Source organism: Cyprinodon tularosa, unplaced genomic scaffold (assembly GCF_016077235.1).
Source record: "Cyprinodon tularosa strain WSP-4 unplaced genomic scaffold, ASM1607723v1 ctg370, whole genome shotgun sequence".
Classification (NCBI taxonomy): domain Eukaryota; kingdom Metazoa; phylum Chordata; class Actinopteri; order Cyprinodontiformes; family Cyprinodontidae; genus Cyprinodon; species Cyprinodon tularosa.
This window is the reverse complement of record NW_024039086.1, coordinates 625,176-697,264: the sequence shown is the minus strand read 5'-3', so window position 1 is coordinate 697,264 and position 72,089 is coordinate 625,176. Positions and strand designations below refer to the sequence as shown.

General features: G+C 40.1%; 1 protein-coding gene and 9 non-coding genes across 10 annotated transcripts in view; 1 reads left to right on the top strand and 9 right to left on the bottom strand.

Annotated features, from left to right (window-relative positions):
• Nucleotides 1–25,876: 25,876 nt before the first annotated feature.
• On the bottom strand, nucleotides 25,877–25,948 carry trnap-ugg. The gene has a single exon. It is a non-coding gene; the product is annotated as a tRNA-Pro (tRNA).
• An 810-nt stretch (nucleotides 25,949–26,758) lies between these two features.
• trnap-ugg lies at nucleotides 26,759–26,830 on the bottom strand. Its single transcript has one exon. It is a non-coding gene; the product is annotated as a tRNA-Pro (tRNA).
• An 807-nt stretch (nucleotides 26,831–27,637) lies between these two features.
• Nucleotides 27,638–27,709, bottom strand: trnap-ugg. The gene has a single exon. It is a non-coding gene; the product is annotated as a tRNA-Pro (tRNA).
• A 2,424-nt stretch (nucleotides 27,710–30,133) lies between these two features.
• On the bottom strand, nucleotides 30,134–30,205 carry trnap-ugg. Its single transcript has one exon. It is a non-coding gene; the product is annotated as a tRNA-Pro (tRNA).
• A 2,414-nt stretch (nucleotides 30,206–32,619) lies between these two features.
• On the bottom strand, nucleotides 32,620–32,691 carry trnap-ugg. The gene has a single exon. It is a non-coding gene; the product is annotated as a tRNA-Pro (tRNA).
• An 811-nt stretch (nucleotides 32,692–33,502) lies between these two features.
• Nucleotides 33,503–33,574, bottom strand: trnap-ugg. The gene has a single exon. It is a non-coding gene; the product is annotated as a tRNA-Pro (tRNA).
• An 810-nt stretch (nucleotides 33,575–34,384) lies between these two features.
• Nucleotides 34,385–34,456, bottom strand: trnap-ugg. Its single transcript has one exon. It is a non-coding gene; the product is annotated as a tRNA-Pro (tRNA).
• Nucleotides 34,457–35,265: 809 nt separating this feature from the next.
• Nucleotides 35,266–35,337, bottom strand: trnap-agg. Its single transcript has one exon. It is a non-coding gene; the product is annotated as a tRNA-Pro (tRNA).
• Nucleotides 35,338–39,776: 4,439 nt separating this feature from the next.
• On the bottom strand, nucleotides 39,777–39,848 carry trnap-cgg. The gene has a single exon. It is a non-coding gene; the product is annotated as a tRNA-Pro (tRNA).
• Nucleotides 39,849–62,613: 22,765 nt separating this feature from the next.
• Nucleotides 62,614–72,089, top strand: part of lama4 (laminin, alpha 4) — a 60,627-nt gene continuing 51,151 nt past the window's right edge. The window contains exon 1 of the mRNA XM_038296503.1: nucleotides 62,614–63,074. Coding sequence (XP_038152431.1) covers nucleotides 62,967–63,074 — 108 coding nt within the window. The 5' untranslated portion in view covers nucleotides 62,614–62,966. The remainder of the gene's footprint in view (nucleotides 63,075–72,089) is intronic.

The following is a 72,089-nucleotide window of genomic DNA, read 5'->3' as shown; positions in this document are numbered from 1 at the left end:
ATAAGAGTCATCTTTATAATGTAACTGGCAAAGATTTGGGAATAGGATGAGAATGGTGTCCTTGATCTAAGAATATAGTGTAATATTTTTATAAGGCTGGAGCCATGGATGTCTCCGCATCTACTAACGTGTATGATGTAATGATGCAATGATGTAATGATGCAATGATGTGATGATGCCACATCCTGGAGTTCTATAAAATGCTTCTTTAACTGTTGAGGCCGCTTCATGTGATTGGTAAGCAGATACCTCCTGTAACCCAAGGCAAATTCTGGGTTCTGAGTAATATTACAGTTTCTATCAAAATCTGTTTAAAATCATGTCCCCTTGACATTTAATACACATACATTATTGAGTGTTAAAGAGTTTGTCCCCTGATCTCTTCTTCAGGAAAAGAACCGGAGAGAGAAAGCTTTAAGGTCTAATCAAAATGCTTTCCATAAACAATCATTAACCATCACTATGAGCTGTACAGTTTCCTTTGTTTTACAAGACGTATAGGCACAGCCTACCTCCCAGAGTGTGCTACTTCTACTAATCTACACACCTCCATAAGTTTTGGGTTTTATAGCAGAGTTTCTTCAGCCTTAAATTTGTGAAACTGGTTTTATTGTAGTTTTTTTATGGAAAGACTGTAGTTCCAATTTGATAAGCATTATCCATGTGGGTGTCTATCGCATATAGATGGATTAAATTAAAAACTCTCCTTCCCTCCTTAACTGTCTGCTGTTTAAATACAGCAGAACAAATGCCCTGGGTTATCAGTCCGCAGAGATGATAGCATGGGAGTAAGTGCAGCTGATGGTAATACATGGTCAGAGAAAGGAAAAGCGCTGAATGCAAGCTTAAAAAGGGAATTAGCTGAGCAGTGTCTGAGGTGAGGTGAAAGGCCAGCAGAGCAGAAAGAACCTGAAATGAAGAATCAGAATCTTAGTAAACTAATGTGTGTCATCTAATAAATGTTCTCTGTCATTGATTGTCTCATCTGAGGAGGGATTTTTGTTCATTATTGTTAAATAAAAAAAATAAAATACTATCCAGAAAACAAACTTTGGAAAACCATTTAAACAGGAAAATCCATTTTTCTTGATTAAAAAAAAAATTTTATTGAATGTCTTTGTGCAAAGTATAAACGAAGGAAATAACTTTATTGTCATGATGGGTTCACTAAAAGCGACCCAAGAATGCAGAACACCACTGACGGACACAGGGATGAAAGTTTAACAAGTTTATTGATGCACAAGCACACAGAATATACTGGTTCTGGTTCGGGGCCTGGATACTGGTTCACCGGAGTCTGCGTGAGAGACAGTTCAGTTAGCGTTGCCAACAGAGGTTCGATTTCCTGAAGTTTACTGATTGTACCTTGAGGGTTCTTGAGGTTAGCTTTGGGAGGGTCTCTGTTGGATCTGGAGAAGAGTTCATCAGCAGAGTCTGTTTGCTGCTTCAGCGTCTCACGTCTAATATGAACAGACCTTGGTTTAGGGTTTCCCAGCTCTAGTCCAGAGCTGCTTGGAAGTTCTCTGTGATTCTTCAGGTTTGGCTCTGAGGGTCGGCTCGGCAGGTTAGCTCTTCCTGAGCTTTCACAGAGGAGGCACAGGTTTCCTGGAAGACAGAGACAAGAGTTAGAATCCAAGCTGGATTCAAAAGTCATAGAGTAACACTGAGGATCTAGGCTTAAGCGCTGACCAACTGGAACAACACTGCGGCGTTGAGGCAAGGTCTGAAGACAACTTAAGTAGTGGATCTTCTGATGATCTTGATGAGCTGCAGCTGTGCAGGAGGCTCCCTCAGAGGATCCACGGCGGACTCTGCTGGAGAAAGGTGGAATTTCTCCAGCTCCCAACAGTACCCCCCCCTCAACGACCGCCCCTTGGCGGTCCGGAAGAGGTTGATGGGCAGGAACGCTCGTACTCCTCGATAAGGGCAGGATCAAGGATGTACGAGCCCGGAACCCACTGGCGATCCTCCGGTCCGTAGCCCTCCCAGTCGACGAGGTACTGCCATCCGCGACCTCGTCGACGGGAGTCCACAATGCGACGGGCAGTGAAGGCCGGATGACCATCGACCTCCAGGGCGGGTGGTGGGGAGTCGGACGGTGGGCACAGAGGGCTCGAAGAGACAGGCTTGACTTGGGACACGTGGAAGGTAGGGTGGATTCGGAGGGACTGAGGTAGTTGGAGACGGACGGCTGAGGGGTTGATGACTCGAGTGATCTTGTAGGGCCCGATGAACCTAGGAGAGAGACATCCCCTTGAGGGGAATGTCTCGAGTGGACAGCCATACCTCCTGGCCCTCAGTGTACTCGGGGGCGGGGCGTCTCCTGGCGTCGGCGAAGCGTTTACTGGACTCTGTTGACCGGTTGAGGGTGGCGATGATTTCTCTCCAGATTCTTTTGCAGCGGCGGATGTGTTGGTTAACGGACTGGACCAAAATCTCTCTCTCGTCTGCGGGGAAAAGAGGTGGTTGATAGCCGAGACTAACCTGGAACGGGGATTGTCCGGTGGATGCAGATCTGAGGGAGTTGTGTGCGTATTCTATCCAAGGGAGAAATTGGCTCCAGTCCATGGGGTTGTTTGAAGTGAGGCAGCGAAGGGTTGATTCCAACTGCTGATTCATTCTCTCAGTCTGACCATTAGATTGGGGGTGGTAACCAGAGGTGAGAGAGGGTTTGCAGCCGAGGGCAGAACAGAAAGCCTTCCAGACCTGGGAAATCAACTGAGGGCCTCTGTCCGAGAGGATCTCTTGGGGGATGCCGTGTAGCCGGAAAACATGCTTGATGAGAAGCTGGGCTGTCTGGAAGGCCGTGGGAAGTTTTCTAAGGGGAATAAGATGGCAGGACTTCGAGAAACGGTCAACAATGGTGAATATGGTGGACATACCTCGAGAGACAGGGAGACCGGTGACAAAGTCAATGGCTATATGGGACCAAGGACGCGAGGGAACAGGAAGCGGCTGGAGCAGGCCAGAAGGAGGTTGGTGTGAGGCTTTGTTACAGGCACATGTGGGGCAAGCCAACACATACTCCTTGACGTCCCTATGGAGAGTGGGCCACCAGAAGCGTCTTGAAATGAGGGCTACAGTTCTGCTGACTCCTGGATGAGCAGAGAATTTGGTGGCGTGCATCCAATGGATGAGGCGGGACCTGACGGAAGAAGGAACATAGGTTCGGTTAGTGGGACCGTTACCTGGATCGGGTTCAGTGGCCAGGGCTGAGTTGATGAGGTCAGTTATTTCCCAGTTGACCACCCCCACTGTGCAGGAAGCCGGAAGAACAGGTTCAGGTGTCTCGGGATGATTGACGGAGTAGAGACGAGAGAGAGAATCAGGTTTGACGTTTTTGGATCCGGGTCTGTAGGAGATGATGAGATTGAATCGAGAGAAGAAAATTGACCACCTGGATTGGCGAGGATTAGCCTGTTTGGTTGACTGGATGTAAGCCAGGTTCTTGTGGTCAGTCCATACAAGAACCGGATGCTCAGCTCCTTCCAGCCAATGTCTCCATTCTTCCAACGCCAATTTAATGGCCAGGAGCTCTCGGTCACCCACATCGTAATTTTGCTCTGCAGAAGAAAGTCTACGGGAGAAGAAAGCACAAGGGTGTATCTTTTGATCTGAATCTAGTCTCTGGGATAAGACTGCTCCAACACCAGAATCTGAAGCATCCACCTCCAGAATAAACTGCTTCGCTGGGTCAGGTTGCATAAGCACAGGTGCTCTGGAAAACAAGGACTTTAATTTATCAAATGCTGCTTGAGCCTCAGGAGTCCACTGAAAATTGCGTTTGACAGAGGTCAGAGAAGTTAATGGAAGGGCGGTCTGGCTGTAGTTTCTGATAAACCGACGATAGAAGTTAGCAAAACCTAAAAACCTTTGCAGCTGTTTGCGGTCTCTCTGGAACTGGCCAGTCTAATACTGCCTTGATCTTGTCCTCAGATGGTTTTACCTGGCCGCCCTCGAGCACAAACCCCAAAAAGGTGACTGAAGGTTGATGAAATTCACACTTCTCGGCTTTCACGAACAGCTTGTTCTCCAGCAGTCTCTGCAAAACAAGGGGGACATGTTTCTTGGGTTCATCGAGGTTCTTGGAGTAAATGAGAATGTCGTCAATATACACGAAAACAAATACATTGAGGAAGTCTCTGAGAACATCATTTACGAGGGCCTGGAAGCAGGCTGGAGCGTTTGTTAGACCAAAGGGCATTACTAGGTATTCGAATTGGCCCAAGGGTGTTTTGAAGGCTGTTTTCCATTCGTCGCCTTCACGGATCCTAAGGAGATGATAAGTGTTTCTTAAATCCAGTTTAGAAAACACCGTAGCTCCCTGTACAGGTTCAAACGCAGAGGCAAGGAGAGGAAGTGGGTATTTGTTCTTAACTGTAATCTGATTCAAACCTCGATAATCAATACAAGGTCTCAGGGAGCCATCCTTCTTCCCCACGAAGAAGAACCCGGCGCCCAATGGAGAGGAAGATGGACGGATTATTCCAGCAGCTAATGATTCGTTGATGTATTTTTCCATGGTTTCTCTTTCGGGCTTGGAAATATTATACAATCTGCTGCTGGGTAGAGGAGCAACAGGTAAAAGTTCAATGGCACAATCGTATGGTCTGTGTGGAGGTAGGGACGTAGCACTGACCTTACTGAAGACAGGGGCTAGGTCATGGTACTCAGAAGGAACTGAAGAAAGGTCAGGAAAGTCCATCTCCCCCCCACCTCTAGGAGACCCCACCAAGGGGGCAGCAGAACGAAGGCATGTCTCATGGCATGAGATGGACCATGATTCCAGGTGACGTTCAGTCCAGTTAATGTGAGGATTATGCTTCTCCAACCATTCGAAACCGAGCACCAGCGGGGAACATGCAGAGGGAAAAACAAAAAATGTTATAGTCTCTCGGTGGTTACCTGACAGAAGTAGCTCGAGGGGCTGAGTTTGATGTGTAACTTGATGGAGTCTTTTTCCGTCAATAGCGGATACACTGAGAGGCTGAGTCAGAGGAATGGTTTCAATTTGGAGTTGCTGGACGAGGTTAGAATCGATTAGGTTACGTTCACAACCTGAGTCGATGAATGCAGAAAAAGAGAGGTTTTGATTAGCACAGAACAACGTGGCAGGAATTAATAGTCGAGAAGATTTCTTAGTGTTTATCTGGCCCGCCAGACTCCTCAGATCTTCTGGCGGGCCCAGGCTTTTGATTTAGCCGGGCAGGAAGCGATGAAGTGTCCACTCTCGCCACAGTAAATACATAGTTTGCTTAGAAAACGCCTTTGCCTCTCCTCTGGAGTGAGCCTAGTGTGTCCCACCTGCATGGGTTCGACATCCCTTTCGCTCAAATGAGAGGCCTGAATAGGCAACGGTAGAGACTGGGACTTAGGTCTCTGAATGGGCAGCTGCTCTGTTGAGGAAGAAAAAACAGTCACGTTATGTGAGGCAGAAGAAAGTGTACCCTGCTTCTTTGAACTGTTTCTGGCACGAATTCTATTATCCAATCTAATGGAGAGGCGAATTAGATCTTCGAGGGTAGCTGGTTCGTCGAGGGTTGCGAGCTCATCCTTAATGTGCTCATTTAATGCCATGAAAAAGGCTCCCTTTAGAGCGCTTTGGTTCCATCCGGAAGCTGCCGCTTTAACCCGGAAGTTGATGGAAAATTCAGCCACCGAAGAGTTTCCCTGTTTTAGGTTGAAAAGAGCTCTGGAGTCAATAGTTTGGTCAGTTTCCTGGTTGAATACCTGGGTAAATTCTGAGATGAAATCAGAGTAATAGCAGTGCAAGCTATCGTCAGCGGCGAATCTTGCCTGAGCCCATTCCAAGGCTCTTCCTGTTAACTGTGAGAGAATAAAAGTTATTTTCTTGTAATCCGTGGAAAAGCTGCCAGGGGAGTTCTGAAAAATCAAACGACATTGAAATAAAAATCCTTTGCAATCTTTCATGTTACCAGAAAATCTTTCTGGGAGACTAGGACGGAACTCTGATGACGTCACTGCTGGTGACCTCGGAGGAGGAACTGGACCCGGAAATGGTTGTTGTGCAGCATTAGCGCTGTTCAGATAATTAGCACAGCTCTGTAGCATGTGGTTATGAGTATCAACCAGGCGGTATAACTCACGGAGCGTTTGGGTTTGTCCTTGAATTTGGGCATCCTGCTCCTCCAGTCGATGGGTGAGGTGATCTAATGGGCCTTGAGTTTGGCCGCAGTGTTCTGTCATGATGGGTTCACTAAAAGCGACCCAAGAATGCAGAACACCACTGACGGACACAGGGATGAAAGTTTAACAAGTTTATTGATGCACAAGCACACAGAATATACTGGTTCTGGTTCGGGGCCTGGATACTGGTTCACCGGAGTCTGCGTGAGAGACAGTTCAGTTAGCGTTGCCAACAGAGGTTCGATTTCCTGAAGTTTACTGATTGTACCTTGAGGGTTCTTGAGGTTAGCTTTGGGAGGGTTCCCAGCTCTAGTCCAGAGCTGCTTGGAAGTTCTCTGTGATTCTTCAGGTTTGGCTCTGAGGGTCGGCTCGGCAGGTTAGCTCTTCCTGAGCTTTCACAGAGGAGGCACAGGTTTCCTGGAAGACAGAGATAAGAGTTAGAATCCAAGCTGGATTCAAAAGTCATAGAGTAACACTGAGGATCTAGGCTTAAGTGCTGACCAACTGGAACAACACTGCGGCGTTGAGGCAAGGTCTGAAGACAGCTTAAGTAGTGGATCCTCTGATGATCTTGATGAGCTGCAGCTGTGCAGGAGGCTCCCTCAGAGGATCCACGGCGGACTCTGCTGGAGAAAGGTGGAATTTCTCCAGCTCCCAACATTTATTTTAATGAGAGTTGACTTCTACAATATAATTTTTATATTAATTACAAATTTTCAAGAAATGAAATTTTCCCTTATGTTTTTCCTTTATTATTTTTTATTTTAAATATGAAATGTACAAATATATGCAAATAAAACAAATTGTATATATTTTACATGGACTAGTAGAGAATTTTATTAGCTTTCAAATGCTATTATTGCCAACTTTGTAAGTCAATTTTTTAGTAGTTAAAGAAAAAATCTATACCCCACCCCTTAAAAAATATAACGGTTTTTCATTATCTAGGTCAGAGCTCTCAGATTAGCGGACCAGGGGCCGAATCCGGACCTACCTGCTGGCTAATCTAGACCCAACCTGATTTAAAACATTTATAAATTACCACATGTTGTCCGACGGCAGTGTCTAACTTCACTTGCGCCACTTCTCCTGTTAATATGGTAAAGCCCTCCGGTTTGCACTGGACCAGGCTGCATGTAATACAAATTATCCAATGAGCTGCTGTCAGTCTGGGTTGCTGCTGCTGCTACTTTTAGACACAGCAGGCAAACCTGTGGCAACCCGGTCGATGGGAGGGAGGGTGAGGGGGGTTAGGGGGGAGAAAGTGAAGTGGTGTGCTGAAAGATGACCCTGCACATTTAGAGGATGTTTGGCTCAACCTGCTGCTGTGAAGCAGGATTCTCCACCATGAACAGAATCAGAAATAAATATGGATCCAGGCTCAAAATGAGCTCCTTGATATGTGCTTTAGAATGGCTTAGTCTCCATTCAAACCCAGGTTTAAAGCCTTGCAGGGCAGCATAAAGCCCACTGCCAACATTAAGACAGAAAAAAGAAAGAAAAATAACAAAAGTTCATTTCAGGTGTTTTATAAAATATGTGAATCAGAAATTTGTCTTTATACCAAACTGAACGATTGTTGTTTTCTACAAAAAAAAAAAACACTTTAGATTTTAAAATGGAAAAATTGTCAATTTTTTAAAATATTTTTTATTTAAAAATTCAATGTATAACATGGATGCATGAAAACCCGCTTTTTATTTCAGTGTTAAATTCTGTTTAAAGTAACAGTTTATAATTAAAAATGTCTCCGGACCTTTGCTGGTTGATGATTTTCTTTATTCGGACCCCACTGATTTTTAATTATTTACTCTGATCTAAACGGTTATAACCTTTGGGGCAGGAATAAGTATTGTCTGAGAACGAAATGATTGTGATTTTTGAGTTTGTCGGGTTCCAAAAAATGGGAAACCGTCCAGTCTATGAAAATCCGAAATTGTTATTTTTTTAAAGAGGTCTAATACCCGAGTATTCTTATAAATATTACCTTGAAGTATACTTTATGTTGATAAGGATACTCTTTTAGTTTGATTTAATTCTAAGCCATGTTATCTTTTCTATTAACCCTTGCAACAAGTCTGGATTTACTGAGGTGATCAGATTATTAGAAAAGTCCAAACAAAATGAGACAAAAGCAGGAATGACCATTTCTAATTCCTGCTCTGATCTCAGCTTCAGAATATTATCCTGCCAACAGCTTCTCACCTGACTGAATATGCTGACTACCTATATAATAAAACAGAAAACTGCTTGAACAAAGGTACTGAATGCAGCGTGGCGTGTTCCTTTATCTCACTGCTCAGTGTTACAAGTAGTTGTAGCTTCTTCTTTCCCTGGTGAAACAGAAATTGTTAGCCATGTCTTATCTATTCCAAACATGGTCCAAACTTTACTGTACTATCAGCAGAGGTCAGACAGGCTCCAGCAGAGGTCTGCCGCTCACTCAGAGGTTATCCACTCCAAGCTGCTGGCCTCCCATTCATTGTCAGAGTGACCTTCAGAGTCAGGAAGCAGATGGGCAGGTCTGAGTTATCACCACAGGCTGCGTTTGGTGGAGATTGGCCACGTTCCTGTGTAGCTGGATGTTATGAGTGGGGGGGGCAGACTTTGACTTCTTCAGGGCCCAACTAGAGCAGCTGGGCTGCTGCACAGGGTTCCTATTATTCATGAGGGGTGCTGGCATTGGCAGCTCTGGACTCCGCTGTGCTGAGAGCGCCGCACCAACTGCCACTTATTGTACAATGAAGTCTGTGGGATTCTTTATGTGGGGGGGGGGGTTCCTGTCCAGCCCCCTGAATGACAGCTGCACGACTGAATGTAAGCACGGTGTAACTCAGCATGGTTTTCCACAGCATTATGCCTTCCTTCTTCACTTCCAACTGGGTGTTAACTTCTGCCGGCTTCTGTCTATTTTGCTTTTATCTTGGTGGACTTCTAGCACCATTTGTCAGATTCCAGAACTGGGAAGAACTGGGAAAGTTGAACCAGCTCCTTTAGCTCCAGTCTGCTGCTACCGGACAGCTGAACTGTTGAAAATACTCTAAATAATGACACACTCTGCATCACACTGATAACACCAAACCAAAAATATTGCATATTTGCACCATATATATTAATGCTCTGAACTTTCATATCAATGCCCATAAAACAATACTAATTAATTTTAGACTGAACTATTCAAATACTTGTATTATATTAAACTGCACTTCCAATATTCACCACTGATCAGCGCCATTTAACCATTTAACTTTTTCTTCTGATCACGGAGCAGCCGGCTTGCTTGGACTCGCAATGAATCATGGAATATCCAAGGATACGTAGATACATTGCACTCGCCCTTCAAAAAGGGCAAAAAGAAGAACGCATTTGTCTGCCGCCTAACGAGAAGTCTTGCGTTCCAAATGGACCTCGGCGCAATGACATAATCGGCTTACAAATCTGTCAGGATGCAGTCCCTGAATTCAAACTCAGCACATCTCTCAACTCTAGGATCTGTGTCATGTGACTTCAATATACTATTCCTATTGGTGCATATTTATATAATTTGGACACATCAAAATTGATAAAACAGTTATTTATCTACTTATATTCTATACCACTCAAGATTTTGTGTCAATGTATTTTCAACCTGAAAAACTCGAGAAAAGACAATTAGAAGACATTTATTTATACAATTACTTTGTGTTTGGTGCTCTGACCTCGGCAGGAAACATAACGATTTATTTTGATAGATATGCATGAACAGGAGAGAAGAGCAGGACTGTTTCCCACCCAAGGCCTGAAACTGGTGGTTGAGTGGAGATAAATGAAGTTGGTCAGTCTAAAGACTGCTGATTAGCGAGACGGTCTGCTGAGCTTTATGGGGAGATCCAGAGGACTGCGTGAGCTGATACTAGAGTTTCACTCAAGAACCTGGAAGATGGAAGTCCAGCTTGGATAACACTGGTTGAGAGAACCTGTCCATGATGAGCATGAAGCGATAGTGGAGAGGAAAAACTCCCCGTCGGGAAGAAACCTCTGGCAGAACCAGGCTCAACATGGAGGTCATCTGCCGGACCGGTTAAGATGAGACAGGGAACGCTGTAAGAGTGCGGGAGGAATGACAATCTGATTAAGTTTTAGCTATGATGGTGGAGGAGGGGCTGAAGGTGGGTTGAAATGGGGTCATCTGAATGAAGTCACACAGCGCAACCGCCATCTGCGCACAGGAGCAGACAAGAACGGATCGGAGGCCTTTTAAGATGAACTTTGGATGCTGATTGGCTTTCGTGGAGGTGTGGTTCAAAGCTGATTGGCTGTGTCGCATATGGATGTAGGAGAGCAATGAGTTTCCTAGGCTTCATATTTTGAAAAAATTAACCATTTTAATGAAAAAGTTGCAGCTGTGTGTTTGAGGTCAGACACTCTTTCACGCAGAGACTGTCTGTTTAGCCTTTTCTGACGTTTAATAAGTAGTAATTGTGTGCAATATGTTGTGAAGTCTTTATGCTTAAGGTCATATTGATAAAGAGCAAAAAAATGTGCTATAAGTAACACCAAATAGAAGAGGAACAGATTTATTTTGTGCTATATTAAACAGTGCAGTTTATGCTTTACCCAGCTGCATCGCTCGCTATTCCACATTACAGCTGCTTGATTATAGTGTTTGTCTTCTTCTCCACCTGCTGTTGAGCTCCACCACATTTCAGGCTCATGTTGAAGATTGTCCACCCCCGCCGTGACTGCCTACTGACCACATGATTAGTAGTCAGAACAAGCAGTAGCATATGGCTTTGAGTTCAGGCTAATCACTGCTGCCAGCCTTCTCTGCTACTCGCACCTGCTCAGGATAATAATCTGAAATTTCACTGCAAAAGTTCTCTAAGGATCCATTTTACATGAGTAATCTTCAAAAATAGCCAGATTACAGGATAATTTGGAGTAAAAGGGCAAGCAGAAGGGTGGTAACTATCTGATCAATGCTGTTAGTATATCTTTTTAGCCTCTTTCAATCTGCTGAGGAGGTCATGTTTTCGGTTTTAGTCTCTTTGCAGGATTACTTAAATTAATGAACTAATAAAATTATCACCAGTGGTGCAGCTCAGTGCAAGGAACAATCTATTACATTTTGGTGATGATCCACATCTCAATCCCGATGTAGGATTTTTTTTAAGGATTCTTGGCAGAAAAATAAGTTTGTTCATAAACCAGAGGGTGGCAGCACTGACTACTGAGAGCTTCAGCATTGGACTCAAAAGGTCCAGAAGTATTATAATGAAGACCAAAAAGCAAGAAAGTGGAGCCGTGCCATGCTCTGATCAAAGAAAAAAGTAGAGAGTAGAGCCAATGAAGAAAGAGAGCGCAGAAGAGACACCAAAGGCTGCAGTTACATGCCAAGCTTTACTTATGAACTTATGAAAGGATTTTAAGGAAATTTTAACCAGAGGTTTCCCTCATCATGTGTGAGTTTTGGTTATAGGTGTAAGTCACAATATGGGGCAAAATGTGCTGTTTTGCAGAGGTTTGCGCTTTCTGAGTTCTTCTCTAGTTAGTCATAAAAGTATCACTATTTTCAAGCTGGTGATAAACTAGTGACATTTTTATTTATAACTCCAGGATGCAGCAAACCTGAACTTCCCGACAGGTCTCTGCTTTGGAAACTTGCAATTTCCTGCAATAGAGAGAAAATACTTACCTCTGCTAAATGGCCGACACCATTGAAGAAACACTAAGAGCATTAAATATAAGGCTATAAAAATATAAGGATAGTCCTAATCCAACATCAGAAAACTGTCCAATATCAGCCAAAAAATCTATATCAGAATACATTGACCTTCCTCTAAAATTTCATATTAGAAAACTCATAGAATCACTTTGCTTCTGTCCACTTTTCTTTAAAGTTTATGCAAGTCTTTGGTGAATAAGAAATGTCTCAGTTTTTGTCATACCTTTGCTTTTAAGTATTGTTCTCTATTTGAAAAATATCTTCTGATCAAGCCTGTTCTACCATTCCGTATTACATGATAAGTAACAAGAAAAGTATTTGGAGAGCACAGACCTCCGTCAGGTAGCAGATTTCCCCCGACTTAACATTAACCTTAAGTTAATATCTGCATTCACATAATCTAATCCAAATCATTACCAAAATGATTTGGATTAGATTCTGTGAATGCAGATATACAATTTAACACTATGCAGAATATCAAGTAAAATCCATCCATAACCTTTCAGTGGTTATGGATGGATAACCACTAAATCCAGTAAATCAAATCACTAAACACTGTTTTTAGTATTTTGAAAACAGATAAACAAACTAAAAAGAAAAAACAAATAAATCATAACCTCCCTATCGGAGTGATAAAGTATGTGTAGTGTAGTGTAGTGAAGTGAGTGAGTGAGTGAGTGAGTGAGTGAGTGAGTCCCTTAGTCAGTCGGTAAGCCAGTCTGTGGATCAGTAAGTGAATCAGTGAATGAATCAGTGAATGAGTCAGTCAGTTGTTTAATCAGTCAGTGCTTGAGTCAGAGAGTGAGTAAGTAAGTCATTCAGTCAGTCAGTCAGTGAATCTGTTGTTGAGCCAGTCAGTTAGTGAATTAGTGAGTGAATCAGTGATTGAGTCAGCCAGTCAGTGAGAGATTGAGTCAGTCATACAGTCAGTGATTGAGTCAGTCTGTGAATCAGTGAGTGAATCAATATTAGAGTCAGTCAGGGTCAGCGATTGAGTCAATGAGTGAGTAAGTGAGACAGTGAGTAAGTGAGACAGAGTCAGTCACTCAGTGAATCTGTGAGTGAATGACTTATTGAGTTAGTGAGTGTGTGAGTCAGCCCGTCAGTGAACCAGTGATTGAGTCAATAAGTGAGTCAATTATTCAGTCAGAGAATCAGTGAGTGAGTCAGTCAATGAGTGAATCAGTGATTGAGTTAGTGAGTGAGTGATTGAGTCAGAGAGTAAGTCAGTGAGTGAATAATGAGTGAATCAGTGAGTGAGTTGGCGTGTGAATCAGTAAGTAACTCAGTCAGTGAATAAATGAATCATGCTATCACTGTCTTGTACGAATCACTGATTGTGGGTTAATCTGCGCTATTTGGTTAATAGTATTTGGTGAATCCCTCTCCTCCGCATTTTTCAGTGTGTGAATTAGGTTACCCTTAGCAAAGCTTACTTCAGCAACTAGCTTTAGAAGGCTTTAGGAGTTAGCTTAGCAGTGTTCCAGGCTTAATAGCTGTTAGCTCGATGAAAGAGAGGACATGTTTATTTCAAACAATGCAGTTCCCCTCCCCCCTCTAAATAAATTAAGAAACAAATCAGTTAATCAAAGTGGTTCCATTCAATTCATGTTTGTTTTGTTCATTTGAGTGACCCAAAACTACTGGAGGTCTTATGTATTACTTGTTAACTCTTTGTTGCTGTCTTGTTCCAGTCCCCTTCCCCTAGTTCCTTTCTAGATCCTTTTCTCCACCCCTGCTTCCAATAAGTTGGTCACTCCATTCTTTGTTCTGTTTTGCATTTATACTACTCTGCTATGGAGGACTGACTCTGCCATATATAAAAATAAATACAGAAATAAATTAATGCTCATGTTGTGATTCTATAGTTAAATTCTATTCCCAGCCCGCTGGGAATTTATGTTTCTGATACTTTAAGATGTTTATTGCCCTCCCCTGTAGGGGTGGTAAAATATCTTATTTAATCAGATATTATTTCAGCTGTTATATACTGTTTATGACACACAGTCCTACTAACCGTGTGTTAGAACAATAAATGAAAGAGTGATTCGAGCACTAATCATGGTCAAACAGTTATTTCTGCACATACATGGAATAAATTCACCACAACTTCTGTTCAAAATATAAGATTTTATTAACAAAAATCTTTCAGCTCCAAGTCAAACATATTTCAGTTTAACACTCTCAACTAAGACTAGTAAAACTCAACTAAACTAAACTAACTACTATGTACAAAGAGGAAGGGGAAAACGGTTGAAAAACATATTACAGTTTAAGATGGATTCTGTGTTTGAAACCAAAGTTTATCTGGAATAATTTGGAATGTGATCAAATTAGCTTTTCACTAATTTTAAAGAAATTGGAATGTTTTCAGACCAATTGACAATGCAAATCCATGAGGTGAATAAAACATTATTTGGCCAAATAATGTTCTATTGAATGATTTGCTTAATCAAGAACCAATAACCTTTAGCTAAATGATTCTTTACCCTCTTTGAAATAGCTAGCAGCGAATAGACATCGGGATTCCACTAAATGACTCTTGGTCATACTTGGCAATGGAAATGTAATGAGCATTTGAGGAACACGTGAACACTAATGTTCTATCAGTGTTAAATCCTTAGTGAATAAAGCTTGTCTAAGCTTTAGCAACAGCTCAACTCATATTCCTGTAGCATAGCGTAGCATGCAGTCCATTCTTTAGCATCAATTAGCGTTGTCTTTACTGAGCAGTAAACACACGATATGATTAGCATCATCAAAAGACACATTGCTTGTTCTGTCCCTAATCATGCCAGACCTGCAAACCTTTTTCCATGTCCATTTGGAAAGCTTGAGTTTCATCCAGTTTTGCAGCTCTGCAGTCAGGGGTTCTTTGTCTCAGTCTCACAGCAGGGGTCCCCTCAGTCTCACACCAGGGCATGGTCTTCATCCAGTTTGGCTCTGTAAGTTCTGAAACTCAAGAGAAATGTGTTGCAAAGGTTCTGTTTGCAGCAGTTAGGTTCTGAAGAGTTCTGACTCATCCTTGATGGTTTTGGGGATCTGGTTTCCCTGGGGCCTGCATCTCCACTGTGGGCCACAGTGGGCCCCAGCTTTGAGAGCAGGAGCAGAAGCAGGCTGGATCAGAAGAGGGAGAAAAAGAAAAGGCAAAAGAGAAAGAATCCTGTGTGCTCTGTGGTTTTGTTCTGCCCTCACAGAGGGGGGTAGGTTTTCACACCTCTGTGACTTCCATGTGACTGCTTTGGCTGAAAAAGGGGGGCTGCTGAAGTCCCCCAGCTGTTATTCACCAAAGCTGCGTTTTCTTCTCTGGTCATCCTATCAGGATGAAATATGGACACTGGTTCCCACTGTCCAAAAAGTATGATCATGGCAAATGGCATAACATTCCCCCTTTTTGATCTGGAAATAAAAGATGCAGTTCTTTGTTTTCAGATCAACAAATAAGTCCATAAAGCCATGATATCTGGAGCGGTGATGAGTCAGGTTCCTGTCGGCAGGAAGAAAGTTCATTTAGGGTTCATATCTTCTCCAGTGTTTGTCCCTGGAGGATTTGTTGCAGGTCTGGCAGAAGCTGACCCTATCTTATCATAAAACAGTTCATTTTCTCCTGAGGTTTTGCGTCTGGTTGAAGCAGGTCTGGCAGGAAAGTCTGACCCTGATACACAAATATATACATTCCAAACAAAATTTCCTAACACCTTCATGATGCTGTTGTTCAACCTTCATCATTTCTCAAGTTGTGAAACAAAAGAAAGAAAGGATAAAACAGGTTAAAGTATGTTAGAAATTATCAGCAACTATCATACTCTTGGATATGATAAGTTTTACCATTAGCTTGGAATTGTGGTACCTTGTGATTGGTCAGAGAAGCCAGTAGCTCTGTAAGAACTGTTTTGCAGATCTGTTCTAAGTTTTCTTTTGTTGTTGTTTCTGTAGCTTGTTGATACCCCCCTTTACCAGTGTAAACCTTTGATTTTGCACTGTGATGTGAAGGTTTATGACCTTTATCTGGGGGTTCAGGTTTTCGTTCTTTCAAGTCATTAATTCCTTCATCTTGGTGAACCACTGGGAAACTGAATCTGTGTCTGTTTCTGGTCCTGTTCTTTGTTTGAAGGTTAAAGACTCTAAGCTTGCTTTGGAATCTATCTGATTTGAGACTTATTTCCCAAACAAGCTGAGCATATCTGCGAGTTTCCTGCATAGAAAGGTTTTCTATCCTGCAATGCATTGCTACATCATATCGTACACTTTTATGTAGATTTTGGATGAACAATGCTTTAAATGTGTGATCTTCTTCGTCAATATCTGGAGAACTGCAGCCCTCAAAATAAACCTGTCTCAAGCGAAAGTAATATTCTCTGGGTGTTTCATGTTCTCCTTGGAGAACTAAAGATGCCTCAAGCGTTGCTAACGCCGGATCTCTGTAACCAGAATATTCTTCTCTTAAGGTTTGACAAAGAGCTGAATAACTTTCTCTGATTTTTGGAGGAAGAGATTTTATGAAAACATGGACGCTTCTAGCTGTTGTTTTCCAAATCAGCTTCAATTTCTCACGAGAAGAAGGAAATGGCAAGTCTTTTAGACAGTGCTCAACTTCTTGCAGATAATCAGCTATGTTGGAGTGTTGATTTTCTGGGTCAAAAATATCAATGTCTTTGGCCAAGAATTCAATTTGTTGAATTCTATGGTCACTCGGTGGACCTGGCCCGTCAGGAAGCTGGTTCTGCTCATTAAGTGGTGGGGGGTTTTCAGCTAACCTTTGATGACACAAGGGAGACTGGTTCTCCTCAGAGTTTTTCAAGGTGTGAACTTTGGCACTTGATGCTCGGTCAGCAGAGTGTGAGACAGAGATTGGTTTGCATGGCTGTCCTTTGCAAAATTTTAAACTGCTTGAGTTTACCAAGTGATCTACTTGTTTCTCTCTGTCTGCGACACTACTTTGACTTTGAACACCTTCAGATCTATTTAGTGTTAACTCAGAGTTTAGAGACTTTGTATCTGCTTCAGGAACTGTTCTCCTTTTGACTGGGGTGACCTCCTGCTGATTCAAAGTCTGCTTGCTTTGTTTATTGCATAGGTCCTCAGAGAGGGGGGTCACCTTTTGTTCTGAGGCATGGTCAGTCTGGCCACATGGGTCTTTGATCTTGTCAGCTCCTGACAATAAAATGTTTGCAGCACTTACTCTGTGGCAGATCATCTGATATTTGGCTTCTAACTCAGAGTACTGTTTAGCTTTTATTTGATATTTAAGCTGATAAAGAAGCGTGAGCTCACAGAGTACATCTGTTATCAGAAAGTTTCCATTTGGGTTTTGAATTAAGTTAATTAATTCTTGAATCTTTTCTTCGCATAGGCTGAAGTTAAAATTGTTTAGGTTATCCTGCTTTTCTGGAGATAAGTGGATAAGCTTTGCAACAATTTGTTTCTGTTTCTCTATGCCTATGGATTCAATGGTGCGCCCAGAATTGAGGATGCTTGGATCCATTTTCAGCTGATGGCACAAAAACACAAGTTATGAAGAAATTTCAAAAGAACACAATCCAGTCAGTACCCACTATACTTGTATATTTACATATACATATTGTAAGGACTTATTTTTATGTGTGTAGAAATGGGTCACGGGTTATCTTTAAACCTGTGATATCAAAGAAACACTTTTCTTTCAGTGTTAGAAATGCTACACCTTGTTTAGGATTTACCAGCTATTTTAGCGCATGCTTCACCTGTCTCTGAGGATTTATAAGCAGTTTGGCGCAAAGCTTACCTTTTAAGGACTTACAAGCAATTTTGCTTATGCTTCACCCTTTTCTGTGATATCAAAGAAACACTTTTCTTTCAGTGTTAAAAATGCTATACCTTGTTTTAGGATTTATTAGCTATTTTAGCGCATGCTTTACCTGTCTTGGAGGATTTATAAGCAGTTTGGCGCAAAGCTTACCTTTTTAAGGATTTACTAGCAAATTAGCTTATGATTCACCTTTCTTTAAGGGATTTTAAGCAATTTAATTTGAATCCACCCCCTTTCGGTTGGGTAGGATCACAGATTAACTTACGTTAAATCTGGCAACAAATCTTGTTCTACACAATATAAAATAAGTGTTTAGGAGTCTTATCAGACTAATAGACTAAGGGATTTAGGTTAAATTCCGAGGCATCTAACCTATTTTGGACTGGAGGTGACTTTGAAATAGCATAACTTGGGAGTTTTCATTTTTGGGATGTGGTTATAGAAACCACAAATGGCAGCATCTAGTTATAGATGTGCATAAATTTTGGTCGAACGATAAGATTAACTTGGGTGTTAAATCTTTTAGTTTTAGTTGGACCAAAGTGATCAGATTGATTTGAATCATCTGAGTTTTGCTTTGAAGTAAGGTTGGTTATCACTAGCTGAAGAGATATTTTGGAGTTATTAGATTTAGTTACATTTTCTATATTTTGATTCTCCAAGAATGTCAAAGGTTATATTTTCTTCTCATATAAGCTAAGACATTTAGTATTGGATTCTTAAGTTGTGAGTTTAAGATTTCATTATTGAGTGGTGAGAGCTGATGTTAATGCTTTCACACGGTTTTCAATAATGGCTCTAAGTTTATTCTCATATATGTGCAGAATGACTGTTATATTCGATGACCACCAAACTGAGACACCAATTAAATGTTACATTCAATGAGCCCAGTCGCATGGGATGCTAAATAAATGTTACAATTAATGGGCCCAGCAATCAGGGACGCCATATTTATGTTGTGATTCTATAGTTAAATTCTATTCCCAGCCCGCTGGGAATTTATGTTTCTGATACTTTAAGATGTTTATTGCCCTCCCCTGTAGGGGTGGTAAAATATCTTATTTAATCAGATATTATTTCAGCTGTTATATACTGTTTATGACACACAGTCCTACTAACCGTGTGTTAGAACAATAAATGAAAGAGTGATTCGAGCACTAATCATGGTCAAACAGTTATTTCTGCACATACATGGAATAAATTCACCACAACTTCTGTTCAAAATATAAGATTTTATTAACAAAAATCTTTCAGCTCCAAGTCAAACATATTTCAGTTTAACACTCTCAACTAAGACTAGTAAAACTCAACTAAACTAAACTAACTACTATGTACAAAGAGGAAGGGGAAAACGGTTGAAAAACATATTACAGTTTAAGATGGATTCTGTGTTTGAAACCAAAGTTTATCTGGAATAATTTGGAATGTGATCAAATTAGCTTTTCACTAATTTTAAAGAAATTGGAATGTTTTCAGACCAATTGACAATGCAAATCCATGAGGTGAATAAAACATTATTTGGCCAAATAATGTTCTATTGAATGATCTGCTTAATCAAGAACCAATAACCTTTAGCTAAATGATTCTTTACCCTCTTTGAAATAGCTAGCAGCGAATAGAAATCGGGATTCCACTAAATGACTCTTGGTCATACTTGGCAATGGAAATGTAATGAGCATTTGAGGAACACGTGAACACTAATGTTCTATCAGTGTTAAATCCTTAGTGAATAAAGCTTGTCTAAGCTTTAGCAACAGCTCAACTCATATTCCTGTAGCATAGCGTAGCATGCAGTCCATTCTTTAGCATCAATTAGCGTTGTCTTTACTGAGCAGTAAACACACGATATGATTAGCATCATCAAAAGACACATTGCTTGTTCTGTCCCTAATCATGCCAGACCTGCAAACCTTTTTCCATGTCCGTTTGGAAAGCTTGAGTTTCATCCAGTTTTGCAGCTCTGCAGTCAGGGATTCTTTGTCTCAGTCTCACAGCAGGGGTCCCCTCAGTCTCACACCAGGGCATGGTCTTCATCCAGTTTGGCTCTGTAAGTTCTGAAACTCAAGAGAAATGTGTTGCAAAGGTTCTGTTTGCAGCAGTTAGGTTCTGAAGAGTTCTGACTCATCCTTGATGGTTCTGGGGATCTGGTTTCCCTGGGGCCTGCATCTCCACTGTGGGCCACAGTGGGCCCCAGCTTTGAGAGCAGGAGCAGAAGCAGGCTGGATCAGACGAGGGAGAAAAAGAAAAGGCAAAAGAGAAAGAATCCTGTGTGCTCTGTGGTTTTGTTCTGCCCTCACAGAGGAGGGTAGGTTTTCACACCTCTGTGACTTCCATGTGACTGCTTTGGCTGAAAAAGGGGGGCTGCTGAAGTCCCCCAGCTGTTATTCACCAAAGCTGCGTTTTCTTCTCTGGTCATCCTATCAGGATGAAATAAGGACACTGGTTCCCACTGTCCAAAAAGTATGATCACGGCAAATGGCATAACACTCAGTAAATAAATAAGCATACAATTAATTGCCACCAAAAATACAATAAACAAATAAAATAAATGTAATTACACAGTGAGACATAAATGCATATAACTCTTTTAATTAGCTTCTTTTTTGTTTATTTTCCTTTGTAATATTTACCTTATTAATTTTTTTGTCCTTTATAATCTTCAACTTCATTTTTTAATTACTTATATTTTTAAGTATTTATTTATGTGCATGTTATAATATTTTTGTCTGTTTTATTCTTCCTTTGTATTTTTTACCCTAGTTATTTCTTCGCCGCTATTTATTTCTGCCTACCCTTTTTACATTTCTGCCTGTTCTTTTTACATTTCTGCCTGCCCTTTTTACATTTCTGTATGCATTTTTGCTTAATTATGCAAATGAGGAGGGGGTGTGTCCTAGAGAGTCAAAGCTGTAATATCTAGATTTACTGTACCTGGAACCTCTTCGCTGAAATGTGCTTTAAAAAAAATCTCTAACTACAGTAGCAGCCCTTCCCAGTCAAACACCAGCCGAATGGCAGCCCACTTCCCTGTGACTCCCAGCAAAATCCCCTCTCCAGGCCAAGCAAATTTTTTTTACTCCACCCTTTCACTGAATTACAGGGTCTGACCAGGAGATGATGCTTCTCTTTAGATCTTAATGTCCACAAATCATGACAGAAAGAATATTTTAGTACAAAGATTGAAAGGTGGAATTGTAGGGGACCAACCAAGGACCAGCCAAGGAAAGTGGGGACATTTTGAATGGCTATTACTGTATCCCTTCAGTCTTAACAAGTATACCTTTCACGACCCTACAAAGAGCTGCTGTTTTTACATCTGTGATGATAAAGTAAACAACTGAACAAAGCATGGGTTTAAAGTTGTAGGGAAGCGGCCATTCCAACCGTTGCATTTCTGAATTCTCCTAAGTGGTGCCCGACTTTACACAAGTGAACAAAGTGAATGTGATTGGTCGTTTATCAAGGGGGCGGGATGTTGTTGCGGTAGGTTCGTAAGCCTTTTTGATTGTGGCCGGTTTGTCAGAAGCATCTTGCTAACCAGTTAGCAACTTAGTGCTAGTAGGTTCCCAATGGGAAATTCCATTGGGACCAAGTAGCACTAAATTTGTGACTTAGAAACGACACTGTCAAGGAACGCTATGGACAGAGGAAACATGCAAGAGGAGGAGAGTTTAGTGTCAGAGGTCGTGGATGAGTCTCCTCCATCGTACATTTTTTATTTAGAGGAGGAAAGCGGGGTAAAAAAAAGGTTGTGGAAGACGACACCAGGGCGGCAGAAGCTTGGTTTGGTGTAGAAGGCTTACAGCCGTCCATCCCGTACATCCCGTACATCCCCCTGAACACTGGGATGGAACTCAATTGGAAAGGAAATTATTCTTATTTCTTATTTCAACCGTTGCGTATATTAGCTGCGACATATGAATCAAGATGCTACGACCAAAAAAATTTGATTGACAGATGACCGTTGATTTATGATTGGCCAAATTTAGGTGCTCAGGCTGACGTCCAACTAACTCGCTTGCATAAGATAACAAAAAAGAAAACACAGATTTTAAGAAAGTACATTTATATACATGTTGAAGCCAGAATGATTTCACATTTAAATATGACTTCCCTACAACCTCGAGGCCAAAGAACCTTCTATCATTTAGGCTAGCAATGCACTGATAGCAATGCTTGATTGATGAACATTAGTGCTGACTTTTTGGTGAAGAGTGTCTGCTTCAGACTCAGAAAAAGAAACACAGGATTCCTTCTTCAGTGAAGCTCGGCCCAGGGCGGTGACAGATACCGGAGACCTTCTAACAGTCCTGCGTAAGTTAACGGTTTGCCAAGAGCGCTGCTGCTTCATGATGCTTTTGTCTGAAATTTCACACTGTGCTCCACAGGCTGTTTATCTGCACTGCAGTTGAACTTAATCAAATATTTGAACATTTCACCTCCTGAGAACCTTCGTTACTCGGAGTCATAAACAGTGAATTAAGGAGGTTTGTTATTTTAGCTCATCTAAAACATCCTGATGAATGTTGGGGCCTGAGAGCTGGATACTGTTCTTTCTGCATGTTTAGACCCCAGATCAGAGCTGAGGAGCTTCAGGGAAAAGATCAAATCTCATATATTGACTCATTCAGAGTCAACATACAGAGAAGTTAATTATGGATGTGAGGAATGAACAACTAAGTCTTTAGAGATATTTGCATATGATTTTGTTTTGCACCTCTGTCCTTTAATGCATTTAATATACCTTATATCAGATTCCCTTTCAATTCTCATCTTCTTCTTAATGTAGCATGATAGAATGCAGATTATGCAGGAGGCCTGCTGTGAGATGGATTTGTCATAACATGTCAGACCTCAGGGTCAGAGGTAAAAAGGCTCCTTGTTTACCACAGCTTCTCTTGCTGCCATTCAACCAACTAACAAGTACTCTGGAATACAAAGTCTTCCAGATTAATCCCTCTGTTGAATCATGGTTTCTTTAAACTGACAGTGAAATGAGGAAAAACTGAACCAGATTATTTAAGATAAGCCTTATCGTCTACATTATGCTTAAGAATATGGATCCAGAGAGTGTTTGGATATTATGCCATGTAGCTGAGATTTATATTGTTTTGTCTTTTCATCAGTCTTTTAAGGGTTTGTATGTAAAAGACGTTACCCAGACAAAAAAAAGCAAATGATTAAGTGGTGCAGTGTAGGTTTGTCAATAAAACATACCCTAAGAGAAGTTTACGACATCTAGTGGTCAAATTTGAGATTATATTCATCTTCACCAACAATACCCTTGTTTAAGACTTAGATTCAACTTTATTTATCCCTTGGGATTACTCCTTCAGGGTTACAGTAGCCTATATAGTGTACAAATAGTTAAAGCAAGATGCCATTAAAAATAAAAAAAATGACAGGCACAAAAAAAGAGTTTATATAGTACAAAAAAGCATAAAAAAGAAAAACATGATAATTTCTGGGAATATGTTTCCCTTTGATATAAAATATCTGCACAGTAGAGAGCTAAGGGAATACTACACAGTAGTTGACAGGGTAGCACTGTCACCTTGCAGAAAGGTTCCAGGTTCGATTCCAGGCCCATGCATGCTCAATCTAGCTAAATACATTTCCACAATTGTTTGCATACTCAGACATATGTGCACATTCTTATTTCTTAAATATGAAAAGCAGAGCTTTCAGTCTGTTATTTACCATAACACCAATAACTCTCTTTAGTTCTCCAGGATGCCGATTAGTTCCAATAAGAGGAGGATTAGAGACTAAAATATAGGATACCATCTCTCAGTGAAGAGGAATGTAAATAAAGACTGAGTCCACAATGGAGAAATCCATTTGGGTTTCTTTACAAAAAAAAAAGTGTTTTTTTCATGGGAACAGTAATCCCAAAGAAAAGTTCATAAATTCATTCAGCTGGCCGATTTCATTCTAAGGTTTCCTTCATCTGCCTTCACCTGGCTTCTTTTATCCACCTTTCTATTCCTTGTAATCCAGTAATTTGATACTCTGACCTAGTGAGTCTTTAACATCTACAAAACTCTAAGAGGAAATAAAAGGCTTTATTCATTTTTAAACAAAGGCTCTAAAACTCCTGCATCATCAAAGCTCAAGCACTTCTTTTATTGGGCTGTTTGCAGGTCTACTATCCAGCAGAGACTCTAGGATCTAAAGTAGGGAGGGAAAGCTCTGCCATTCATGTTGGCTCCTCTGGGAAACACTACAGCTGGTTCTTTGTGAGAACAACACTGCCACCTAGAGGGTGTGTTGATGAAACTAAAGAGAACCACAGAGCTTGGCCTCTGCATGATCATGTATCAACAGATGTGCTTGTAAGTTTTCATACCTTCCCATAAAAGAAAGCTTAAATTACATAAAACTAAATAAAATGAATAATAAATAAAACCGTACTAAATAAAACTTTATTCAAATAAAATACTGATTTTGACTTTGTCTTCAACAAAAGAAAACTAAAAAACAAAACTAATAAATTAAGCCAGCATTTAACTGGGAATGGCCATTATGAATTGCTGCTGCTGTAAAGGCTATAAAATCAAAGTTAATGATATCGGTTATATAAACACCAAGGTTTGAGATTGCTTCTTACAGTGATTTGGATTAGACTTTCTTACGTTGCTGAAATTTGTAAAACCAGATGTGTTTGTTCGTCTTCTGTTTATGAGTTAATCTGTCCTGTCTGCACGGTCAGACAGAAAAGTAGGGCTTGTCTAGAATTTGATACCAGGACTTCTCGCACCCAAAGGGGGTCCCTCAATTGGCTTTAAGTTGGAGGGAAGTAGGCTGCTATTAAGCCAGCATTTGATTGGGAAGGGCCTTTATGAATTGCTGCGACTGTAAAGGCTATAAAATCACAGTGACTGAGATCTGCTATATTAACACCAAGGCTGGAGATTGCTTCTTGAAGTGACTTGGATTAGACTTAATTAAGTTGCTGAAATTTGTAAAACCAGCAATAGTTGTTCTGTTTATGAGTTAATCTGTCCTGTCTGCACTTGGATTCATTGTCAAACAGAAAGGAAGGCCTTGTCCAGGATTTGAACCCAGGACCTCTCGCACCCTAAGCGAGAATCATACGCCTAGACCAACAAGCCCTTGGTGAACTGTCAGCTAGGTGGCGCTCTCGAGCAGAACAGATTCAACAGAAATTGCACTTCCCTACAGCCTTTGAATAATGGCTGCTAACACAAGAATGTCAATCGCTGGAAATTATTCACTGGACTGATGCAGGAACATTTGAGGACAGTTAACAACATCAACAAGGACCGCTGCAAGGAAATATTTGGACCACTTCTCAACAGAAAATACAGTATAGAATGGACTTTATGAATAATGAATAACTCTGATTTGATTTTGTTTTTTGTTTTTTTGTGTGTGATTTTTATTTTGTATAGCAAATATGTTCTGTTTTTGGTATATTTTGAATTATGTTGTTAAATTTTTCTTTTAAGTAATTTTTTATAATAAAAGACAAAAAAAATAAAATAATGGCTGCTACTTTTAGGCAATTCACACTTTTGTTAATGCCAGGGGCTCGTTATTCTATAATTATGTTTCAGGGCCTTGTTGTGAGTGGTCCTGGTTAGAAATCCTGGACAAATCGTTGATTTTAATGATAAGCGAGTTTGTGGACTTTTTTCAAAAAGTGAGATGTCTTGGTTTTGTCTTAGCCTTGACATTTGTTGAATTTATATTCCATTCTTAAACACACATGCCAAGACACACAGTAGCAGCCCTTTAAATTTCCCCACTTTCTTTAATGGGGCCTTGGCTGGTCCTTCTCTGGTCCCCTACAATTCATTTTTAAACATCAATATTTGTACCAAAATAATCTTTCTGTCCATAATTTGTGGACATTAACATCTGAAGAGAAGAATCATCACCTGGTCATACCCTGTAATTCAGTGAAAATTTGAGTAAGAGTAAAAAATATATGTTGGAGGGGGTCCCTTCATTGGCTTGAAGTTGGAGGGAAGTGGGCTGCTATTAAGCCAGCAATGTCTGGGAAGGGCCATTATGAATTGTTGCTGCTGTAAAGGCTATAAAAGCACAGAGACAGATCTGCTATATCAAGAGCAAGGTTTGAGATTGCTTCTTGAAGTGAGTTGAATTACACTTTGTTAAGTTGCTGAAATTTGTAAAACCAGCAATAGTTCTTCTGTTTATGAGTTAATCTGTCCTGTCTGCACTTGGATTCATTGTCAAACAGAGAAGAAGGGCTTGTCCGGGATTTGAACCCGGGACCTCTCGCACCCAAAGCGAGAATCATACGCCTAGACCAACAAGCCCTTGGTGAACTGTCAGCTAGGTGGCGCTCTCGAGCAGAACAGATTCAACAGAAATTGCACTTCCCTACAGCCTTTGAATAATGGCTGCTACTTTTAGGCAATTCACACTTTTGTTAATGCCAGGGGCTCGTTATTCTATAATTATGTTTCAGGGCCTTGTTGTGAGTGGTCCTGGTTAGAAATCCTGGACAAATCGTTGATTTTAATGATAAGCGAGTTTGTGGACTTTTTTTCAAAAAGTGAGATGTCTTGGTTTTGTCTTAGCCTTGACATTTGTTGAATTTATATTCCATTCTTAAACACACATGCCAAGACACACAGTAGCAGCCCTTTAAATTTCCCCACTTTCTTTAATGGGGCCTTGGCTGGTCCTTCTCTGGTCCCCTACAATTCATTTTTAAACATCAATATTTGTACCAAAATAATCTTTCTGTCCATAATTTGTGGACATTAACATCTGAAGAGAAGAATCATCACCTGGTCATACCCTGTAATTCAGTGAAAATTTGAGTAAGAGTAAAAAATATATGTTGGAGGGGGTCCCTTCATTGGCTTGAAGTTGGAGGGAAGTGGGCTGCTATTAAGCCAGCAATGTCTGGGAAGGGCCATTATGAATTGTTGCTGCTGTAAAGGCTATAAAAGCACAGAGACAGATCTGCTATATCAAGAGCAAGGTTTGAGATTGCTTCTTGAAGTGAGTTGAATTACACTTTGTTAAGTTGCTGAAATTTGTAAAACCAGCAATAGTTCTTCTGTTTATGAGTTAATCTGTCCTGTCTGCACTTGGATTCATTGTCAAACAGAGAAGAAGGGCTTGTCCGGGATTTGAACCCGGGACCTCTCGCACCCAAAGCGAGAATCATACGCCTAGACCAACAAGCCCTTGGTGAGCTGTCAGCTAGGTGGCGCTCTCGAGCAGAACAGATTCAACAGAAATTGCACTTCCCTACAGCCTTTGAATAATGGCTGCTACTTTTAGGCAATTCACACTTTTGTTAATGCCAGGGGCTCGTTATTCTATAATTATGTTTCAGGGCCTTGTTGTGAGTGGTCCTGGTTAGAAATCCTGGACAAATCGTTGATTTTAATGATAAGCGAGTTTGTGGACTTTTTTCAAAAAGTGAGATGTCTTGGTTTTGTCTTAGCCTTGACATTTGTTGAATTTATATTCCATTCTTAAACACACATGCCAAGACACACAGTAGCAGCCCCTTAAATTTCCCCACTTTCTTTAATGGGGCCTTGGCTGGTCCTTCTCTGGTCCCCTACAATTCATTTTTAAACATCAATATTTGTACCAAAATAATCTTTCTGTCCATAATTTGTGGACATTAACATCTGAAGAGAAGAATCATCACCTGGTCATACCCTGTAATTCAGTGAAAGGGTGGAGTAAGAGTAAAAAATATATGTTGGAGGGGGTCCCTTCATTGGCTTGAAGTTGGAGGGAAGTGGGCTGCTATTAAGCCAGCAATGTCTGGGAAGGGCCATTATGAATTGTTGCTGCTGTAAAGGCTATAAAAGCACAGAGACAGATCTGCTATATCAAGAGCAAGGTTTGAGATTGCTTCTTGAAGTGAGTTGAATTACACTTTAAGTTGCTGAAATTTGTAAAACCAGCAATAGTTCTTCTGTTTATGAGTTAATCTGTCCTGTCTGCACTTGGATTCATTGTCAAACAGAGAGGAAGGGCTTGTCCGGGATTTGAACCCGGGACCTCTCGCACCCAAAGCGAGAATCATACGCCTAGACCAACAAGCCCTTGGTGAACTGTCAGCTAGGTGGCGCTCTCGAGCAGAACAGATTCAACAGAAATTGCACTTCCCTACAGCCTTTGAATAATGGCTGCTACTTTTAGGCAATTCACACTTTTGTTAATGCCAGGGGCTCGTTATTCTATAATTATGTTTCAGGGCCTTGTTGTGAGTGGTCCTGGTTAGAAATCCTGGACAAATCGTTGATTTTAATGATAAGCGAGTTTGTGGACTTTTTTTCAAAAAGTGAGATGTCTTGGTTTTGTCTTAGCCTTGACATTTGTTGAATTTATATTCCATTCTTAAACACACATGCCAAGACACACAGTAGCAGCCCTTTAAATTTCCCCACTTTCTTTAATGGGGCCTTGGCTGGTCCTTCTCTGGTCCCCTACAATTCATTTTTAAACATCAATATTTGTACCAAAATAATCTTTCTGTCCATAATTTGTGGACATTAACATCTGAAGAGAAGAATCATCACCTGGTCATACCCTGTAATTCAGTGAAAATTTGAGTAAGAGTAAAAAATATATGTTGGAGGGGGTCCCTTCATTGGCTTGAAGTTGGAGGGAAGTGGGCTGCTATTAAGCCAGCAATGTCTGGGAAGGGCCATTATGAATTGTTGCTGCTGTAAAGGCTATAAAAGCACAGAGACAGATCTGCTATATCAAGAGCAAGGTTTGAGATTGCTTCTTGAAGTGAGTTGAATTACAGGTGCTGGTCATAAAATTAGAATATCATGAAAAAGTAGATTGATTTCAGTAATTCCATTTAAAAAGTGAAACTTGTATATTATATTCATACATTACATACAAACTCATATATTTCAGATGTTTATTTTGTTTAATTTTGATGATTACAAATGACAACAAATGAAAATCTCAAATTCATCATATCAGAAAATTAGAATATTGTGAAAAGGTTCAAAATTGATGGCCCCTGGTGCCACACTCTAATCAGCTAATTAACTCAAACCACCTGCAAAAGCCTTTAAATGGTCTTTCAGTCTAGTTCTATAGGCTACACAATCATGGGGAAGACTGCTGACTTGACAGTTGTCCAAAAGACGACCATCGACACCTTGCACAAGGAGGGCAAGACACAAAAGGTCATCGCTAAAGAGGCTGGCTGTTCACAGAGCTCAGTGTCCAAGCACATTAATAGAGAGGCGAAGGGAAGGAAAAGATGTGGTCGAAAAAAGTGTACAAGCAAGAGAGATAACCGCACCCTGGAGAGGATTGTGAAACAAAACCCATTCAAAAATGTGGGGGAGATTCACAAAGAGTGGACTGCAGCTGGAGTGAGTGCTTCAAGAACCACCACACACAGACGTATGAAAGACATGGGTTTCTGCTGTCGCATTCCTTGTGTCAAGCCACTCTTGAACCACAGACAGCGTCAGAAGCGTCTTGCCTGGGCTAAAGAGAAACAGGACTGGACTGCTGGTGAGTGGTCCAAAGTCATGTTCTCTGATGAAAGTAAATTTTGCATTTCCTTTGGAAATCAAGGTCCCAGAGTCTGGAGGAAAAGAAGAGAGGCACTTCATCCACGTTGCTTGAAGTCCAGTGTAAAGTTTCCACAGTCAGTGATGGTTTGGGGTGCCATGTCATCTGCTGGTGTTGGTCCATTGTGTTTTCTGAGGTCCAGGGTCAACGCAGCCACATACCAGGAAGTTTTAGAGCACTTCATGCTTCCTGCAGCTGACCAACTTTTTGGAGATGCAGATTTCATTTTCCAACAGGACTTGGCACCTGCACACAGTGCCAAAGCTACCAGTACCTGGTTGAAGGACCATGGTATCCCTGTTCTTAATTGGCCAGCAAACTCTCCTGACCTTAACCCCATAGAAAATCTATGGGGTATTGTGAAGAAGAAGATGCAATACACCAGACCCAACAATTCAGAAGAGCTAAAAGCCACTATTAGAGCAACCTGGGCTATCATAACACCTGAGCAGTGCCACAGACTGATCGACTCCATGCCACGCCGCATTGCTGCAGTAATACAGGCCAAAGGAGGCCCAACTAAATACTGAGTGCTGTACATGCTCATACTTTTCATGTTCATACTTTTCAGTTGGCCAACATTTCTATAAATCCTTTGTTTTTATTGGTCTTCAGTAATATTCTAATTTTCTGATATGATGAATTTGAGATTTTCATTTGTTGTCATTTGTAATCATCAAAATTAAACAAAATAAACATCTGAAATATATGAGTTTGTATGTAATGTATGAATATAATATACAAGTTTCACTTTTTAAATGGAATTACTGAAATCAATCTACTTTTTCATGATATTCTAATTTTATGACCAGCACCTGTACACTTTGTTAAGTTGCTGAAATTTGTAAAACCAGCAATAGTTCTTCTGTTTATGAGTTAATCTGTCCTGTCTGCACTTGGATTCATTGTCAAACAGAGAAGAAGGGCTTGTCCGGGATTTGAACCCGGGACCTCTCACACCCAAAGCGAGAATCATACGCCTAGACCAACAAGCCCTTGGTGAACTGTCAGCTAGGTGGCACTCTCGAGCAGAACAGATTCAACAGAAATTGCACTTCCCTACAGCCTTTGAATAATGGCTGCTACTTTTAGGCAATTCACACTTTTGTTAATGCCAGGGGCTCGTTATTCTATAATTATGTTTCAGGGCCTTGTTGTGAGTGGTCCTGGTTAGAAATCCTGGACAAATCGTTGGTTTTAATGATAAGCGAGTTTGTGGAATTTTTTTCAAAAGTGAGATGTCTTGGTTTTGTCTTAGCCTTGACATTTGTTGAATTTATATTCCATTCTTAAACACACATGCCAAGACACACAGTAGCAGCCCTTTAAATTTCCCCACTTTCTTTAATGGGGCCTTGGCTGGTCCTTCTCTGTTCCCCTACAATTCATTTTTAAACATCAATATTTGTACCAAAATAATCTTTCTGTCCATAATTTGTGGACATTAACATCTGAAGAGAAGAATCATCACCTGGTCATACCCTGTAATTCAGTGAAAGGGTGGAGTAAGAGTAAAAAATATATGTTGGAGGGGGTCCCTTCATTGGCTTGAAGTTGGAGGGAAGTGGGCTGCTATTAAGCCAGCAATGACTGGGAAGGGCCATTATGAATTGTTGCTGCTGTAAAGGCTATACAGGTGCTGGTCATAAAATTAGAATATCATGAAAAAGTAGATTGATTTCAGTAATTCCATTTAAAAAGTGAAACTTGTATATTATATTCATACATTACATACAAACTCATATATTTCAGATGTTTATTTTGTTTAATTTTGATGATTACAAATGACAACAAATGAAAATCTCAAATTCATCATATCAGAAAATTAGAATATTGTGAAAAGGTTCAAAATTGATGGCCCCTGGTACCACACTCTAATCAGCTAATTAACTCAAACCACCTGCAAAAGCCTTTAAATGGTCTTTCAGTCTAGTTCTATAGGCTACACAATCATGGGGAAGACTGCTGACTTGACAGTTGTCCAAAAGACGACCATCGACACCTTGCACAAGGAGGGCAAGACACAAAAGGTCATCGCTAAAGAGGCTGGCTGTTCACAGAGCTCAGTGTCCAAGCACATTAATAGAGAGGCGAAGGGAAGGAAAAGATGTGGTCGAAAAAAGTGTACAAGCAAGAGAGATAACCGCACCCTGGAGAGGATTGTGAAACAAAACCCCTTCAAAAATGTGGGGGAGATTCACAAAGAGTGGACTGCAGCTGGAGTGAGTGCTTCAAGAACCACCACACACAGACGTATGAAAGACATGGGTTTCTGCTGTCGCATTCCTTGTGTCAAGCCACTCTTGAACCACAGACAGCGTCAGAAGCGTCTAAAGAGAAACAGGACTGGACTGCTGGTGAGTGGTCCAAAGTCATGTTCTCTGATGAAAGTAAATTTTGCATTTCCTTTGGAAATCAAGGTCCCAGAGTCTGGAGGAAAAGAAGAGAGGCACTTCATCCACATTGCTTGAAGTCCAGTGTAAAGTTTCCACAGTCAGTGATGGTTTGGGGTGCCATGTCATCTGCTGGTGTTGGTCCATTGTGTTTTCTGAGGTCCAGGGTCAACGCAGCCACATACCAGGAAGTTTTAGAGCACTTCATGCTTCCTGCAGCTGACCAACTTTTTGGAGATGCAGATTTCATTTTCCAACAGGACTTGGCACCTGCACACAGTGCCAAAGCTACCAGTACCTGGTTGAAGGACCATGGTATCCCTGTTCTTAATTGGCCAGCAAACTCTCCTGACCTTAACCCCATAGAAAATCTATGGGGTATTGTGAAGAAGAAGATGCAATACACCAGACCCAACAATTCAGAAGAGCTAAAAGCCACTATTAGAGCAACCTGGGCTATCATAACACCTGAGCAGTGCCACAGACTGATCGACTCCATGCCACGCCGCATTGCTGCAGTAATACAGGCCAAAGGAGGCCCAACTAAATACTGAGTGCTGTACATGCTCATACTTTTCATGTTCATACTTTTCAGTTGGCCAACATTTCTATAAATCCTTTGTTTTTATTGGTCTTCAGTAATATTCTAATTTTCTGATATGATGAATTTGAGATTTTCATTTGTTGTCATTTGTAATCATCAAAATTAAACAAAATAAACATCTGAAATATATGAGTTTGTATGTAATGTATGAATATAATATACAAGTTTCACTTTTTAAATGGAATTACTGAAATCAATCTACTTTTTCATGATATTCTAATTTTATGACCAGCACCTGTAAAAGCACAGAGACAGATCTGCTATATCAAGAGCAAGGTTTAAGATTGCTTCTTGAAGTGAGTTGAATTACACTTTGTTAAGTTGCTGAAATTTGTAAAACCAGCAATAGTTCTTCTGTTTATGAGTTAATCTGTCCTGTCTGCACTTGGATTCATTGTCAAACAGAGAGGAAGGGCTTGTCCGGGATTTGAACCCGGGACCTCTCGCACCCAAAGCGAGAATCATACGCCTAGACCAACAAGCCCTTGGTGAACTGTCAGCTAGGTGGCGCTCTCGAGCAGAACAGATTCAACAGAAATTGCACTTCCCTACAGCCTTTGAATAATGGCTGCTACTTTTAGGCAATTCACACTTTTGTTAATGCCAGGGGCTCGTTATTCTATAATTATGTTTCAGGGCCTTGTTGTGAGTGGTCCTGGTTAGAAATCCTGGACAAATCGTTGATTTTAATGATAAGCGAGTTTGTGGACTTTTTTTCAAAAAGTGAGATGTCTTGGTTTTGTCTTAGCCTTGACATTTGTTGAATTTATATTCCATTCTTAAACACACATGCCAAGACACACAGTAGCAGCCCCTTAAATTTCCCCACTTTCTTTAATGGGGCCTTGGCTGGTCCTTCTCTGGTCCCCTACAATTCATTTTTAAACATCAATATTTGTACCAAAATAATCTTTCTGTCCATAATTTGTGGACATTAACATCTGAAGAGAAGAATCATCACCTGGTCATACCCTGTAATTCAGTGAAAGGGTGGAGTAAGAGTAAAAAATATATGTTGGAGGGGGTCCCTTCATTGGCTTGAAGTTGGAGGGAAGTGGGCTGCTATTAAGCCAGCAATGACTGGGAAGGGCCATTATGAATTGTTGCTGCTGTAAAGGCTATAAAAGCACAGAGACAGATCTGCTATATCAAGAGCAAGGTTTGAGATTGCTTCTTGAAGTGAGTTGAATTACACTTTGTTAAGTTGCTGAAATTTGTAAAACCAGCAATAGTTCTTCTGTTTATGAGTTAATCTGTCCTGTCTGCACTTGGATTCATTGTCAAACAGAGAGGAAGGGCTTGTCCGGGATTTGAACCCGGGACCTCTCGCACCCAAAGCGAGAATCATACGCCTAGACCAACAAGCCCTTGGTGAACTGTCAGCTAGGTGGCGCTCTCGAGCAGAACAGATTCAACAGAAATTGCACTTCCCTACAGCCTTTGAATAATGGCTGCTACTTTTAGGCAATTCACACTTTTGTTAATGCCAGGGGCTCGTTATTCTATAATTATGTTTCAGGGCCTTGTTGTGAGTGGTCCTGGTTAGAAATCCTGGACAAATCGTTGATTTTAATGATAAGCGAGTTTGTGGACTTTTTTCAAAAAGTGAGATGTCTTGGTTTTGTCTTAGCCTTGACATTTGTTGAATTTATATTCCATTCTTAAACACACATGCCAAGACACACAGTAGCAGCCCTTTAAATTTCCCCACTTTCTTTAATGGGGCCTTGGCTGGTCCTTCTCTGGTCCCCTACAATTCATTTTTAAACATCAATATTTGTACCAAAATAATCTTTCTGTCCATAATTTGTGGACATTAACATCTGAAGAGAAGAATCATCACCTGGTCATACCCTGTAATTCAGTGAAAGGGTGGAGTAAGAGTAAAAAATATATGTTGGAGGGGGTCCCTTCATTGGCTTGAAGTTGGAGGGAAGTGGGCTGCTATTAAGCCAGCAATGACTGGGAAGGGCCATTATGAATTGTTGCTGCTGTAAAGGCTATAAAAGCACAGAGACAGATCTGCTATATCAAGAGCAAGGTTTGAGATTGCTTCTTGAAGTGAGTTGAATTACACTTTGTTAAGTTGCTGAAATTTGTAAAACCAGCAATAGTTCTTCTGTTTATGAGTTAATCTGTCCTGTCTGCACTTGGATTCATTGTCAAACAGAGAGGAAGGGCTTGTCCGGGATTTGAACCCGGGACCTCTCGCACCCAAAGCGAGAATCATACGCCTAGACCAACAAGCCCTTGGTGAACTGTCAGCTAGGTGGCGCTCTCGAGCAGAACAGATTCAACAGAAATTGCACTTCCCTACAGCCTTTGAATAATGGCTGCTACTTTTAGGCAATTCACACTTTTGTTAATGCCAGGGGCTCGTTATTCTATAATTATGTTTCAGGGCCTTGTTGTGAGTGGTCCTGGTTAGAAATCCTGGACAAATCGTTGATTTTAATGATAAGCGAGTTTGTGGACTTTCTTCAAAAAGTGAGATGTCTTGGTTTTGTCTTAGCCTTGACATTTGTTGAATTTATATTCCATTCTTAAACACACATGCCAAGACACACAGTAGCAGCCCTTTAAATTTCCCCACTTTCTTTAATGGGGCCTTGGCTGGTCCTTCTCTGGTCCCCTACAATTCATTTTTAAACATCAATATTTGTACCAAAATAATCTTTCTGTCCATAATTTGTGGACATTAACATCTGAAGAGAAGAATCATCACCTGGTCATACCCTGTAATTCAGTGAAAATTTGAGTAAGAGTAAAAAATATATGTTGGAGGGGGTCCCTTCATTGGCTTGAAGTTGGAGGGAAGTGGGCTGCTATTAAGCCAGCAATGTCTGGGAAGGGCCATTATGAATTGTTGCTGCTGTAAAGGCTATAAAAGCACAGAGACAGATCTGCTATATCAAGAGCAAGGTTTGAGATTGCTTCTTGAAGTGAGTTGAATAACACTTTGTTAAGTTGCTGAAATTTGTAAAACCAGCAATAGTTCTTCTGTTTATGAGTTAATCTGTCCTGTCTGCACTTGGATTCATTGTCAAACAGAGAAGAAGGGCTTGTCCGGGATTTGAACCCGGGACCTCTCGCACCCTAAGCGAGAATCATACGCCTAGACCAACAAGCCCTTGGTGAACTGTCAGCTAGGTGGCGCTCTCGAGCAGAACAGATTCAACAGAAATTGCACTTCCCTACAGCCTTTGAATAATAGCTGCTACTTTTAGGCAATTCACACTTTTGTTACTGCCAGGGACTCGTTCTATAATTATGTTTCAGGACCTTGTTGTGAGTGGTCCTGGTTAGAAATCCTGGACAAATCGTTGATTTTAATGCTAAGCGAGTTTGTGGACTTTTTTTCAAAAGGTGAGATGTCTTGGTTTTGTCTTAGCCTTGACATTTGTTGAATTTATATTCCATTCTTAAACACACATGCCAAGACACACAGTAGCAGCCCCTTAAATTTCCCCACTTTCTTTAATGGGGCCTTGGCTGGTCCTTCTCTGGTCCTCTACAATTCATTTTAAACATCAATATTTGTACCAAAATAATCTTTCTGTCCATAATTTGTGGACATTAACATCTGAAGAGAAGAATCGTCACCTGGTCAAACCCTGTAATTCAGTGAAAATTAGAGTAAGAGTAAAAAATATATGTTGGAGGGGGTCCCTTCATTGGCTTGAAGTTGGAGGGAAGTGGGCTGCTATTAAGCCAGCAATGTCTGGGAAGGGCCATTATGAATTGTTGCTGCTGTAAAGGCTATAAAAGCACAGAGACAGATCTGCTATATCAAGAGCAAGGTTTGAGATTGCTTCTTGAAGTGAGTTGAATTAGACTTTGTTTAGTTGCTGAAATTTGTAAAACCAGCAATAGTTCTTCTGGTTATGAGTTAATCTGTCCTGTCTGCACTTGGATTCATTGTCAAACAGAGAAGAAGGGATGGTCCGGGATTTGAAACCGGATCTGGCACCCTAAGCGAGAATCATACGCCTAGACCAACAAGCCCTTGGTGAACTGTCAGCTAGGTGGCGCTCTCGAGCAGAACAGATTCAACAGAAATTGCACTTCCCTACAGCCTTCGAATACTGGCTGCTACTTTTAGGCAGTTCACACTTTTGTTACTGCCAGGGGCTCGTTGTTCTAGAATTATGTTTCAGGGCCTTGTGGTGAGTGGTCCTGGTTAGAAATCCTGGACAAATCATTGATTTTAATGATAAGCGAGTTTGTGGAAACTTTTTGCAAAAAGTGATATGTCTTGGTTTTGTCTTAGCCTTGACATTTGTTTATTTCATATTCCATTCTTAAACACACATGCCTAGACCAACCCAGTCTCATGGGAAAATGTACCCCCACTACGTTGGTCCACACTGCAAAACGTAGTGGAGGTACATTAATGGCCATTTTTTTGTGGTACTGTTACATTTCTTCTGCCTATACGCTTTCTATTGTTTTACGTCCTAGTCACGTGACTTTCAAGATTCCAGCTGGGAGAAGAAAAAAAATATATATATGGCCGACATTCACTCATTTTTTTGTGGAAAGATTAATGACTTGAGTTTGTTTTTGCATTAAAATGAGTTTTGATTACGTTTCTAGTGAGAAATGCATAGTTTGTTGCCAGAATATTTACTCAGGGAATGTACATATTCACTTGCTTGTTCGTTTCTTGAAAAGATTTTTCAAGATAATGTGAAACTGAAACGTTTTGGTATAAACATGGCTGAGATTTCTCTAACTTTTAGTGGGAAAATCAATAATTTCAATCAGTTTCTGCATTTAAATGGGTTTTGATTACATTTATAGCGAGAAGTGTAGGGTTTATTTACATAATATTTACTTAGTGAACATACATAATCACCCGCTTGCTAGTTTTTGCTACGGGTTTTCGGATCTCGTCAGGATTATGTGAAATTGCAACGTTTTGGCTGCTACCCATCGCCTAGCATTTAGCTGCCGCCCCGATTCAACATTGAATTCCTTGTGATTTAACTCCATCTGACGGATCAAACCCTCGCCACTGCGTGCGTTGATTTTCAGATCAATGCATTACGTCGTGGCATACGGGAGAAACTAATTAAACTAGTTTAAAAAAAGGATCATGGGTTAAGATCGGATGTGTTTTATTTGGAAATCTACCGGATCCTTTGTGCATTTAACTTCCTGTTTGGTGCGATCTCATTGATGGATTTTGACCAGATTTTGACCAAAGAGGAACTAAAAAAAACAAAACAATTTAAATACACAACCAGCATATCTGGAATCAGTGACAGAGAGCGACTGGGACCAGAAGTTTATTAATTTCTCCCCATTGATTTCCATTCAAAATGTTTTCGATCCAACCGGGCTCTAGGGAAGGGGCGTGCATACCGCCACCTACTGTTCATGAGTGTGTAGCAACATTGTTTTACATCTATTAAATTCTATTTTTTAATTTTGTATTCTGAAGATAAATAAATAATGCTTTCCTTAATCTATAAATATCTTTTATATTTCCTTTATTTCCCAATAATCCTTTAAGACTCCATTCTTGGCCTGTCCTTTCAACTCTTTTCAATTTCTTCCTTTCAGGTTCATATGTTTTGCAGTTCATCAATACATCTGCATTTTCTATCTCTCCACATCCTTCACATTTATCATTATTTTTCCTCCCTATTAAGTATAAATTGTCATTTAAATAAGTATGACCTACTCTTAATCTGATCATTATTATTTCTTCCCTTCGGTTTCTCTCATTAATATTTCTATTTAATACTGACTTTTGTACTTTATATAACCTTCTTCCTTTTTTATCTTCATTCCACCTTTTTTGCCATTTTTCAATTTCTTTCCTCTTAATAAATGATTTTCCTTCCCCTTTCCCTAAAGGAATTGTAATTGTTATTGCCTCCTCTAAAGCCCTTTTTGCTAAATCAATGCCACTCCTGTATAATCTAAATAAACTGTGCTGAATTTCTAATACTAAATCTTTCCTATTATTTCCTTCTCCCTGAATACTTTCTAAAACTGCGTTGGAATCCGTGCATACCACCATACCCTGTCTGCTCTGACCTCCTCAACCCATTGAAAACTGAGTATAACTGCCACTGTCTCTGCTGTGAAAACAGATAGTTTATCTGAAATTCTTTTAGAATCGTGTATTTTGAACTCTGGTACATTTTCCCATGAGACTGGGTTGCCTAGACACATAGTAGCAGCCACTCAAATTTCCCCACTTTCTTTAATGGGGCCTTGGCTGGTCCTTCTCTGGTCCCCTACAATTTATTTTTAAACATCAATATTTGTACCAAAATAATCTTTCTGTCCATAATTTGTAGACATTAACATCTGAAGAGAAGAATCATCACCTGGTCATACCCTGTAATTCAGTGAAAGGATGGAGTAAGAGTAAAAAATATATGTTGGAGGGGGTCCCTCCATTGGCTTGAAGTTGGAGGGAAGTGGGCTGCTATTAAGCCAGAATTTGACTAGGAAGGGCCATTATGAATTGCTGCTACCGTAAAGGCTAGAAAATCACAATGAGTGAGATGTGCTATATTAACACCAAGGTTTGAGATTGCTTCTTGAAGTGACTTGGATTAGACTTTGTTAAGTTGCTGAAATTTGCAAGACCAGCAATAGTTCTTCTGTTTATGAGTTAATCTGCCCTGTCTGCACTTGGATTCATTGTCAAACAGAAAGGAAGGGCTTGTCTGGGATTTGAACCCGGGACCTCTCGCACCCGAAGCGAGAATCATACGCCTAGACCAACAAGCCCTTGGTCATCTCTCAGCTAAGTGGCGCTCTCGAGAGGAACGGATTCGACAGAAATTGCACTTCCCTACAGCCTTCGAATACTGGCTGCTACTTTTAGGCAGTTCACACTTTTGTTACTGCCAGGGGCTCGTTTTTCTAGAATTATGTTTCAGGGCCTTGTTGTGAGTGGTCCTGCTTAGAAATCCTGGACAAATCATTGATTTTAATGATAAGCGAGTTTGTGGACTTTTTTATCAAAAAGTGAGATGTCTTGGTTTTGTCTTAGCCTTGACATTTGTTTAATTTATATTCCATTCTTAAACACACATGCCAAGACACACAGTAGCAGCCACTCAAATTTCCCCACTTTCTTTAATTCGGCCTTGGCTGGTTCTTCGCTGGTCCCCTACAATTCATTTTTATACATCAATGCTTGTACCAAAATATTCTTTCTGTCCATAATTTGTGGACATTAACATCTGAAGAGAAGAATCATCACCTGGTCATACCCTGTAATTCAGTGAAAAGATGGAGTAACAGTAAAAATATATATGTTGGAGGGGGTCCCTCCATTGGTTTGAAGTTGGAGGGAAGTGGGCTGCTATTAAGCCAGCATTTGACTAGGAAGGGCCATTATGAATTGCTGCTACCGAAAAGGCTATAAAATCACAATGAGTGAGATGTGCTATATTAACACCAAGGTTTGAGATTGCTTCTTGAAGTGACTTGGATTAGACTTTGTTAAGTTGCTGAAATTTATAAAAGCAGCTATATTTCCTCTGTTTATGAGTTAATCTGTCCTGTCTGCACTTGGATTCATTGTCCAAAAGAAAGGAAGGGCTTGTCCGGGATTTGAACCCAGGACCTCTCGCACCCGAAGCGAGAATCATACGCCTAGACCAACAAGCCCTTGGTCATCTCTCAGCTAAGTGGCAATCTCGAAAGGAACGGATTCAATAAAAATTGCACTTCCCTACAGCCTTCGAATACTGGCTGCTACTTTTAGGCAGTTCACACTTTTGTTGCTGCCAGGGGCTCGTTGTTCTAGAATTATGTTTCAGGGCCTTGTTGTGAGTGGTCCTGCTTAGAAATCCTGGACAAATCATTGATTTTAATGATAAGCGAGTTTGTGGACTTTTTTATCAAAAAGTGATATGTCTTGGTTTTGTCTTAGCCTTGACATTTGTTTAATTTATATTCCATTCTTAAACACACATGCCAAGACACACAGTAGCAGCCCCTTTAATTTCCCCACTTTCTTTAATGGGGCCTTGGCTGGTCCTTGGCTGGTCCCCTACAATTCATTTTTAAACATCAATGCTTGTACCAAAATATTCTTTCTGTCCATAATTAGTGGACATTAACATCTGAAGAGAAGAATCATCACCTGGTCATACCCTGTAATTCAGTGAAAGGATGGAGTAACAGTAAAAATATATATGTAAGAGGGGGTCCCTCCATTGGTTTAAAGTTGGAGGGAAGTGGGCTGCTATTAAGCCCGCATTTGACTGGGAAGAGCCTTTATGAATCGCTGCTACTGTAAAGGCCAGAAAATCACACAGAAAGGAAGGGCTTGTCCGGGATTTGAACCCAAGACCTCTTGCACCCGAAGCGGGAATCATACGCTTAGACCAACAAACCCTTGATGAATGGTCAGCTAGCTAGTTGTCATTGACTGAATCAGTTACAGTAATTTTTCATTAGATCTTCCTTTTGCCCATTTGTATGACAGTAATCTGTATTTCTGATATTTCAAATAAAATTAACCTAATAAGACTGAAACGTTTTAAAGAGTTTTATACAAAACATCATCCTATTTTTAGTTAGTAAAAGGGAGTAGTCCTAAATGTATCATGCTACACCATATACCCGCATGCTGTATTTAAAAAGGATTCAGTAGCTTGATTTTTCCCTTAAACTTTTCATCCCTAGTTGGATTTTCCTCGTTGTCTTTGAAGTTTTGCAGCAAAGTTGATGTAGAACTTGTGTAACAGGTCGCTGTTTTCCTCACCATTAAATCTAGGATATGTGGGATAAACAGTTTATGAAACCACTGGGCATTTCGTCTGTGTCACCGTATTTTAAAAACTCTTCAAGTAAATATTTGGCTAAAAAAAAACAAGTACGTTTTTTTTATTTTTTTTATTTCTTTGCAGCAAAGTTATTTGACTGCATGAGCAGTCCTGTCTGAACTCTTCTTCATCTTCTTCATCTCTTAACTGATGAAAAACAAGGCAGATTTTCTTTAAAAAAAAAAAAAGCTATTTACTGTTTCTAAAAGCAAAATATATTATTATCTGTTTCCCATATTAGCTATTAGATTAATGTATCCAACAGAAATTACATTCATTATAACAAAAGAACATAAAAGCGTCAAAACAATGACGCTGGTTCTGATCCAGCTTATAACAGAAAACTGAAAGGTTTTAGTAAAGAACTTTAACTCCAGTATCACTGCCTTTTACAGGATTTTAAACTTAATTGATCATTTGGGCAAAAACTCTCACAACATAAAGTGAGTTCAGCTCAAAATTTGTTTGGATCTAAACGAGAAGTTTGTGTTTAATTGGAGATGGACATCCCTCAAAAGATATATATATATATATATATATATATATATATATATATATATATATATATATATATATATATATATATATATATATATATATATATATATATATATATATATATATATATATATATATATATATATATATATATATATATATATATATATATATATATATATATATACACTATATTGCCAAAAGTATTTGCTCACCCATCCAAATTATTGGAATCAGGTGTTCCAATCACTTCCATGGCCACAGGTGTATAAATTCAAGCACCTAGGCATGCAGACTGTTTTTACAAACATTTGTGAAAGAATGGGTCGCTCTCAGGAGCTCAGTGAATTCCAGCGTGGAACTGTGATAGGATGCCACCTGTGCAACAAATCCAGTCGTGAAATTTCCTCGCTCCTAAATATTCCACAGTCAACTGTCAGCTGTATTATAAGAAAATGGAAGTGTTTGGGAACGACAGCAACTCAGCCACGAAGTGGTAGGCCACGTAAACTGACGGAGCGGGGTCAGCGGATGCTGACGCGCATAGTGCGAAGAGGTCGCCAACTTTCTGCAGAGTCAATCACTACAGACCTCCAAACTTCATGTAGCTCAAGAACAGTGCGCAGAGAGCTTCATGGAATGGGTTTCCATGGGCGAGCAGCTGCATCCAAGCCATACATCACCAAGTGCAATGCAAAGCGTCGGATGCGGTGGTGTAAAGCACGCCGCCACTGGACTCTAGAGCAGTGGAGACGCGTTCTCTGGAGTGACGAATCGCGCTTCTCCATCTGGCAATCTGATGGACGGGTCTGGGTTTGGCGGTTGCCAGGAGAACGGTACTTGTCTGACTGCATTGTGCCAAGTGTAAAGTTTGGTGGAGGGGGGATTATGGTGTGGGGTTGTTTTTCAGGAGCTGGGCTTGGCCCCTTAGTTCCAGTGAAAGGAACTCTGAATGCTTCAGCATACCAAGACATTTTGGACAATTCCATGCTCCCAACTTTGTGGGAACAGTTTGGAGCTGGCCCCTTCCTCTTCCAACATGACTGTGCACCAGTGCACAAAGCAAGGTCCATAAAGACATGGATGACAGAGTCTGGTGTGGATGAACTTGACTGGCCTGCACAGAGTCCTGACCTCAACCCGATAGAACACCTTTGGGATGAATTAGAGCGGAGACTGAGAGCCAGGCCTTCTCGTCCAACATCAGTGTGCGACCTCACAAATGCGCTTCTGGAAGAATGGTCAAAAATTCCCATAAACACACTCCTAAACCTTGTGGACAGCCTTCCCAGAAGAGTTGAAGCTGTTCTAGCTGCAAAGGGTGGACCGACGTCATATTGAACCCTATGGATTAGGAACGGGATGTCACTTAAGCTCATATGTGAGTCAAGGCAGGTGAGCAAATACTTTTGGCAATATAGTGTATATATATATATATATACATATACATATATGATAAAACATGCAAATTGAACTTAGAGAACAGGTCCGTCCCTTAGGAATGAGGAGTCTTTAAGTTCGTTGAGGTGAACCTTGACATTGAAGTGTATAGGAAAACTACTTAAACGGATTTTGTCATCAGAACCTTACAACACAGGTCTGAGCATGTTCCTACTAAAACACAAAACACATCAAAGATGCTCTTCAAACCTATGAATACACAAACTGGGAGTTGTCAAATCAGCAAGTAAATCCAGAAGACATGGAGCAGCATGAAAAATGTTTTTTTTTTTTTTTTACTTTTTTGGAGTATCAGAAAATAGTTAAAATTAAAAAAAAAAAAAAAATATATATATATATATATATATATATATATATATATATATATATATATATATATATATATATTTTTTTTTTTTTTTTTTTTTTTTTGCATGATGTAGGCTCTCGTAAGCTATTTTGCCCCAATTAATTTTGCAAAGAGTTTGAATATTTAGTCATCTTAAAGGGGGGCTTTCTTCCATACTTTGATAGATGTCAGGACTTCTGTGAATGGTTGCAAGAGAGACTGGAAATAGGTTACGTTAAACCCGACATTTTAGGATAACCAAATCTTAGAAATGCTGTCCTATAAAAACCTATTTTGCAGAGAGGCACCAGTCTTTTCTCATGTTTGTGGAGTACAGTGATGCATCAGAGCGCAGACTAATCTTAGACAACATCACAGAGACACAGCTAACAGTTCTGCAATCTAGTTTTCAATGAAGGTGTGGGCGGCAAATCAGTGCATTTTCCCACCAAGTCAGAGCTCTGCTCTACATTTTTTAAACCCCCCACCCCCTCCATCTGCTTCCAATCAAAGCTCTCTGCCAAAACTAAAGATGGACCTCAGGAGGTAGCTCACACACAAACACTAATCATGCTCAGTGACTCAACCCGACCGCTGGAGAGCGATCCCACAGGGAAAGCACATCTCCCACAGCTCTTATCATTGAAAAGGTTTTCTAAGAACAGATTTTTTTTTTATTTCCACATTCCTTCATCGACCAAAGGCTCTGGGATGTAAATAACAGATGGATATCTGCTTCATCGGACCATTTATTACATTATTATGCTCAAATCTTTACACTCTGGTATTTACATGAAATTATATTGACATTTTAGTGCCTTCCATCCATCCATCCATCCATCCATCCATCAACCATTCCTCCATCCATCATCCATCCCTACATCCATCCACCCATCCATCCCTCATCCATCTATCCATCCACCATCCATTCATCTATCCATCTATCCTTCCATCCATCCATCCCTCATCCATCCATCCATCCCTCTATCCACCATCCATCCATCCCTCATCCATCCATCCATCCCTCTATCCACCATCCATCCATCTATCCATCTATCCATCCATCCATCCATCATCCATTTATCTATCCATCTATCCTTCCTTCCATCCATCCACCATCCATCCATCTATCCTTCCATCCATCCACCATCCATCCATCCACCAAACCCTCCATCCATCATCCATTCATCCCTCCCTCCTTCCATCCATCCATCATCCATTCATCTATCCTTCCATCCATCCATCCATCATCCATCTATCCATCCAAATGGGGTTACACCCCGGACCAGTTTTAAATTAAATATTTTCATATCATTATACATTGTTTTTCTTTTTTCTTTATTTTTACCAGGGATCCAACCTTGAACTTACTACAAAACATTACAGGGTGTTTTTCAGCCAAACAATATAAATATAAATATAACTTTCAAGTTAAATGTTATATTTTACTGCTAGTAACAATCATGGGCACTTTTGAAAGAGTTTATGGAAACAGTTTTTATGTTGTCGGGTTCTGAGTGTCCAGTAGAGGAGTGCTACTTGTTTGAGATAGAAAATGATAAATAATGCACTATCATGGATGGAGAACAGTTTTTTCTGTTAATCAGTAAAAACAAATATAAACAACAATATTCGTTGTTATCATTGAGTCTGGGAGCGGCCATTTTTGTCCAAATATAGTAACCCCTCCCTCCTGCCATCTTCGGGCAGTGACGTCAAGGTGCGGTAAGCCTAGCGCCATTCTCCCCGCTTTACAAGCAAAATCAATGGGAACTACTAGACACATCTGCAATCAACAACAATTATTGAAGATTTCCAGAGGACTTCACCATTGAAGTTCACCAGAGCTATAGTGAAACTGACAATGCCCACATGCATGGCAGCTGGATGTTGAAAAAGTGATTAAAAAAAAGAGTTATTCCACCTTTCTGATTCCTGATCCTCCACGGACGGGTTGGTCGTTGGATTGCCAACTTGAAGAGGGAGGATTTGCCACCGAACTTCTGGCCAGAGAAAAAACACGTAATATGTAGCCAACATTTGGAAGAAGAATGTTTTCAAGATGACTTGGATAACAGCGCGTTGTGACAAACACCAGATACAGCACTGGGACTTGATCAACAGCCGATACCGCACCGTGACGTCACAAACCAGCAGTGGTGTCAAAAGTACACACATTTGTTACTTAAGTAGAAGTATAGATACTGCAGTTTAAAAACACACTGGTAAAAGTTGAAGTGTCAACTTGACCTCTTTATTCAAGTAAAAGTCCCAAAAAAGTATGTGCTCCAAAAAGTACTTAAAGTATAAAAGTATAAAGTAACCTTAAAAAAAAAAACAGCCAGATGCCACTTTATGAATGAAAGCTACATTTTTCGACTATTTGAAAAACATTCCTTTAGATAGGGCCAATGATGAGGGAGGTCTTTCAGACATTTCAACATCTTTCTCTGAATCCCACATTGTAGCATGGCATAGACAATTCACATTTGCAGTTTGAAGAACACCTGCTTGCTTCTGATGATTTCCTTTAGCTAACCAATGAGTGTTTGCGTTATATGACTCATCCAATCACACTAGTTTTCACTAGATGTGGATGGAGCCAATGATCTGCATTGGATGGAGCACATGACGGGAAATATATATTTATAAACATTAAACCAAAGCCAAGAGTAACGAGTAACGTTTGTTTTGAAAATGTAAGGAATAGAAAGTATAGGTACTTGTGTGAAAATGTAATGAGTAGAAGTCAGAAGTAGGAAGAAAAATAAGTAATGAAGTAAAGTATAGATACTTAAAAAGTGTACTTAAGTACAGTAACAAAGTATTTGTACTTTGTTACTTGACACCTCTGCAAACCAGTAGGTGGCAGTAGTGTTGTTTGACAAACATGGATGCCTCCAGTAAAACACATTCAAATGAAAATTACTCTGAATTAAAAACACTGATCATTTATTGAACAGGATGGAATAATTTAATATTTAAAGTACTTTCAGAAGTTTGAATTCTGAATATGACCCGACTTTTTCTTTAAGTGCCAAAACGTAATGTAGAGTTATGAAGGTTATGAGGTTATGAAGTTAGGCCTTATTCATTACATCAGTGAGTACAACAATCTGGCATCTGCCCCAGGAATTCTTCTCTTCTCTAATGTTCTCCTGATAAGGACTGATGAGCAGCAGTTTTAGCGAGAGAAAGTGAAGAGATACTTCAAACTGCACCACCTGTGAATGAGGAGTTATTACATCACTGTTGAAAGCAAAGGACATATTTTGTAAAAGTAAACTGAGTAAAAAAAGTGCAATCCAAAAATAAAACTTAAAACCAATGAAACGTCTTAATAAAAAACAGTTCTGTGTAACCAGTGATGGGCAGTAGCGCCGCTACATGTAGCGAAGCTATTAGTTTAACTACATCTTCCAGTAGCTTGACCGTAGCGTCGCTGCTTTATTTATCAAGTAACTTTCCTGTAGCGACGTTATTGTTTTGATCAAGTAGCGACGTAGCGTCCACAAACGCTACAACATCCAGGGCAAAACTAAGAAATGAAAGCAGGTTTTTTATTTTGAAACAACAATCAGCCACAAAACTACTGTAAATAGCAGTTTCATCTGACGCTCTTACAGGTGCTGGTCATAAAATTAGAATATCATGAAAAAGTAGATTGATTTCAGTAATTCCATTTAAAAAGTGAAACTTGTATATTATATTCATACATTACATACAAACTCATATATTTCAGATGTTTATTTTGTTTAATTTTGATGATTACAAATGACAACAAATGAAAATCTCAAATTCATCATATCAGAAAATTAGAATATTACTGAAGACCAATAAAAACAAAGGATTTATAGAAATGTTGGCCAACTGAAAAGTATGAACATGAAAAGTATGAGCATGTACAGCACTCAGTATTTAGTTGGGCCTCCTTTGGCCTGTATTACTGCAGCAATGCGGCGTGGCATGGAGTCGATCAGTCTGTGGCACTGCTCAGGTGTTATGATAGCCCAGGTTGCTCTAATAGTGGCTTTTAGCTCTTCTGAATTGTTGGGTCTGGTGTATTGCATCTTCTTCTTCACAATACCCCATAGATTTTCTATGGGGTTAAGGTCAGGAGAGTTTGCTGGCCAATTAAGAACAGGGATACCATGGTCCTTCAACCAGGTACTGGTAGCTTTGGCACTGTGTGCAGGTGCCAAGTCCTGTTGGAAAATGAAATCTGCATCACCAAAAAGTTGGTCAGCTGCAGGAAGCATGAAGTGCTCTAAAACTTCCTGGTATGTGGCTGCGTTGACCCTGGACCTCAGAAAACACAATGGACCAACACCAGCAGATGACATGGCACCCCAAACCATCACTGACTGTGGAAACTTTACACTGGACTTCAAGCAACGTGGATGAAGTGCCTCTCTTCTTTTCCTCCAGACTCTGGGACCTTGATTTCCAAAGGAAATGCAAAATTTACTTTCATCAGAGAACATGACTTTGGACCACTCACCAGCAGTCCAGTCCTGTTTCTCTTTAGCCCAGGCAAGACGCTTCTGACGCTGTCTGTGGTTCAAGAGTGGCTTGACACAAGGAATGCGACAGCAGAAACCCATGTCTTTCATACGTCTGTGTGTGGTGGTTCTTGAAGCACTCACTCCAGCTGCAGTCCACTCTTTGTGAATCTCCCCCACATTTTTGAATGGGTTTTGTTTCACAATCCTCTCCAGGGTGCGGTTATCTCTCTTGCTTGTACACTTTTTTCGACCACATCTTTTCCTTCCCTTCGCCTCTCTATTAATGTGCTTGGACACTGAGCTCTGTGAACAGCCAGCCTCTTTAGCGATGACCTTTTGTGTCTTGCCCTCCTTGTGCAAGGTGTCGATGGTCGTCTTTTGGACAACTGTCAAGTCAGCAGTCTTCCCCATGATTGTGTAGCCTATAGAACTAGACTGAAAGACCATTTAAAGGCTTTTGCAGGTGGTTTGAGTTAATTAGCTGATTAGAGTGTGGCACCAGGGGCCATCAATTTTGAACCTTTTCACAATATTCTAATTTTCTGATATGATGAATTTGAGATTTTCATTTGTTGTCATTTGTAATCATCAAAATTAAACAAAATAAACATCTGAAATATATGAGTTTGTATGTAATGTATGAATATAATATACAAGTTTCACTTTTTAAATGGAATTACTGAAATCAATCTACTTTTTCATGATATTCTAATTTTATGACCAGCACCTGTATAAGTGGCGTAGTAGCACAGGCAAACTCCGTAGGGTTAAACAAGCGCACCCTTTCCCAGGCTGTCGTTCTATTGGCTGGAATAGTTGCTAGGCGACGATCCAACTGCAGTCCGAGAGAGCAACAAAAATCCGCAAGCAGAGCTTACAGGTTTGCGAGCGTATCTGAGACTCGAAAAGAGCGCGGTTTGTGCGCGACGAGAAGGAGGCAAGCGAGAGAATATCTGTGCAAGAAGCATTAAATCTGAGAGAAGAAACAAAGATTTGAGAGAGAAGAGAAAAGATTTGAGAGAGAGTGCATGTTTGGAGTGTGGGCATCATAAGTTTTGAGTGCAAGAAGATGAAATTCTTAAATTGAAATGATGTGCTCTTGCATTATGGCAGGATAATTCTCCCATATGTGCCACTAAGATACTCTCATTAGAGAGCAGTAGTGAAACTTCCATATTGTATTTCCATGGCCTAGTTTACCTGACAGGATGTTTACATAAATCTGTTTTTAGGCTTTGCACAGATAAGATATTTTATTTATGGAGGAACAGCTCTACCGTATATATAAAATAAATACATAAAAAAATAAATGCTCAATAAATAAATAAATAAGCATTCAATTAATTGCCCCCAAAAATACAATGAATAAATATGTAGGTAGAAATTTAAGTATTTGGTGAGACATAAATATATATATCACTTAATTAGCTTCTTTATTTTTTCACCTTTTTTGTAAACAGTTTCATTTGTTACTTGAATCGACTGTTTAATTGAGGTCTGGAGAAGTTTTCTCTGAGGGAGACCCTAAAGAAATAAGATGCCTTTTGTAGGGTTTTGTTTTCCCTAGAGATGTCCATTGAATGCAAATTTATAGCCATGTCTCGATATGTAGAACACTACACAGTACCTTTAATTTGGTTCTAATAACATCAGATTGTTTACTAGTTTGTCTACTAGTAATTACTTCACTTTTTATTTTAATATGCTGATCATAAAGCAATGTTTACACTGTGATATGTCATTGGCTGATCTTTAATAAATATTTTAACCAGTGTATCAGACTCATTTTGAATTGATATCCGGTTGGTACAACGTTAAGTAGCTTCTGATGTAGTTAAGCTACTTTTAACACATTAGTGTAACTTAGCTTGTTATAATTCTTTAGGTGGTAGCTTTTGTGTAGTGAAGCTTAATTTATTGTTGAGTAACTGATAGCTTAGCTCACTACACTGGACAAGTAGCTTGCCCAACACTGTGTGTAACGTTAGAAATGCGTCTTTGCCCTTCACTCCAGAAGAAAGCCTGCCCCAAAAAGGACAATGGAGATCTAGGTGTGATCTGGAAGAAGCCATTTGAAAAGAGCGCATTTCCTAAAATTTTATATTATATATATATACATATATATATATATTTTATGTATATATATATATATATATATACATAAAAAAATAAACCTAAAATCTGGGAAGTAAAGAAAAAAACAAGGAAATCAGAAAAAAAGTTACTCTTAAAGCCTTTTCTGACGAGGGAGTTTTTTGTAGTTAGATTTCCTTTCCTGATTTCATTTTTTTTTTTTTTTTACTTTCATTTATGAAAAAAAAAATTGCAAAAATAATGGAACTAAATTCACTCCATATAGGGATATGGTTAAAAAAAAATAAAAGAAAACATTTACAGAACTGAATTTGAAAGCAAAGATCTGTCCCTTCTGTTATATACATTGCTCTCCCCACCAAGAAAAAATAGTTAGAAAAGACATTAAAAAGACGACGTGATTTACGTTCAAACGGCATCTACATTTGGTTGAAAAGCTAAAGCTGAAAAGCCGTGATTTTCTGATAGTTGAAAAAGAAATGGTTTTCATGTCTTTTCAGCATCTATTATTGGACAGGATTGTAGTGCTAAGCTATGGATGCATTTGTTGTGACAGAGGTCATACTGTTCTCTGGTATGTTTGGACGGTGTAAGAAGACACCAACAGGCTGAGGGATAAGGGCTGACGTCCTGTCCTCTCTGATCAGACCCTTCTGCAGGCTGCCAGCTATGTCTCATCTCTCCTCCCCTGGAATGACATGGAGGAGAACCTAAACCACTGTGTTCATGAATCTGGAGCAATCAGGATTTGATTACTTTGACTTATTTTTTTCTTTATACACCTACCCTAGAAGAACTAGTCCTGAGGGTCCATGAAGGAAACGTACATAAACCTTGCAGATTTTCAATGACCTTGAAAACAATAAACTACAAAGTAGTAAGTAAAAACTATTCCTAACACACCGACAGGGCTTAGTTGAGTTGTTTTTAAGTGAGGGCATCAGACCAAGTTTATTGTTTAAACCTCAACAATAAAACTGAACCAGATTAAAGGCTGGTTAATACGCAGAAACCAGGTCGTCTGCGTGTGTGTCGCAGTTGACACAGATATGCCCCGCCCCTTTCGCGGACACTCTGCTGCACCCCTCAAGAATTCTAGGTGACTGCAGAAAGGAAGCCTCTGATTGGTAAAATCTACATCCGCTCTACACTATCCGTATTTCCTGTTTGGTTCCTTAGTGGCTTGTTTTGTTTGTATTACCGCCATTGTGGAAAACGACTCGTGAAGATGGACCAGCTAGAAGAGCGAGGTGCGCAAGAACGATGGGACCCTTTTTCCACCTGGATCCCCGCTCTTTTTTGCCCTCATGTCCCTCCGTTGTCGCACAACTTGCCCCCACTTCCTCACCGCTTCGTCCGTATCCGGACCCACAGCTGGTTCCTGATTGTCCGTCTTGCGTTGTGGCATGGAATAACATAGAGCAGACCACGCTTCAATATTGGGCATAAATCAAAAATATCTGCATCAAGCTCACGGCGACACACTGCTGCGGGAGGATAACCAGGGCCGAAAGTTGTAGGGAAACATGTATATAAATGTACCCTATCAGATCATATCGTCCCAAAATTTAGAAAATTTCTGTTTAAAAAAAAAATCCTGTTTTGAAATCTGTGTTTTTTTCTGTTATCTTCTGCAGGCCAGTTAGTTATACGTCAGCCTGAACACCTAAATACAGCCAATCATATATCAACGGTCCTCTGTCAATCAAATTTTTTTCGGTCATAGCATCTTGATTCATGTGTCGCAGCTAAAATATGCAATAGTTGAAATAAGAAATAGAATCACATCCTTTCCCATTGAGTTCGGTCCCAGTGTTCATGGGGATGGACGTCTGTGTCTTCAGCAGGCGTAGAGCTAACAGAACTGGCAGCGTTGCGAGGCAAGGGCTCAACATGTACGGCTGGAAGCCTTCTACACCAAACCAAGCTTCTGCCACTCAGGGTCAGAGTGTTTCATCTAGAGATCCACTTTCTTTTTTGGCCGTGGACCAAGTGGTGTTGGACTGGAGGACCGCGGCATTCGAGGCCTTCTACCCATGCTGAATAAAATGTCTCACCAGCAGTGTGTGTGTGTGTGGGGGGTGGGGGGGGGGGGGGGGGGGGGGTGGGGGGTCTTTTTGTTTTGTGGTGTTATGTCTATGCTGGGTGAACCGGGTCAAGTTGGTGTTACTGGTTTCACCCACATATTGCACCTGGCAGGTCCTACAGCAGATCAAATAAACCCAGTGTTTGGTTCTAGGATGTCCACATGGATCAAGCTGATAAACTGTGTGGTTAATCTAATGTAACTGTTTGAAGAAATCACTATGACCTTTGACCCTGGACGGATGGAGCAGTTTAACCCTGGCTGTCACTAGAAGGATGTACACTGTTAGTGTTAATGTTTTTAATCTTTATGTGTATAATAGGCGTCTGTCCAGGTGCTAAGAAGTATAAAATGAATTTAAACTTTAAGAAAGCACTTTTATTCTTACTGAAAATAAAAACGGTATTCCAAAAAAGATGGTGTGATGATACATAAGGTGGATTACATGTAGGCAATCACACATACCCATAATCTGCTGCTACAGGTTGGAGGACTATGAGGTAAGAACTGTCAATAAATGTTGTTGAACTTTGTAGATATAAATCCTTATAAGTAATTAAATGAAGCCATTGTATTTGTTCCTTGTTGTCCACTATACATACATAGGACATCAGATATTTTATCTCTTGGAAATACAAATTTAGAATTCATGAATATAAGCTTTAAAGTGACAGTTTTGCAAATATAGGAATAAGAAACAAAAAAATATAGAATTATACACCCTGATAAAGCTGTTAAACTCTGCAGCAGTTAATGATGGTTATGCATCCAAAGGTTTATGGGGTTAGATGTGTATGTATAGATGTCTGCATCTATAAATGGGTTAGATCTGTAATTGTTCCTTGTTCTTACCTCATAGATATATGTGACTTCATTCTCATCTATGAGAAAACAAGTTTAAAAGTTACAAATACAAGCAACATCTTTGCAAAATTAAAGTTTCAAATCAAAATTTATGAACACCAACTAACACTTGATGACTAGCAATCTTCTTCTTTCAAAGAAGCTGTTTCTCTAAACGTGGGGGGTGAGGTTGCTTGAAGACTGAAATGCAGAGATGAGTGAAGCAAAGATAAGTTCTTGTAGGTGTAATGAGAAACTGAGGCAAGCATAAAAAAACTCAAAAATACTGAGAAGTACTGATGGGTCCATTAACACTGATGCTTTGGTCATGTGACCGATACAGGAGATGTTTCTACCCTGAAAAAAATCAAAATCTAGGTAAATACATTTTTCTTAAATTAAGAGCATTTTTTCTTGAATTGAGGAGGTAAGTGAGACACTTTGCCAATGGAAAAAGACAATTTACATTTAAAATAAAAAAAAAACAACTCCATTGTCTTATTTCAGGTGCATATTATCTACTTATCTTATTTTAGACAAAAAATGCTTATTTCATTGGCAGATCTTCCTATTTAATGACTAAATTACTTTGTTGAAGACATTTTTACTCATTTCTAGATGGTTTTTACAGTGTAACTGACTGACTCACTAAAATCTGTCAACATGATGCATCTGCTAAAAAAAAAAAGTCTGATCTTTTGCAGCTTATCAATAAAATGATCAAGAATTTTGGTCAGCCTAAAAGAAATAGGAACATTTCAGCTGGTGTGTTTTTATTTTAATTTTCTCCTTTTGTCATCCTTTTCCTCTCAGTTATCACTCCACTTATCTGAATTAAAGTTAATTTCAAATTGACTCTTATTTTATTTACTGTTTTTACTGTACTTATTGTTATAAAATATGATTTAAAATCTTAGTTCACAAGCATCCTTATTCACATTTTCCCCTAAATGTTCATGTTATGATATATGTTTAGATTATTTATTGGCTGGATCTAAAAATATCAAAGATATTTTCAATTTAACGATAGATATGAAATAATACAATACAAGAATAACAATACAATACAATAACTTAAATGATATCATTGTTCTAGGTCATCAAATCGATTCAGTTTAGTCTGTCAAATAAGTTGCTTGTAGTGTCTTTAAATGTCCAGTAGGTGTCAGTATTTTGTGACACAGTACCAACTCAGCATCAATACAGTTTGGCAATGAGTGGAAACGCTTCAAGATGCCTCATTAACCCATCACTATGAAGAACTAAAAAAACAGGAAACGTCAGGAAAAACTCACATGGGGAGTGAGGAAGTAACTAACAACACAAGGAACCAGCAAACAGAATGAACATGAGGTGTAAAAATGAGAGACTGAACAAAGACCAGGCTGATCAGCAGATTGGGTGCAGGTGTGGACAGAGGAGTCTAGAAGGGAGCTAGGAGAAGGAGACTCACACAAGATGGCAGCAGAGGGCAAACAAGAAATACCTAAGAACTAAATAAATAAACTAGAAAACACAGAAACATGTGTCAAAGTACAACTGAAAACTTAAAAAAGAAAACTGAAACAGAACCAAAAAGTGCAGAGTCATGACAGTTACACTTCTTACTAGTTGGTGGCGGTAATGCCCCTGAATGTTATTCACTAAGTGCAATTAAATCAGAAGAAGAGGAATACAATTAAAACTAAACCCTTGCCCTCAGTTCAGGGGTCCCAGGTCAAGGACCCCCAAACTGATGGCGAGATGGAGCGGGGACCGGCTAATTATATATATTGTATGACATTGTGTTATATCAAACTGGTCCTATAGTCACTCTATTACAGATGGAGTAATGTAATGAAAGTAATTTCTCCCTGGGATTATTAAAGTATTTCTGATTCCTGGTTGATGGGACAGGTGTTGTGAATGAAACGGTGCCCAGATTGAAAGAGCTCCTGTGTGTCTCTGAATGTGAGCATTGATGACTGAAAGACATCTTCTGCCTCCATTTATCTGTTTACTACAGTCTGTTGAATTCATGTTAATGTGGATTTAAAGACATTTCAATTGGTGGAAAAAAATCACAGAGGGGAATATAAAGAAAAGTCAAATCAACCAAAAATTTCGCGACCCCCATGCAGTACCTCTGTGGACCCCCTAAGGGTCACGGAACCCTTGTTGAAGACTTCTGCCTTCAGTTATATCTTTGCTGAAATGTTGTCTTGAATGCATGTGCAGTATAACCCCTTGCTCACACTGGCTCCAGTGTGGTTACCGAGCCGACGGAGACCGCAACTCCCGCACACCCCCTCTCACACCGCCCTTTTGACTATGGTGCGGTGTGGCTCTGCGGCTCCGGCAACAGGTCCGGAGATTTAACAGAAGTTCACTTGAGTTCATGTAACTTCACGCGATAACACGGCCTAAATAAGGATATTTGCGAGAGCTTGTTGCGGAGGGCTCCGGCACGCCGCAAGGATACACTATATTGCCAAAAGTATTTGCTCACCCATCCAAATTATTGGAATCAGGTGTTCCAATCACTTCCATGGCCACAGGTGTATAAATTCAAGCACCTAGGCATGCAGACTGTTTTTACAAACATTTGTGAAAGAATGGGTCGCTCTCAGGAGCTCAGTGAATTCCAGCGTGGAACTGTGATAGGATGCCACCTGTGCAACAAATCCAGTCGTGAAATTTCCTCGCTCCTAAATATTCCACAGTCAACTGTCAGCTGTATTATAAGAAAATGGAAGTGTTTGGGAACGACAGCAACTCAGCCACGAAGTGGTAGGCCACGTAAACTGACGGAGCGGGGTCAGCGGATGCTGACGCGCATAGTGCGAAGAGGTCGCCAACTTTCTGCAGAGTCAATCACTACAGACCTCCAAACTTCATGTGGCCTTCAGATTAGCTCAAGAACAGTGCGCAGAGAGCTTCATGGAATGGGTTTCCATGGTCGAGCAGCTGCATCCAAGCCATACATCACCAAGTGCAATGCAAAGCGTCGGATGCGGTGGTGTAAAGCACGCCGCCACTGGACTCTAGAGCAGTGGAGACGCGTTCTCTGGAGTGACGAATCGCGCTTCTCCATCTGGCAATCTGATGGACGGGTCTGGGTTTGGCGGTTGCCAGGAGAACGGTACTTGTCTGACTGCATTGTGCCAAGTGTAAAAGTTTGGTGGAGGGGGGATTATGGTGTGAGGTTGTTTTTCAGGAGCTGGGCTTGGCCCCTTAGTTCCAGTGAAAGGAACTCTGAATGCTTCAGCATACCAAGACATTTTGGACAATTCCATGCTCCCAACTTTGTGGGAACAGTTTGGAGCTGGCCCCTTCCTCTTCCAACATGACTGTGCACCAGTGCACAAAGCAAGGTCCATAAAGACATGGATGACAGAGTCTGGTGTGGATGAACTTGACTGGCCTGCACAGAGTCCTGACCTCAACCCGATAGAACACCTTTGGGATGAATTAGAGCGGAGACTGAGAGCCAGGCCTTCTCGTCCAACATCAGTGTGCGACCTCACAAATGCGCTTCTGGAAGAATGGTCAAAAATTCCCATAAACACACTCCTAAACCTTGTGGACAGCCTTCCCAGAAGAGTTGAAGCTGTTCTAGCTGCAAAGGGTGGACCGACGTCATATTGAACCCTATGGATTAGGAACGGGATGTCACTTAAGCTCATATGTGAGTCAAGGCAGGTGAGCAAATACTTTTGGCAATATAGTGTAGCTTTCTTGCTGAATTTTCTGCAGCGCCGGAGTGTCTCGGTAACCGCAGCCGGACAGCTCAGCAGCCGGTGAGAGAGGTTTACGTCTTTTTAATGACTTGGAATCACTGCGGCGCCGCACCCACCGCACCGCAACGGTAAGACCGGAGTCGGTGTGAGTCTGGGGTAACGTCTGATCAACGGTCCTGTTTTTGTCTTCTTTCAGGGGCTTTAAACCATTTAAAACAGGGGTCTTCAACGTTTTCTAGGACAAGGACCCCCAAACTGATGGCGAGATGGAGTGGGGACCCCCTAATTATATATGTTGAATGAAATTGTGTTATATCAAACTCGTCCTATAGTCACTCTATTACAGATGGAGTAATGTAACTAAAGTAATTTCTCCCTGGGATTATTAAATTATTTCTGATTCCTGGTTGATGGAACAGGTGTTGTGAATGAAACGGTGCCCAGCTTGAAAGAGCTTTTGTGTGTCTATGTGAGCATTGATGACTGAAAGATATCTTCTGCCTCCATTTATCTGTTTAATATAGTGTGTTTTATTCATGTTAATGTGTATTTAAAGACTTTTCAATTAATGGAAAAATTGCAGAGGGGAATATAAAAAAAAAAACCTTCGCGACCCCATGCAGTACCTCTGTGGACCCCCTAGGGGTCACGGACTCCCTGTTGAAGACCTACAACTTAAAACAAAACTAATACATTGTTTTAATATAAGTTTAACTAGATTTGCAAACTGCTAAACCATAAAGAAAAAAATAACGTTTGGTTCGTCTTCAGGCTATGACGGGGAAATTGGTTATATGTGTTGCTCTGGTAATAGATATGCTCCTGTTGGTTTTGGCTCACAGGGAAGTGTTACACTCAGTGCCTGCTGTATTACTTAGCTACCAGACCCTGTAATGACATTGGATCAGGTCTGTGACCTAAGCTAAGAAGGATGCACAGTAGGACCACCCAGGAAGCTCTCCAACTGATCTCGGGTGTTTCTACCATGTCTGAGCTGAGAATATCAGTAAGTTACAGAAGGCAGCTGCTCACCTGTGGGCTCACCTCTCATCAATGATAATTATCCTAACAGTTTATTTATTTATTTATTTATTTATTTTTTTTCTTGAAATTTGTTACTGCATTAGCTGATAACCATCTGCTAAAGCTGGTGAAGATTCTCAGTCCTCCAGGTCCTTATCATTCCAAAAATGTTGAAAAAACAATCCACTGGACTAAGGTGACCAGATTTCTGCAATCAAATATGGGGACATTTAAAGCTCATACATAAAAATAAATAAATTTTATGAAAATTAAAATAGGAAATGGGAACAGTGATGTTTTCATCCATTTTTACATATTTATCTAATTTTAAACAAAGTTCAAGTGCGAAGCCCAGGAATGCGCCTCTTCCATTTCCTAAGATAAATAATATTAATCAATCAATAGTGTTTATTAGAGCCATCTGGTCATTCAGTCTTCTCTGTCTTCTTCCCTTGTGAGCAACATAACATTGTGTTCAGGGACAGACCAGTTGGCACCAAAACAGAGTCTGTGGGAATTTCCTTTTTTTTCCATTACAAAAAATTAAAATGAAACTTTTATTTTTATATAAAAAATGAAAAACATATATATTTTTTTCTACATAATCATCACTGTAAAATGAAATGGCCTCCAGTTGTATATACTATATCCTGGACAGCTGCAGTGCATTGGGTAGCCTACAGCAGCCTGGATTAAAATCTGTGTCCTTATTAAATAAGTTATGTTAGATTTTTATGTCCAGATTAAATTAAAACCAATAAAAGACATCTATAAATCTGGATCATTGTCATGGACAACAGGAAACAGCCAAACAAAAATACATGTTTTTTCATTAGGCAGAATGAAAAATAAGCTCTTAGGGAATAAAAATAATGTGTCCTTTAATAAAGTTATAGTGAAACCTAACAGGAATGTATTGTCACAGTCTTAAACCTATTTTCTATTCAAGTGTAAATAGATAAAGCTTTGCTTTTTGTTTGAAATAAGCTGTTATTATTGTGATAGGATGTACATGTAAAGATTATATTATCTTAGTTATCCCTATTACAAAAATTAAATATTTTGGCAGAAACTACGCATATTTTTTCAAATATGTCATATTGAATTAAGTAGCAATTTTCGTGTGTTTTGAATTTAATAATATCGCACATGCTCTCCTTGAGCTCTGAGGAAGAAGGGAGGAACAGAGCAGAGACTGTAGGGGGGGTTAGGAAGGATGTGGGATCTCAGGGTAACAGAGTGTAGCTGCGTCCAGCCGGCACTGATAACAAACTTCCTTGTCTGTTTTAAAACAGACACTCTACTCCTCATCTATACGTTAACAGTTTCTGTGTGCAGGTTCGTGCGGTCTTTCCACTATAATAACAGTTTATATGTAACATTTTCCCCCACATTCATAAAACGGTAAAATCGGGGACATTTCATGGGGACAGTTTTAGCCGGGGACAGGTGGTCGAAAATGGGAAATTTCCCTAGAAATTGGGGTCCTATGGTCACTCACACTGGACATTGTTTCCAAGTTTGAAGATATTTTGCTTCCCATCCAGGAAGCTTTTTTAATTCAAAATTGCAGAAATAGTGTTGAGTTCCAAGCTTTATACAGTAGCCCATTAAAGCCTTGTTTTTGTTTTGAAAACGTGCAAATTGAAACGGACAAACGGGTCCACCCCTTTGGAATGGGGGTCGTTTGGCTTCTTTGTTAGCCTGCAATGTCCCATACCTTTCTATGTCTCTGAAAGGGGGACATTAGAGGGAATTGTTGGCCTGTCTAAATAGGCGAGGTGATTTGGTCCCCTCTATAGGGGTTGGGGTTGTGATGACAGCGGGAAGGGATCAACTCAATTGCTGCATTGTAGGTTTTTGAAAGCTGAAAAGCCAAAGGGGTGGACCCATTCGTCCTTTCAATTTTAATGTTTTCTAAACAAAAACAAGGTTTTGTTGGGCTACTGTATAAAACCTGGAACTGAAAGCTATTTCTGACATTTTGAATTGAAAAAGCATCTTCAAACTTGGAAACAAAGTCCAGTGGATTGTTTTTTTTTTTTTACTTTTTGGAACATCTGCTAAAGCGAAACCTACTTTTGGGGGAGAAGAATTCTATTAAGTTAAAGGTTACTAAAAATGTTCTGGTAGGAAGAGTTGTGAGGAAAGACTGTTTGTGGAACTATTCAAATTTTGAACAAAGCCAATTGAGTCAAAGGCTGCATTTAAGCTCCCACTGTCCCTGTCGTCATGAATGTAAAAATCCCCCCAGTCAGTATTTAACACTAAACCAGATAGGAACTCAGAAAATTGATCTAAGATTTGAGAGTAAGGACCTGGTGGATGATAAAACGTTACAAAAATAAGTTATTTGTTGCTTTATAATTTGGATGATGGAAACTAAGGGTTAAATGTTTGTTTTTAGCATTTCCCTGGCTTTGGACGTCAACAAGTCAGACTGAAATGTTGTTGCTACTCCTCCTGGCCCAGGATTTTTGGGCATGTAAAATGCAAACAGCTGAAGGGAGTTGCCTCTTTTATGTAGCCATTATCCTCTTACAGCCACAAGGTTTCTGTAAAAAAATCTATAAAATCATCTGATTGTCACAAATCAAGTCAACAAACCCTAAGAGAGAGAGATATTAGGTTAAAAAATATAGTTAGACTTTTCAAAAAGAATAATTCAGTTGCACTCATATTAAATTTAGTTTAGAGTTCTAAGTTCTTTAAGATTGTTTTATAATTTTTTTGGATTTCAGGCATTTTGGGCAAAATACTGTCTGGATAAGGTAAATAAAGAGTTACAGTAGAGAAGCTGCATAGAGGTGTGCAGCTTCCTGGTCTGAACCCTGAATAGAATCTGTTGTTTTCTGTTAAAGGAAAACTCCGGTCATATTCACAATGCAGACTTCTGAAAATACTTTAAATATGAAATTGGTGCCTGCCATTGCAGTGCAAGGAGCATATAATGCTATTCTATGCTCCATGCAATGCATGGAGGCACCTGTTATTATTGTGGTCAAAAAAATGACTCTTTATTTATTTATTTACTTATTGGTGCCGTAGGATTTATTTTTTTCCTCAAAGCGCCTCCAGACTGACCAAAAGCTCATGAAATTTTGACCGTTGTTTTCATTGGTTTTCAACAAGAAGATTGAAGATGAATGTGACTAAGCATTTTAACGTCATAAATATTGTTCTGAATGACGTACATTCACCAAAGCACAATCGAAGTCGAGGGATGGCTGCTTACAGTGAAACCATTTTTTGAATAACCTATACGGTTTTCGCTCAGCACTCATTTGTTCGGAGGGCTTTTTCAGCATCTGAAATCTCATAGTCACTATATAATATACTCAGCAATTTATTGCACTATAGGGATCTTTATCATTACCCCAGCCTTGACTAGCTCTGGGACACCAGTCATTGGTAGGTGTGATGACGGCAGCAGCCACTAGCTGTTGGGACATCAGTCGCCAACTAGGTGTGGCAACGATAGTCACTAACAGGTGTTGTGAAGCCAGTCCCCAGTAGCTGAGGCGATACAAGTCACCACTCGGTATGGTGATACCAGTCACCATCAACCATGAACAAGAAATTTGCAACCTGGTATGGTGATATATGTAAGGTTAACCCAACTAATCCCATTAAGCCTTTGGTGCCAGTCCAAGTATTATGCCCCCTCTAGTTATTAAATGCGGTAGTTATTACATGATAAGTGTTTCTAATTAAGAGTAATTTTCATTTGTATTTGCTTTACTGGAGGCATCCATGTTTGTCAAAGAACACTACTGCCACTTTAGAACTAATTGTTCAGTTCCTGTCTAGTCTGATGGATTGAATGACAGGTGTTTCACACTAATCAGACAGGCGCTGTTCCTGTGGCAACTGCCCACTAGCCCAACAGATTTCCAGGCAGAGAGGCATGACTCATCATTGCTGAGATCACATCTCCACCGAATTAGAGTCGGGGGGTTTATGCTGGGTTGGAAGATACACCTTATCCTTGGTGTTGCAGCCACTGAATGGTGGGAATTCACTGTTCTGGAGCTAATCCAAGGGACACATGAAGTTAGGAGATCTATATTTGTAGACTGCTGAAAGCTTGTAGCCTTGGTGTACTTTGCACCACAGGATTGGCTCTGCCAGCTCTAATATTTTAACATGCACTCCCACTTCTGTGGGCATTGAAGATGCCGGACCACCTGTGTTCAATTATTAGGATGGTTGAGTAAATGCTTTCATTATGGTGTCAGGATTGCAACAAAAGTGAGCCACCAGTGTACAGCTTATCATGCTCTACGGGTGCATTGGGGTCACCGATATTCATTTACCACCAGCTTATAAAACACTAAACAAGAGTATTCTGCCCCCCAAACACACATTGAACGTCCCATGTGCACAATGAAATGACCCCCTCACTCACATAAAAAACTTGGCAAATTGAATGAATGATTGGTGCTTTGCCAGTGCAGGTTTTTACAGTTAAAACTATTATTTGTCCTACTTTTGTGTCCAGTTACACTAGTAATGCAGTATATTCATACCTGACTGTGTAAAGCAGAGCCAGATTCTATAAGTGAGACATCTCTACCGTGCATTACTGGAATGTAACTTGTTTATTAGTCACTTGAGACACTCAGCCTCTACATGGCCCCACAAGCACGAAAAAGCAGCTTTCCCACCATTTTTCTTTTTTTTCTTACAGTATCCTTGCAGCTTGTTGTTCATGCTCTTCCTGTGTAGTGGCCTCACACAGTCCCTGTAAATTCAACAGCCTCTCAAGTCGCTGACCAGGGTAAACAAACATACAGCTAATGTCTGGGACTGTGAGGTGGAGCTGGGCCACAATATCTGTGCAGCTGTTTCTTTTCTGTCGGCTGAGTTGAGGGTAAGTGTTGAAGCTCTAAACCTTCTGCCCACCCTGGCTGAGTAGGGGGGAGGGGTACTCTGATGGCTCAACCCAAGGTGAAAAGGGTGCCATGGTCCTGGAAATGGAGACTCCTGAGTATGACTCGGCCAGTTGGGCTGGGGGTGGGGTGAGCAGTTGGGATGGGTGCTGTCTGCCTTGAACCTTTAGGAGACAGAAATCCTTCTGCTGCTCACTTGCCTTTTTGCAGTTCTTACTTTCTCTCTTACCATTTCTCTCAGCTTCCCATCTGTATGTTATTTGGGCCTGGCTCAGGGGAGAGGCAATCCCACAAGGGGAGAGAAATCAGGGCAGGGAGGGAGGAGAGGGAAGAGAGGAAGTTCACAAGAGTTAGTTTAACTGGATTCAGCAAGGGCCGGGCAAGGGGGCAGTGCTGAATCTGGACCTTAGGAGGAGCGGAAAAGTTAAGTGAACGGGTGAAGAAGCCCAGAGGACACTGCTTGTGACAGAGACGGAGAGGAGGGAGATCGTTGGGCAAACACAAATATGGCTACTAATTCCCTGTCCTTGCTCTGCGTTGTCTCCATCCTCTCAGGGATTGTTTGTACAACTTCTGCCACCAGGTTTGGGGAGCAGCAACTCACTGTACTTCAAGTAAGACTCCTCTACATTTTGATTGGTCTTCTTCTCATGTTATGCGGTGATTAATTTGGTCTGCCTTCCCTAACCTCCTGCTTACATCAATGGTTTTGGCTTCCAGACAATGGGTCTGGTTCATAAAATCCTGACTGTCTCTGCTGTGTTTTCACAGTGCATTGTGGTCATCCATGTACATGTTTGTTTTAGGGTGACTCTGAGAATGGAGCTCTGATAATCTCTGGAGTTACTGTCTCCCCTGCTGTCATGTGCCTACTGCCCCTCCCTGACAGTTTCTTAATAGAAACAAGCTGCCGGTCTTTAAGCCGGAGTCCAAGGGAAGAAAACAGACAGGCAGAACATGGGGGACAAGCTGCCTTTAGCTTACAATCCCACTGGCTTAGTTAAGCTTCACAAGGTTACTTAAAAGACTGGGATGACCTACTAAGTTAAGATGTTGACACCAAAAAGGGAAATCTAAACATCTCATTCTTATATGCTTGAGTTGCCGAGACCTTACTGTAATCCTCAGCTGCAGTAGGCTAGGTTTTCTTTAAAATACTTTTTAGATTTGCTGAAGTTGATCCCTAAGTCATACTTAGTGGATTTGTCTGTTTCAAACCTGTTAGCACTAAACTGAGCATATTTAGAAGCTAAAACAGTTTGACTCAGTGGCTGTTTTATCTACAAAAAAGGGCAACATGGTCAGCCAATGTCACGCCTTGACGATTTAGACCAGTGTATGCCTGACATATGAAAAATGCTGGCAAAAACACTGGAATATGTTGAATAAGTTATGGCTACGTTTTTGTATAAATTATTAGCACAGTGAAGCATGCTGAAACCTATGAGTAACTTCTACATAACTGATGTGTAACCTATCAAGAACTTCTCTCCAAAGCATGTCAACATATCGGACATGTTCCAGATGACCGCTGAACGTGTTTACAACTTCCAGCTACTGTATAATGGCGTATTGACAGCGTTTTGATATATATGCTTCATAAAACTGATGCTTCGTAATGCTTGTGCATCATTTCATTGGCATTATGCATAAGTTAGGTTGTCGTTGGACATAAGTTCTGGACTAGTTATCAATAAGAGTATTTATAACGAGTCCAGATGCATACGTTTAAAGGTGAAAAAATCCAGCATTTTAGGAGATTTTGGAACGTTGGGCATACGCTGGCTAAATCGACAAGGTGTGACAGGGCCCTTACCAAGGCAGGGATTTTAAATTGTACTTTTGGACACATCACTGTTTGGCTAAACTAAAAAAAAATGCACCACCTTTATTTGAAGTAAATCCATGAAAAACACCAAAATAAGAGTTGTTTGTTTGTTAGGCCTCACCTAAGGTCAATGATCATGTGGCGCCTTTCTGATTCTCTGGTTCTCTCTTGCAATACTGTTCAGAAACTGGATTTTTTTTCCTATAAGTTCCACCAATATCTAAAAGTGGTTGACCTTCATTTAATTTGAGGGATTAACTGAATCATGGCCATTTTGATCCTACTTGCATTGATTGTATTCCTTTGTATGACATGTAATTTTTATTCCATTTGTTAGATAACTTCAGTGTTTTAAGTTTATCATAACCACATCAGTTGATGGAAACATGAATATTTACTGCCAGCACATGGCGGTGGTGTACAACAATGTTGATATCTGCTATTCTTGCCTGGTGCAAAAACTATTTTTAGGCTTAATAGGGACTAAGTAAACATGATCAGGATGAGTCCTTGGGCATATATATTTAAGCATGATCATGGTTTTCATTTTTTGGGGGGCTTAGTAGGTGACAATGCCCCTTTAACTTTCCATAGCCCTACCTATAATCGGTCAAAAGGCCTTTCTGAAGCTCTTACAGGGACTAAACCCTTTAACACCAAGTGTATATCTACATAACTTTTTTAAACATCTATATATATATATATATTTTTGCGCTAATGTGTCATGAATTACACAAATAACTTATCTAATAGGTTACTAAAAACCAACACTTTTCTTCATTTCCCAGAATGACAAGTCCAATAAAAAAAAAATAATAATTTTCTGACAAATATTGTATGCATTAGGCTTCATTGGATTGATTTTAAGACCTAGAGCAAGTCTTATAGTCTGTCCTTGTCATGAAACAGGACAGACCACCCATTCACTGACACTCTGAAGGGAGAAACACAGGTTAGTGACCACAATCATCTGACGGAGATGATTATCTGTGTGAGTCACTTACCTGGTTTAACAGGCCAGTCCATCCTCTCTGAGGAAGGCAGGATCTAGCCAATGCACTGCCAAACGAGATGCGACGTAGAGCCGCCCGGAGTGTAACCGACACAGCAACCACAGTGACCAGGCAGGAATCCAATCTAGATCAGAAAAAAACATATCAGAGAGGACAGTTCTGGAATCCAGGAGTCGGTAGCCCGGTCAGGGGTTCTGACACAGGAACAGAGAGATCCAGGGTTCCAGGAATCCACAGGCTCAGTGGTTGAGGGACAGAGACAAGACATGGTACCAGAATAGCTGCGAAACTTTAAACTAGTCTCCACCTAGGAGCCAGGGCTATGGGACGTTGAACTAGCCTTCCCCTCAGCTGAGCCAAAACAAGAACAGAGAGCGCTCAGCGGGAAAGAGCCAGGACACTATCAGGAGACGACAAGACAAACACCAAAACCCTCTCAACCCACTGGCCTCTGAGGACAGGAACATGAACCTTGGAATAACAAAAACTAACAAAACAATCTTTCAAACATCAAACAATGATCTGATATAAATGAACAGATGCAGGAGGATAAGATGAGGAATAATTAGGAACCGGGCAAAGTAAGGCAAGTTGAATGAATTGAACAATTAAGGTCAGCTATCAGGGCAGATCATGACAGTTCTAATCTCCAGATAGGCTTTAAACCCCAGAAAGTCCAGCTTAATCACAAATGAATCACAATCACAAATCTCAAGACTTTTACCCCAAGTCAAGCCTGTATTCTCTTTGTGAAATCTTTTTAATTTTTCCTTTCTGCTGGAGCTGTAACCCTGGTTTATTGTTGGTTCATGAACTCTAAATTAGCTCATTATTAATATTCCATAGTATTTTTTTATATTTGATAGTTAAATAAAATATTCTTTGAATCATTTAATAGGTGTTTAAAGGAAAAGTCCAGTCAGCAAGAATAATCAATGGATCATTATCTATACCAAAAACTAATATTTTTGCAGTAATTCAATGAATTTAGCGTTAATCAATTAAAAAAATAAAATTAATAATTTCCATTACGATCACTGAGTCTGGGAGCAGCCATTTTTGCCCAAATATAGTAACCACTCCCTCCTGCAATCTTCCAGCAGTGATGTCACGGTGCGGTAAGCCTAGCGCCATTCTCCCGCTTTACAAGCAAAATCAATGGGAACTACTAGACACATCTGCAATTAACAACAATTATTGAAGATTTTCAGAGGACTTCACCATTGAAATTCACCAGAGCTATAGTGAAACTGACTATGCCCACGTGCATGGCAGCTGGATGCTGGAATACATCGGGTAAAAGTAAAAACAAAAAGAGTTATTTCACCTTTCCAATTCCTGAGCCTCCACGGACGGGTTCGTCGTTGGATTGCCAACTTGAAGAGGGAGGATTTGCCATCGAACTTCTGGCCAGAGAAAAAACCCGTAATATGTAGCCAACATTTGGAAGAAGAATGTTTTCAAGATGACTTGGATAATAGCGCGTTGTGACAAACACCAGATACAGCACTGGGACTTGATGAACAGCCGATACCGCACCGTGACGTCACAAACCAGTAGGTGGCAGTAGTGTTCTTTGGCAAAGATGGAGGCCTCCAGTAAAGCACATTCACATGAAAATTAGACTTAATTAAAAACACTGATCATTTATTGAACAGTATGGAATAATTTCATATTTAAAGCACTTTCAGAAGTTTGAACTCTGAATATGACCGGACCTTTCCTTTAAGCACTGGTTAAAAAGCTAATACCAATTTTTAAAAGCACTAATTAAATGTCATATTTACTCACTTAGAAATATAGACATCAATGCTTTAAGAAGGGAAAATTACGTTAAACAAAACTTAAAACATTAGACAAGATAACAGGTTTTGGTACCTTTTCATTCAACTGCATGGCTGCTTTACATACAGCTACAATCCTTTCGATTGTATGTTTCTAAAGTTTGTTTTATACTGCAGTAATTCAATCAATAAACGTTTTACTTACTGAAATTAAAATTAAATGAAGGGAGTTGAAACGGCAGCACAGATGAATAATTTGTAGTTTTTGGTATTACTAAAACCTGCTTCCATTTTTTTGTATATTATCTGTCTTTGTTTGTTTTCATACTTTTTGGACCTTAGTGTCTCCTGAGAGGAAGCATAGCCGGAGACTTAGTGTGCATAGTTTTAGAGTCCGGGTGAGATTCTCATGACCTGGGATCTGTGCTTCCCCTGAGGATGTTCACCAGACTAATGTCTAGATGATCCATTTAAAGCCTTAAACCGATAGCCAATGAGAAAATGAGATTCCAGATTAATGTTCTAATCAACACTGCACAGATTCAGCAGAATAAAGGACTCCTGTGAAAATATAGGGTGATGCCATGACAGCATAAGTTTGAAAATCCACAGAGAGTATTACTTTAAACATCTTTCATGTGTTGGAGTGGAGCCTGTTATGTTTGATAGCAGCTCTGTAGTGCACAGGGAAAGCTTTATGGTTTGTCCTGAAAGCGCTGTAAGATGAATTCAATAATTTAAAACTGAAATGCCACATCAGAAAGAACAGGCTGAAGCTTTTTCATCATGCTGAATGTCAGCTTTGTGTTTTGTGTCTGGCTAAATGCAGTGGGCTGGTGGAAAATAACTGTCATTGCAGAGACTTTGGGTAAGAATGACAAGTGTTTCTGTCTGTGTTAAAACTGTCTCTTAGGTTCACCTTTAAAAGATTAATAGTCAACTGATTTAAGGGACAACTCACCCCTTATTCAGCTTTTTTTGCTAACAGACTTTATAAATATATGACCAATCATTGGGCCTCATCCAAGAACAGTTTGTATGAACACATTTTACAAGCTTGTCGCCCAGCGGCCCCAAGCAGTCGTTTAGTTTGCTTACAGTATACTTTGGGTCAGCCATGATAGCAGCCAAGATAGATAGATGAAAGAAAGAAAGAAAGAAAGAAAGAAAGAAAGAAAGAAAGAAAGAAAGAAAGAAAGAAAGAAAGAAAGAAAGAAAGAAAGAAAGAAAGAAAGAAAGAAAGAAAGAAAGAAAGAAAGAAAGAAAGAAAGAAAGAAAGAAAGAAAGAAAGAAAGAAAGAAAGAAAGAAAGAAAGAAAGAAAGAAAGAAAGAAAGAAAGAAAGAAAGAAAGAAAGAAAGAATATTTTGATTTAAAAAAATCAGCATCATCAGGGTCATGATGAGGCACTGATGGGTTAGTGTCCATTGTATGCGTTGATTTTGTAGACTCTGAAATTAGTTGCCCCCGTGTCATTAGCATGCTCTGCAGAACCTTTCGAATCTATGTCTGCTCAGGAACTCAAATGTGCAGGGGGATTTACCATTAGGCAATACTAGGCAGTTGCCTAGGGCCCCAAGTTCCTGGGGGGCCCATAAAACTCTGTTTACATGTCTGGTTAATATAACTGTTCCTTATTTGTGCACATTATACGCTTATAATATTCTAAGCGTCCCCCCCACCTTAAACAGACGGCAGCAAACCATTTGAAAACAAATGATGTGAAGAGCAGTGTTGCCAACTTAGTGCTTTTGTCACCACAACATCTAAAAGCAGCGAACTCTGCTCTCCAGAGCAAGTAGATTGGTAACCCCGCCTCCTGCTCTCCTCTATCTTGTCTGCTGTCATGATTCATGCAGCTATTATTTCATCCAAATGAAAAATGGAGAACAGAGAAGCAGATCATGGCTTGTCTACAGTGAAAAGAAGGACTGGGTTATTTACTTTGGCCTTTTTGGAAACACAGGAAGGAGCAATCAGCTAAGTGAGCTTAGTGCTTGGAAAAAATCTTTCATTCCTTTAGAGACAGCATGAAAAGTCAGCTGAGTACAAAACATAGAGAGGAAAACAAGAAGAAAAGGGACAAGAAGAGAGGGACACAACCTAGAACAGATAATGGATGTCTATTATATTAACATTTCTCTATCTGTAGAATGGGTCTGTTTTATGAGTTGACTTTTTTAATTCAGAGGGGCCCCTGCCTGTCTTTGCCTAGGGTCCCAAATGTCCTAAACCCGCCCATGCCTGAATAGAATATGTTTTTTAAAACGTTTGAGTTGTAAGCCCACTCAGTTGCTCTAAAGCCCCACCAAACCAAGGCTTCTGGTTTAAGAACAAAGGAAAAAAATCTGTGCAGAACATTAGATTAATTACAGCTGTTTTAAATCGCTCTCTTTCATAATTTCCTCCATAATTACATCAGTTGGTTTGTTTTCCTCAGATCTTTTTTTATTTTCCTCAGTTCGAAGGCCAGATGTTTCTTGGCTTTAGAAAAAAAACATTATAAAGGGAGATTTTATGAAACTTTTGATGGTTTAATGAATCCAGCTTCATTTCCAAGTGTTGACACAAAGTTAGTTGTTAGTTATGGAGGAATTCATGTCATGGTGTGACAGAAAAATCACTCAGTTTTGTTTTTTTCTTGCTTTAAATGTTGTTTTTTTCCATAAACTTTTTAATTGGGAAGTTTAGTCTCCTTCCATTCCAGTCAGCCACATATTTGCAGGGAAGCACAACTCCAGTGTATGGTAAAGCAGAACTGCTCTGCTCAAACCGGCAAACGCTTAGGGAGACCCACAGGAAATGTATTCTGCAGGAGATAGCGGATGTTTAACATGAGCTGGCCACAAACACAGCTTTGTCTCACAGCCCATCTGTGGATAAAACAAAGTATGAATCACAAGCATCGACAGCTGTAAGTCTGAGGAATGTTCCACCCTCTGCTAGCTCTGAATGCGCTCCATCAATGTCCGGCTGACTGCATGGTGCAAGAAGGTCAAACTCTGCAGTTCTAACAGAGCGCTATTGTACGCCTCACTGAGTGCTGCAGCTTCAGAAGTTTAAAGGATGGAAGTGGTGTGTGAGAGACACAAAGAGAGACGGTGTGGAAGTCTGCAGCAGATCATCCTGGGAGCAGACACGTGACGGAAAGCCTGGCTTCCTCAAAACAAGTCGCACTGCTAGAAGAGGACAGCTTACTAATACACTTAGGTGGTTAGTAAGACTTTCAGAGAAGGTTTTATCATTTTTCACAAAAAGGTATATGGGTTACATTTTCGTAAATACTATCCGAACAAATATAAATATACATTTCAGAGAAAATGCAGAAGAGCAGCGCCGCTGGGAGTCGTTTGTGAAAACGCTTTTGTTTTTTTTGGACAATGGACTTATGAGCCTATAGGCCTGTTTAAAATACAATAAAAATTAATAAGTACATAGATTGAGATTTACAACTTTAACACAGAAATCATAAGTTCACAATTGTAACAATGCAGATTTGGTCAGCTGGCAGGAACTTGAGTCACTGTGTTCATGTCACATGTGACTCTATTAGCTCCAAAATCCTTTAACCCAAACCACAAGGAAATAATTATATTATTGTACTATTTAAACCTTATTGAACAGTTCTCCATTACACAAAGAACCAAAGATCACAGTAAGACTCTAAAATACTTTGATTACGTTAAACTGCACGAACAGATATGAGCTACAGGCAGGGGGCCCCGCCTGGTTAAAGGTGTCTAAATGTTGAGATGCGCTCTGAGGAGAAAGTCTCTCATAAGTGGATGAAACCGAAATGCGTTTCTGTGTCATATTTCCTCCTCGTTTCAGTCATTTGACTATGTAAATTTACTAGTCTGCTGCCGCGAGCGGGATACCATGCTCTAGCTTGCTTGATGTTGCCATGACAACATAACTTCGATGGACTTGTGTTGATTAGGCTTCAAAACAATGAGATTAAAATCCAAATACACGTAATAGTAAAACAAAAACAGGAGAAAATAATTTCCCAAAATATCCATCCATTAATTTTCCGTCACGCTTATCCCAAGCTGGGGTCGTGAGGGGTGCTGGTGCCTATCTCCAGCTATCAGTGGACGAGAGGCGGGGTCCACCCTGGACAGGTCACCAGTCCATTGCAGGTTAACACAGAGACAAACAGGACAAACAACCATTCACACACACACTCACACCTAAGGGGACTTTAGAGAAGCCAGTTAACCTAACAGTCATGTTTTTGGACTGTGGGAGGAAGCCGGAGTACCCGGAGAGAACCCATGCATGCTCAGGGAGAACATGCAAACTCCATACAGAAAGACCCCGGGCCGGGAATCGAACCCGGTTCATAAGAAATGCATAAGAACTTGATAAATTGCACAAAGTATTTTTAATACATTTCTTTTTAAATCTACCTGCAGGAGTTGGGGGGTTTTCAACACTTTGAGCATTTAAAAAAGCTCAGTGACAGTTGTCAAAAGAGCAAATTACATTTTAACATCTGCAACTGATTTACTTTGACTCCAGCTGGAGTTAATCATAACAACCAGTTTGTATGTGAGCCTTTCTGCTTAAGTTGATTAAGAAATGAGTGGTGGATAAACAAATGAAATCTATTATCACGTACAATGGTGACTCAGGATGCAGGGGTGTTTTTGGACTGGATAAACACAGAGCGCGTCTCTAATGTGTCGTAAAACAATGATTAGTAAAAGATTTTAATGTTTAAAGTAGATTTTAGTGTGTTATAAAAATAACATGATGTGTGCAAAGAATTAGCACAATGAAAGATAATAACACAATTTTAAGGGAAAATGCATTTATGTGGCGTCATAAAACATCACCAAGGATGTAATATATAGCAACATGATTCCAAAGAATTAATCATGAATCAAATTAATGAATAAAAAAATGACTGTGAATCTTCGCCAGCATTACAACATGATTAAATTAAAGCCAGTAGATCTTAGAAGCTGGGATTCAGCCAGATACGTTTACAAGGCTTATAG